General features: G+C 41.7%; 1 protein-coding gene across 1 annotated transcript; it reads left to right on the top strand.

The window, feature by feature from the left end:
• The first annotated feature begins 24088 nt into the window (after window positions 1–24088).
• Window positions 24089–60486, top strand: MYL3 (myosin light chain 3). Its single transcript, XM_065829962.2, has 7 exons — window positions 24089–24314; window positions 46719–46746; window positions 51226–51375; window positions 52539–52712; window positions 54703–54780; window positions 56275–56310; window positions 59658–60486. The coding sequence occupies exons 1-6, from the start codon at window positions 24192–24194 to the stop codon at window positions 56301–56303; spliced, it is 582 nt and encodes a 193-aa protein (XP_065686034.1). The 5' UTR covers window positions 24089–24191; the 3' UTR covers window positions 56304–56310; window positions 59658–60486.
• Window positions 60487–72089: the final 11603 nt, after the last annotated feature.

Below are 72089 nucleotides of genomic sequence, written 5' to 3'. Positions count from 1 at the left end.
TCACAGTGATCTCACCATAAATACTGTCTTACCAGACAACACCTGAAATGTTCATGTTTTACCCTTTGACTTCCACTTATATCAATGCAGCCCTGATTCTGCGAACTTTGTATTATCATATGGAAGAGTTACCAACAAACAAAACTTTCTCACTTCCTCTCTGTTCTTATGGGAAAACAAATTCTTATTCCAATATTATCTATGTTCTTTCATCCTGATAATATAAAAGAAGAACCTCACAACTTTTAATTAAAACAGCTGTTACTGCTTCTCCACAGATAAGAAAACTAAGTCCCCTGCCCATTAGTTTGTTATGTTTACAGGAAATGCAGTTAGAGGGAGTTCTTCACCCACCCATAATGAATTCTGGGTAGTCTTAATGAAATGTAAAAGTTTTCCCTCTCTCCCATTCCCTTATGAACGGTGTAGTCAACTCGTAAATTAACATGAACTCTCAGAGCTTGAGCAACATTTTTTTACCGACCTGTTTTCTATACACTTAGAGTTGTTTCCACCCTCAACCTTCTCCTCCCCACCGATTCCTTTTGGAGTTTGCTTTAAATGCATAAGTAGTATCATGAACAAGGTGGCATCCCTATGTGTGTGGATACCATCTGACCATACTAATCCAAAGGCATCTGAGTAGGTGGGTGACTGAGGGACCTCGAGGGTGAGAAGATGTGGTAGGTTCAAGGTGAAAGCAAGGGCTGGTTCCCCTATCTTTACAGGTTTGTTTCCCACACCAGGGACTTTACCTAAAGTGTGTTGTTCATCAGAAGCCAACCTTAGTGAACAACCATCTGCTTTCTCTCCTTGACCTGAGACTCCACTAAGCTTTGTTTCTTGAAACTTAAGACTTAATTAAGGAGTGGCTAATCCCCAAGGGTCAAACAGCTTTGTGAATAGCAACAGGAGCACCACCACATGATTGACATGGTGGTGTCAGCTATTCAGCAGCCTAAAATGAAGGACATGAAGCCAGCTGACCCTTGTAAACAGTTCATTACGTTCTTTGCATCTCTGTTTGTTGTTGTTGCTGTTTGTGTTGTTTTTTCCCACTGACTTCTCCCTCCTACACTCCCAGACTAGCTGATTACTTTTATCACAGACTAAGTATGCAGCCAAGACGTTGCAGTTGTCAATTTTAAGCCTTCACAGCTGACACGCTGTTTTAAGATTCAGGCTGGCTTATGCTTGGCCTTTGTAACTTAGCATAACCTGCGTCTGGGAGGCAGGAAGAAGCGGGAGAAGGGATGAAGTAACTCAGTGAAGATGAGTCCAGACCGATGGGAGACATGGGATGGGTCAAGTAGCAAGGGAAGGGAAGGTCCAGAGCTGCAGGGAATGAATCCAGCCTGGGATGAGTGGTGAAAAAAAGAAGAGAAGGAACAAGGGGTAATAGTTTTAAACTAAAAGAGGACAGATTCAGACTAGATATAAGGAAAAAATGTGTTATGATGAGGGTGGTGAGAGCCTGTCCCAGGTTGGCCAGAGAGGTGGTGGATGAACCATCCCTGGAGACATCCCAGGCCAGGCTGGATGGGGCTCTGAGCAACCTGAGCTGGTGAAGATGTCCCTGCTCATGGCAGGGACGACACTGAATGAGCTTTGAAAGTCCCTTCACACCCAAACCATGCTGTGATTCCATGATTCTATGATTCTATGAATAGGACATAACAACTGTCTGATGAAAATTAAGAGAGGCTCTGGCTCACCTTGAGGAAAAAATTTCATTTCTATGTAAGAAAGAAACCACATTTCTGCCCTTCTCTTCCACTTATGTATGTTCTTCTACCTCTGTTACTCGTCTGGCTCAGACTCATGTTATGACAGGACAGCATGAATGTCCTATCTCCAGACATAAACTCTGCTTTGATTCTTAAACAGAAGCATGATACACCCTCTCACACTTTCATATTCTTCCTGTTTCCCAAGAAAATGCTCATGAATTCACCTTTCCTCTTCTTTGCTCTCTCAAGCACTCCTGCTGAGGATACACTGCAACACAAACATTCTAGCCCTTCATCCAGAAACACTCAAATGCTGCTCATTCTCTATCTCTCCCTCCAAGGTGTCTGATCAAGTCTTTTCAGAATGAATATTAAATTTTCATCCAACTTCCATTCTAGAAAAGATCTCAACATAAGCATATCTGTGCATCCTAACCACAGACCAAATGCCTTCTAAACATCTTATGATGCTCTGTGACACATCACAACTTATAAGTGAGGTGGTGAGTTAAGGATGCAGTAAAGCTTAGCAATTGTTTGTCAATCTTTCCAACAATCTTCCCCAATTACTGTTAATACTATCTGTTTATTGATTCCTGCATTGCAATTTACCCGAAATAAAAATAAATCAAACCACTTCAGATGTTGTACAGCCCAAATCACAATGGGAAACACATCATGGATTGGAGATGTTAATCAGGACAAAAATCAATAGTGTCCAAGTACTTTTACAAGATAAAAGATGGTATCCCTAAACAGAAACATTGATGCCACTGACAACTTTGTGTGTGTGCATGAACTATCGACTGTTGCTGTTCTCCTCTGGGAGATGGGTAATCAGACAGATAGCAGTTTCCAGGCACTGTTACATCTGTCTGGTTTTACATCAAGGCTGTGAGTTTTGTGCTTTGTGACAATGCTGATCCTGCTAGGGCTTCCTGGGATTTTCCAGCATTCATTTTTATGGTGCAGAACATCCCTACTCTGCTAAAAAGGGGCTTATCATCTTCTCTGAGCACAACTGATGCTGCATGCAATGGAAATAATATACCTTATAAAAGCTAACTGCCTTTTAAATAAACACTGGTTAGATTACAATAGCTCCCATCAGAGGCTCATTCCCCAAAACTGCTAAAGAAAATATTGAAGAACAAGAGAGCAGTAAACACACTGGAAAAATCACCTTGAGATAAATACTTTCACAGTTTATTTTTCTACTGAATTAATAGTTGAGGATATTACACAGATGAAATCGTATTGGCTAACTGGGTTTGCATCTTACCTCACCATTTTTCATCTTCTAGGATTTATTTCCATTGGATTCTGAGGAATTTATACTATGGTAAGTGCTTACTTGATATGGAAAAGAGGAATCCTGGTGGAGGCATGTTTTGTAAACATGCCTTGGCTATCAGAACAAAGTTATGGTGAGCACGCAAGCTTGGTGATTTTCTTTTGGGTGTGCAATGTGCCTACAACATCTGAAATTCTTCTATGTGCTAACATGTGTTTCTCAGTCCTTCGGACTATTTGGGATGACAAGCATAAGCTGAAAGAAAGATTTTCTTTCAGTAGAATATACTATGTAATAATAGCCCAGGGACATTTCATATACAGCTTTTAACAGCAGAAAGCAGAACAAATTAGTGCAATACCCCAAACACTAAGTGTCTGCAGAGGGATCAGGCTTTCAATAGACCCTGGATTTTCTGGTCTGCAAAAGCTTTCTCTGTGAGCTGGAGCATGTAGAAAGCATTTGGAATTGGTAAACTCCCTTTTTAATCCACGAAGAAAAATAGGTACCTCTAAAAAGTGATTCGCCCCATCTTAACACCAAACTTAGGACAGTGACGGTAAGGCAAGACATCCATCTGATTTGAGGTGTTAATTAATCACTGCTCTAAGAGACCTGACTATCCAGATCAACAGATGAATTTAACAACGAATTTCTCTGCACATATTTCTATCTTACTCCTTAGAGGACGCTACCTCCTTCCAGCTGTCTGCTGACTCTGTGTGCCTATGGACCACGCCGCCTTCTCACGTTCTTCCTTTTCTTTTGTAGCCTTTGGTGCCAGGTTCTCAGTGTCAAGAACCTGAGATTTCTTTTCTGGGAATGTGGTATTTTGGAGTTAGTGATCTGAGTGACTCTTCCACAGTTTGTCTAGCATTCGAGGCACTGGGGATCTCTGGAAGCCCCTATGAGATGAGTAAATGAACGCAGCCAGATTCAAAACATAGCTATATCTGCTATTTTCCTCATTGCTGGTGGTAGGATTCATCTCACTTGAAAATTAAGCCTTTAGTCTGTGCAAGATGTCTAGGCTGCTTAGAGAGGCAGAGCACTCTCAGGGAATGAATCACCCAGATCAGATACTCAAGGCAACACATGTTTACTGGTGCTAAATGTTTACACGCATTCAAAATATGAACAAGTTAATGACAGATAAAAAACCTGAAGTTTACATCATAAAGAGGCTCACTCCAGTTCAGAAAGTCCCTGAAGCAGAAATTTCTGGAAGGTATATTGAGGATGTATATTTCTTTTGATCTTATATTCTTCCTAGGCACTTAGTGTTGGCCAGTTTCCAAGAAAGACTGTGTTAGATGTTCCGGAGGTCTGACCCACTGCAGTTCTTCTTGAATTTGTGTTTTCTTCAAGTGGAATGAATCACCGTCTGGAAGTGCCTGTTTTTTGCTACAAAGAGCCTGGATCAGCTGTTCCTACTCATGAGGGATGGGGTTCTTACCTAGGGTGAGGCAACTATCATGAAGACATCTACACACTCACAGCTCCCTCCAGTCATTGTGGAAAGAAGGTCAGTTTTAGAGAGCAATACAACTGATGCTGAAATCTGTCTCTTCTATAGACCAGAAATATTTTACTCACAAAGTTCGTATTTCTCTCCTACATGTTTTTCAGAGGACAACACACTTCATCCTGACTTCTGTCTCTTCTACAGATTAGGTACACCTTAAAGTTCCTGTTTCTCTTCTGTTTCTTTCCCAGACATCTTGGGTACACAACCAACAGTATGTGAGATGAATTCCTGCTCCATACGTTTACACAGCTGAAGATAATTGTTGTGGATGTCACCTTTCATGTCCTTGTTCCAGATATAACTAGCCTGTTTCGTGCTTATTTTTCTTACAGAAAGAACCATTCGTGTTTTCTAGAGTACGTGTGGTCTGCTTTTGGTAATTTGGTCCTCATACCCAGTGCAGTGGTCCCATATGATGCTCTTTGAATGTCTCCACCATATACGGAAGGACATAACATGGTTTCCTTGGCATTTATCTTTGATGTCTTTTTTACCTCTTGGAGCAAGATTAGGTACGCAGTAGAGAAAACACTATTTAATGGGGTGGTAATCACATTGAGTAAGAAGGTGAAATTTTATTAAGTAGGTCTTGCAGGTGACAATGATGACCTCTGAAAGGTCCTCCTGCTTCCTTCAAGACTTTGCTGGAGTCAAGGAGGCCAAAACACACTATTTTTCTGGATTTTCTGTTTAACCACTAAACCACAGATCCATGGGTTTATACTCATAGGAAATCAGTTCTGCTCATGATTTTTTTGCTTTTTTTTTTTTTTTTTTAAATCAGAAGGACCTATTGCTTTATATATAAAAAAAACAGGATCTCTCGCAGTCTCAGGACAAAAATGTCGCATCGAGAGGCAACACACATGAGACTCTCAGGCTCTCTGCAGTATGTAGATGTCACACTGGAACACAGCAATCCTTGTTCCTTCTGAGCAGTTTCTTTCACTCACCCAACAAAATCTGCTATATAAGTGGGATGGTGGAACATGCTGTTAAATGTTTATTACTGAAAATTTGAGGGAAACCACATGGACTTGCTAGACAAGACTTACAAAAACAAGTCGCAATAAAAACTTTATAGCATCTCCCCCCGCACCCTCGCATAGACTTCCTTTTTGTTTATGAAACATATGCACAAACTGATGGGCAGAATTTGCTTCTCTGGCTACATGGCAAACATCCATTTCTGACTCTGCTCATATGTACCAGATGAAGAGTCTCCCTGTCACTATGGCATTTGTAAAATTAACATTCGACACACAACTGAGGTTTGCAATGCATGGGGTGGAGTTGCAGGAGGAAGAGAGGAACATATTTTGCTAGCATAAATTCCTTTTAGTTCACTTCTTTCTCCCTCTACTTAGTGGTGACATTGACATTGATAGGTGTGATTCCACCTACCAATGGTCTGATTATCTCAGCTTAATGAGTTACCTGTGACAGAACTCATTGATTTATTTCAAATGTAAATCATAGTGCACCGAGCAAAGGAATTCTGCTTTACATAGCACATCTTGGAGCACACGCAAATACAGTAATTTCCTCACTTTCATTTTCAATTTCAAACTAGTGTTTAAAAAATCTGTAGGTGAAAACAATTGTTAGTATTTCGTAGTGTTACAGTACTACACAAATGCAACTGATTCTCCGCATGGCTCAGTACTATTTAATCTTGAAATAGTTGAAAGTTCCCAAGAAAAATGAAGACAATCTGCAGTGTAAAATAAACATAATGAAGAAGGGGCTGAAAATTTATTTTCAAGTTCTCAGCATCCAATCCAGATAGGCCAAATAGTCAGAGGGTTAAGTCGCAACAAGGATGAATCCATTTAGGCATCTACACCAAAACAAACAAACAAATCCACCAGAATTTGTGTAATGACCTGAGGAAGGAAACCTTCTATGTATTGCTTGGGAAGACAGAGAATTTCCCATCCCTGTAGATTTAGGCACATCCTTGTTGGGAATGACAGGTAGACACAGTCTTGTCTTGATAGAAGAGACATGAATGAGATGATTTTCTGAGATATCAACCAACTCTGCAATTGCAGAGAAAGGGTTAGTTTTGCAAATATTTGGTTAATTCTGCATTTGCTTTTCTTGGCATAGGCAAGAAAATAAAGCCTTGTTAGGACAAAGATTTATAAATAAGATTAGTATCAGGCCTAATGGAGCAAAAGGGGGCTCTAGTAGCTTTGCTATTTGACAGATCCCATCCAGTTTTCTCCCATATGTCAAGTAATGCTAACAAAGAGTTTCCTGTTGGAAGAACACTCTCAGGAAGTACTGCTTGAAATAAACCTAAACAGAATAAATTGATTTTGTCATTCCTTGGGGGAAGGATGAAGTCTTATAAACACATTTTATTTACACACGATCACTTTTCATTCTGTGCTCATATATGTGCAATGATCTGCCTTTTACCTGATGTAACACAAACCAAAATGATACTCAAAGGTGGAGGAAAGTGCCTTCTGCAAGTAAGTGCATAATTCCTGTAACAAACTGGGCAGTGCTGGAGGTGCTTCCATGGGAGCAAGGAGACAGGACAGATGGAATCAGAGACTGATTCATCTCTCTTTGATCATCCACCATAAAGATTGAAAAATTTCCTGCTCTTTACATGCTCCCACCTCCTATTCGCTGCTGCCTTTTTGCTCCAGATCCTTCTCTGAGGTTAACTGGCTTCACCGTTTGTTTATGAAGTGGTTCACATGGGTGTCACCTTTCATCACAAGGACACCCGTCTTTGTGTAGAAGCAGATTAAAGAGTGTCCCACCTCCTTCAATTCTGGTGGTTGCAAGGGCTGGAGAACAAAGAAGAACAGACATTGTGGGGAGGCTGAAACCACATCAGCTATATATAAACCCAAGCCTTCATCAGCAAACCTTAATGACTTCACCTGGAGTACATAATGAATATCATAGAATCATAGAATCAAGTCCAACTCATGTCCCTGCACAGGATGACCCCAAAATTCACACCATATGCCTGTCCTGTGCACTAGTAGGCTACAGAAATATCAAGTATGTGAATAGAAACAGACAACTGAATGCATTAAAATTTTGATTCAGAAGAACTAGGTCTGGAAGTGGTCCTCTCTCCACCGACAGCTGGACCTCTGCTCTGTCCCCAGGATGTGATGGCTATCTAGTGCTCTTTTTCTCTATGCCTGATGAATATTCTCTGGCTGTTTGTGTGATTAAATATAAGAACTGAGATGTGTGCATGAAACAATTGTTCAGTATAGGAAGGACCATGAGGAAATGTGATCTGATCTATGACTGCAGCCCTTTGTACATGGAGATATCTCAAATCCCTTTCAGAAAGGGAGAGCTATGTGACCTAAATATAACAGCTATCTACTTTCCGTGCCAGGCTTTTCAGAGAAAAGGTCCTTCAACTTCAGCAGGTCTTGGACTGGCCCATCTGAGAAATGACCAACAAACCCACATAAAATTATAGCTGGGAGAAATCTTGAGGATTAATCAAATCAACATGCATAACTCGAGGAGGAATGGGGCTGGATCTAAGGCAGTCTTCTGAGATGACGGAACAGTGGAGGGCATGGAAGACTATTTCAACATCTACCATCTTTCTTTGTTGGTGGAAGAAACTGAGACTGAATATTCCTAGGCCCAGTAACAAAATATATAAAGCCCTAATATCTGACTGGCTGGCCAGTAATGATTCAATCTCCTTTTCTTCCTCCGCTGTCTTCCCAAGGGATTAGTGAAAAAAAATCTATTCTAGACTCATCTGTCTCCTTCCAGTCCCCTTTGTCCCTACTGGGACAGAGAAGACATGCAGGTCTTTCTGGTTTGCAGACCTTGTCAGATTTTTATAGCCTGTGGTCAGGGGTCTTCAACAAGAAGAGTTGATCCCACCTGTATGAAAACTTCCTAGGTAACCTGGACCACTGTCAACCTACCTGACAGCATAATTAGTACCATTCATTGACACACCAGGCCCAGGGGTCTACAGGACTACTGAGGTCGTCAGAAAATGGAAGAGCCTCAAGACTTGTCCCGAGATTGGTTGACCTCCACACACATAATTCCCACCAACACATTGGGGGAGCCTCCATGGTGGTGGCTCCTTCCCATGAGGTCACCTTGCTTACGGAGTCCATCTAGATTTCAATGTGATGCTTTAAACACAAAGCAGACCCCTTAGATCAGATGACAGCAATTGCTCCCACTGCATCCAAAACACTGTCTCTCAGTAGAAAAATATGTCTGGAATGCACTGTCATTGTGTTACACAGGGGTGCAATTTCACTGCAGAGGTTACAGCAAACCCCCAAAAGATGTTGGCTGATCAACAGATCATGCCATAAGACTCTGCTCAGATTTCTTTTGGCATCGAAGCCTTGAGACAATTCAAATTAAAACCAACTGGTCTTAACTACATTTAGTGATATTTATTTGGGTTTTGATGCTTCTTTTTTTTCTTCTGTTTAATCCATATGGCTGTAAAAACTTTCTGAATAAGAAGGAACAAGCATGTTGTTGATCAACTATGAGAACAAGAGCTGGATAAAAGCGGATGTCGAACCCAACTGAAGGGCATGATATACCAATGAACTGGCCATAGGCAAGGGAGATGTTGACTTTTATTTGTTGTAGGGTCATAACTGGAAACTAAAACAGCTGATTGTCATCCCTGTGTGATCAAGAGGTTGGGATTAGTTCTGATTCCTAGTGGGAATCCCAACATCCTGACAGACCCTGGAAGACCATCTAGTTCCAAGGCAGGAACAATTACATCTATGCTCTTCCTGACAGCAGTTTGTTTAAACTCACCTGAAAGCTTTCCAGCAGGCAAAAGTTTTCCATCAGATGAATTCCAGCACACAGTGTTCCTCCTAATGCAGAGTTTCTCCTAACATTTGAGCAGAAAGATTAACTGTCCTGCAGTTAAGCTCCTGATTATTACAGACATCAGGAAGAGAGAAGTTTTGTATGATCTGAGACTTTTTTTCATGTTTTTGAAGGTTGTCAGTTTCTTGCCTTCTCTTCCTCTCTCTCCCATCTGATTTCTCTTTAGTCCAAACAACGCTCAGATCATCCAGGCTGTCTTCACAGTTCATATTATCTGCGTCTCTGTTATGCGGTAGGATCTGGGGGAAGTCCCCAAACAACAAACCTACTTCTGTGTCTCTGTCTACAGGATTTGATGGGTTGTCATTTGGGTGAGATGGGTGGGCTGCATAGCACATGGCCATCTCCACTTCACAAGAGTAGGCACTTACCCCTTACCAACCAGCACTCATCGGACAAGGATTTACATAACTGGAAGCCACTTCCCTTCCTCCCACCCTTTAAATCAACTTCTGAGCTAGTGTTGTAGCAAGTCAGATGGTCATATGGCTCCTATTTCCTTGAGATCCGAGCAACTCCCATAATTTCATCCAACACCTTGTGAGTGGTGGCCAGGGATCTGATACTCTGTGAAACCATGCATTTCACAGCTGACGAACCAGAGGGGGAAAATCTGGTAGACGCCATGTTTTATGAGAGTGGGGAGAACAATGCTGTCATCAGATTGCACTTAATCTTTCCCTCTTGGCTGTCCAGATGTAAACAAGGTTGACATGCTGTTTTGTCTCAGACCGTGCAGTGCTGTTGTGAATATGACTGTTCTCTCTACAGCTGTCACTCAATGTGACACAAAAAGGGACAAAATCCAACTCTACAAAACTTGGAAACCCACCTGGTGGGTCCTCTATCTGACCTGTTTATTCTTCTTAAAACTCTCTTTTTCTGTGGTTTTGCTATACTGAGTGGCTGTGTACAGGAAAGGATGCCCATCAGGCTGACATTGACTTAAAAATTTTCATAAAATTCGTATCTATAAGCAGCTGTGGGCAGTTCTCTTTCTTTACAGAAGTTTTGGACAGCTGAGGATGGGAAATGAGATGTAACAGTGTCCATTACCACGTGTATTCTGCAGCAGTTTCATTCAGTTTACTTTGCACAGTTAAAGAATTATAGAGCAGTTGGGATTGGAAGTGACCTCTGGAGATCACCCAGTCCAACCCACCTGCTAAAGCAGGTTCACCAGAGCAGGTCACACAGGATCACATCCAGATGGGTTTGAATGTCTTCAGACAAAGACTCAACCCCTGCTCTGGGCAGCCTGATCCAGGGTTCTGGCACCCTCAAAGTAGAGAAGTTTTTCCTCATATATTCCAGTGATGCCCTGTCATTGGGCACCACTGGAAAGCGTCTGGTCCATCCTCTTGACACCCACCCCAAGATATTTATCAACATTGATAAGATCCCTCTCAGCTTCTCTTCTCCAGGCTGAACAGCCTCAGCTCTCTCAGTCTTTCTTCATAAGAAAGATGCTCCAGACCCCTCAGCATCTTTGTGTCCTTTCACTGGACTCTCTGCAGTAATTCCTTGTTCTTCTTAAACTGGGGAGCCCAGAACTGGATGCAAGACTCCAGATGCGGCCTCACCAGGGCAGAGTAGAGGGGGAGAATCACCTCCTTCAATCAGGCAAATCCCAGAAAATAATCCTAGTTGCACATCTTCTGAAGATACAGTGAACAATTGATCATGACTGCACTTCCACCCCAGGAGATCTGAACCAATCACAGCATCTGTCTTTTCACTCATGCCTGTGGGACCGAGACTTGCTTATCAAGTATGTCTTTATATATTTGTGATATATTATATAATTGTGATATACACTAATTCATATATATGTATCTTCATAAATGCAAAATTTCCTTGACAGATTCATTGAAATGCATAGTATTTTTCACTTCCTGCTATGTATTTATGTCTGTACACAGTAACCTACACATATACATCAGCATGCATGTGGCAAGGCAAGCACAAAAATAAATCTGTACTTCTGCTCCAGATAAGCCAGTGTAACAAGCCAGCCAGCCAGCACATCTGGTTTGACATCAGAACCGCTGAACAGTTTTACAGAACCACTTTTGGGTTTTGGGAAATATTTTAAAATGGTCTAGCATATCTCTGGTTTGTTGATGTCAACAAGTACGAATTGGAATAATTCTTTACGGGAGCTATCCTCTTCTATTACATCCTTGTGGTGTGCTGCAAAACCAAGATGTGACTGGCTTGAGCTGCTGGGAATTACGTCTCTTATCCTATGAGCTGGAGTCCAAGGTCCACTTTTGAGCTTAGTCCCAGCATAGGTTAAGCTTAGATGTGCTCTCAGACATCACTTTGGGATCTTGAAAGGGATACCCAACACATCTTCAACTGCTATTGGGTGCCAACCACTGGTAATAAATTGTTATTTTGGGGGCAGAAAGGATCATCTTTCTGTGTGAAGGATATCCTGCAGACACCACTCAAGTCTTAGTTGTTTCTGTAGCAGGTTGATACCCTCTGTGTATAGAGGACACTTGGCAGACTGCTGGTTCAATGTCGTATTTCCCATGTCCTTATCCCAAAACACCTTTTGCCCTTCTTCTGTACAATATCATGTACGCAGAAACTCCTGTAACTGAAAGTGGGCAGGACCAGGCTATTATCTACTTTATGTATTTTTTTTTTAATTTCTATCAATGTTTGTACAGAGATATAGACGTTGTCTGTGAGGATGGGCTTGTTTGTTTTAATTTGGACATTTGTTCACTAGATATTCTTGGAGTAGGCTGTATCTTAGTAGGAGAGTTTGACAACTTAATGTATCTCACAAGAGAAAGCACAACCCATAAGGACACCCTTGGCATGTCTTTAAACAGAAAACTGAAGGAGCAAGAAATTCTAAGACCAGAACCTCAATCTTCTTTCCCTTGTGTCTTCTCATAACACAAACATAAGACTGTTGCAACATACAATCCACCTACACTTGTCTTCCCACTGCCAAGTAGCATAATTTTGATCTCTTTGGCAAAGTCAGATGGATAGACGTGGCAGATGTAGATCAACATACTAAAGCTGTTTTGGACAAGCGTATGAGGATTACAATGAATGGGGAAAAGAGTTTATAGAATCATAGAATGTCCTGAGTTGGAAGGCACCCATAAGGATCATCAAGTCCAACTCCTGTTCCTGCACAGGACAACCCCAAAATTCAGATCAATTGTCTGAGGGCATTTTCCAAATGCTTCTTGAACACTGTCAGGTTGGGGCCATGACACCTCCCTGGGGAGCCTGTTCCAGTGCTCTACCATCCTCAAAGTGAAGAACATTTTCCTAATGTCCAACCTGACCCTCCCCGGCACATCTTCCTGCCATACCCTTGCATCCTATCATTCATTACCAGAGAGAAAAGATCAGTTCTTCAGATGTATACTCCATGTGGAAGGGTATCCACCATCATTAGCCCTTTCTGTGATCAGCAGAGCACAATGTCAAAGGAAAAAACTTCCACCTAAAGTAACGAGAGGTCGATGATGCGTACTGGCCCGCCCAGTAAAAAATGCGTATTAAATAGAAGTGAATCACAACAAACAACTTTCCAGGTCCCCAAAAACTGTGCCTCTCTTATCTCAAAGGAGATTCAGTGAATGTCAACAGTGGATCAGCTGACCAATCATACCTCATGTAATCCTTAGTCATTAGATATCTGTCAAAATCTTATTCCAGCTTCTTGAGTCTGTACTCGGAAAATCTCTCTTGGTGCAACTAAAAAGCTAAGCAAAGGAAAGGGAAGAGTACAACAAAAAGGGGCAAAAGGGTAATTTTTGAAGAACAGTGGAAGTTCAATAAGATATTAACAGCAAAATATGTGTTTGGTAGACATCTTTTCAGAAAAGATCTCAGGCTCCTTCAGAAATGTGCCAGCTGATCAACAAAGAAATAGAATCATAGAATAGTTTGGGTTGGAAGGGGCCTTCAAAGCTCCCCCAGTGCCACCCCTGCCATGACAGGGACATCTTCACCAGCTCAGGTTGCTCAGAGCCCGTCCAGCCTGGCCTGGGATTTCTCCAGGGATGGTTCATCCACCACCTCTCTGGGTACCTGGGCCAGGCTCTCACCACCCTCAGCATCAAAAATTTCTTACTCATGTCCAGCCTGAATCTCCCCTAATTTAAAACCATCGCTCCTTGTCCTATCACAAGGAAGTCTGTCCCAATCTTGATTATCAGCCCCTTTTAAGTCTGTAAAAGCCACAATAAGGTCTCCTCAGAGCTTCTCTTCTCCAGCTGAACACCCCAACTCTCTCAGCCTGTCCTCCCAGCAGAGCATTTCCAGCCTCAGATCATTCCTGTGGCTCCTCTGGCCCCTCTCCAGCAGGTCCACGTGTGTCCTGTGCTGGGGACACCAGAGTTGGACCAGCACTGCAGGGGGGTCTCACCAGAGCAGAGCAGAGGGGCAAGATCCCCTCCCTTGACCTGCTGCCCACACTGCTGGTGATGCAGCCCAAGATACAATTGGCCTTCAAGGTTGCAAGCGCATATTGCCAGCTCATGTCCAGTCTTTCATTCACCAATATCCCCCAGTCCTCTCCTCAAGGCTGTTCTCAACTCCTTCATCTCCCAGCCTGGATTGATACTGGGAGTTGTCCTGGCCCCTGGTTGATAATATAATAAGAAGAGGATAAGATGACAGCTAAGATAATAATTACTAAATAAGACAATGAATAATTGATACATACATATTGGATAAATAAATGATAAATAAAAATATAATAAATAAATTATAATTAATAAATAAGATGATAACTAATGCAGAGCAAGAAATGTAACTAGAAATACACCCAAGGACAAGTCATGGAAGGCTTGCATGGGAACTGGGGCTGAATTGTGGGCTGAATTGTGTCTGTATATCCCAAACTGATCCACGGGCAGATCTGGATCTCCATGTACTCTGCATGTATCTGAATACTAACTCGTCTGTCAGAGCTCATCTCTCTTTTCACACCTCCGTGGTTGCTTCAGCCAAGCGGTGCCTGGTAGAAGGTCCCCAGGCTTTCAAGACCATGGAGTGGAGCTAACCCTTGAGTCCTTCACCCCAGGACATTGCTGTCATTCCTCTGCCAGGCCACTCTATGTGACTATTGTTCCCAAGTTGTTGATTCAGATTGGGTTACAGCCCTTGACAGTGAGGGTTGAATTTCACAACCAGGCCAGGAATTCCACTGCGTGAAAAAGGAAGATGAGTATTTTGGGAAGTGACATTAACCTTACACCTGTGACATCACAAGAAAAGACTCCATGTTCCCTTTTAACATCCCTTCTATGATTAAAACAAATGGAAAAAAAAAGAGCATCAACACCAAGTAAATTATTTACTGTTAAAACATTACTGTGTAAAGTTTAGTAAGTATGTTCCCATCACATACACTGTGTCTCTTCTGCAGGAATTGTATTCAGTACAGTGTGGGAACATAATGAGAAATTTATCTATTTCCTAATTCTCTCATAGACTCTCTATTTGACCTTGGTCAAATAATCTATCCTCCCACTAAAAAAAAACAAAGGTATAGGATAACACTCCCCACTCGCTTTTTCTCCTCCTGTCACTTATATGTATATTCCAGATTTTTTTTTCCTTTACCTCTGTAAGTAGCAAGCTGGAACTGGGGTTTTCTGCTGGTGTGTCAAGATAGGCCTGTGACTCAAATGATAATGATAAAATAGAACAACGTGTAAATTATTTTGAACATCACTGTAACATGGTCTTTATGGTTATGGTGCAGAATTTTAAATATTTCTGGTAGTAATAATAATAATAAAATAATAAAGAAATAAGTAGCAAGGCCATATCATGAGTCTTTATGGCTCATTTGAAGCTATTAGTGCTCATCTCCAAGCAGGATTTGACCTACAGGAATCAGAAATGAGAAAAGCTGGGTAAAACTATTTTTGTTGTTGAACAGAAAATTCCAACAGAGGCACGGCTTGTTGGAACCTGTTTATTCTGCCTTCATCTCCCATCCACCAGGAGGTAATACAAGCTCCAAGATTAATGCTATAATCATGTATGACCTGGGAATCTCCTCTGATGGACTCTGGGCTTGGGTTTGGGTAAGGAGTGAGGAGAGACAGCTCCCAGAAGATTCATTAGTGCCTGTTGCACATCACTCTGAGAGCATTGGAACAGAAAAATGGGAGTCTCAGACTCGGTCTGGGACCTTTGCTAACCCCAAAGTTGCAATTCTGCAGCAGTTAACACAACTTCACAGCTTGAAATGCAGTTTTATTCAGTTGGAACTCATTTCATATAACTAACTATCCTGATTAGTCTTCAGGCTTCTTGTCTGGTAAGCGGAGTGATACAGATGCCTTTGAAATGCAAGTGAGACAGATTGCCAAGAGAATGTGATGAATTGCTCTTTTTCCATGGACGTTTTTCTATTAGTTCCTAGAAGAGAACCTGCATGGACAATAACACAACATAATATTTGTATTTAGAGGGGTGGAGGAAAGAGGGAAAGAATGACTTGTAGATCCAGTGTAGAAGCAAAATTGGTTTTCACATGAATGTGCTGCCTTTTGGTGTCTTCAAATAAAGAAAAACCCAATTGCTGACCCTGACTAGAGATTTTTCTTTTTGAGGTTGAAAACAAGAGTCTTAATTACATGAGATATTGAACAGTGTCCAGTGCTAAGACTCTTGAGATGACTGGTAGACTTCAGTTTCTGGAGAAGTTCAGAAAAAATTTTGCTATTAGGAGGTCTGAACTGCCACTGTAATTAATCTAAGTCAGGACAAAAAAAAATCCGTGTTTGATGATGGGTCTGGGTGAAGAAGCTTCCCCAAATACCTACCACATTCCCTCCAGTGTGTGATACATTGGTTTAATTTAAGTGACACGAATTTATGCTACAGATTCGCTTGCATGTGAACATACAGAGTGGGGTGGGATATTCACCTTCTTACAGATAATTCCATTAAGGATGCTGTATGATTAATTGTCTCCTGTATCCAGCATCAGCTCAGAGAATTCTCCTGACATGTTCTCTTCTCAGATTTTGCTGTGAATCCAGATAAATTGCCTTTTATTTTTTTTTTAATTATTATTATTATATTTTATTTTTATTGCGACCACCACTGTCCTCCTTTGGGTCATTTTCTTAGTATAGAGCTAGAGGTTTGTGGCTCCAGGTTTCTAGAAGAAGGCAGCTGTTACATGCAGTCCCAGGGACTGTTTTTCAATTAATGCCGCTGAAAACAACACAGCTTGGAAGAAAGGAAGAAATCCACCTTTGTCCCACTCCACCCCATTGAACTGCAGCTGCCTCTGGCAGTGGTTTAGTAGCAACATGAAATGCTCAGCTTTGAAATTTTCAGCAGCCACATTGCAGTACAAGTGGGGAGAGTCACAGGCTACAAAAATAGATGCGGTGCCATATGAGTTGCTGGTCTCATCCAGTACCAAAAAACAGAGAAATACAGAAAGGTATGAGAGCAAAATCCCACAGCACCACTGAAATCAGCCATGTGTACCTCATTTTCTTATTAATGGTGTTTATAAAGTTGAAAACACCAGGTAATGATGAAATGGTGATGGTAGAGGGGACCTGTGGATGAATCAACACACATCTACCACTTTTGCCTTCAGCATCTACGCCAGGATCTGCAAGGTCACCCTGAAAATAAGTATTTAATTGCTTGCTAAATAACCAGTGATCAGGGTATGGGTAGTAACTTGTTGTCAAACTGTCAGTCGCTGAGGTTGATCATTTTACTTTGTCCCTGAGAAAATGATGAGTTGATTTGCTTGTATCCCATAAGTATAAAATGAAGAAGTGTTCTCAGACTGTTTAGTCCAGAGACAAAGGCATAAAAACCTGTGATGGATGGAGGCTGGGAGTAGATACGCTCCTTTTGGAAATAAAGGAATGTGATATTTTATTCCTTTCATGAAAAGAAAATTGAAATATCCTAGTGGGGATGAAATGGGCTGTACAGCTATGAAAATGTGGAATTTCCTCACTTTAAACATCTGAAAGTTAAGCCTTCAATGTGAAAGGCCAGTATATATATAGAGAGAGGAAGAAAAGTCTAGAAAAATATTCATCCTACTTGTTATAAAGACCAAAAGTTGGAGAGAATCACAATCTGGGAGTGTTCCTTCATTTTGACAAAGAAAAGGCATAGCTGATCACTTATCTAAAAACTATACATTTCATTGATGTTAAAGGCAAGTGATGTCACCATCCCCTAACATTTCTAATAGGAACGACATGATTTTCTGAAGTAAATATAAGCCTATACCTAAAAGAAGTAGCCTACCAAAGTCTGCAAAATAGCTGTTAATTAGTCCTTTTAATTGACATCTAACACTCTTTCCTCTCAATGAACCACTGAAGGATCCTGTATTTTCCAGGCTTTTACTGACTTTGCAGCAAGACTTTAGAAGTTTGCTCAGGTTGAAATGTAGAAAACAAATATTTAAGTCCTGTTCCTTGTCCCGTAGTACCTACATAGTCTCAGGATCCATTATATACTAATTTTCTACCAAGTCCCATATGTCTTCATGAGCAAGAGCACATTTCTATCGACTTTTGTGTCACCAGCGCTGCTTTGCTGCTTGGTATATTTAATTTTATGTTTGCTATATAAAAAATACAGCATTTTCTCCTCCTTCTTTTATCCACACCTCCCCCCACCCTGATGAACAGCAAACATGTGTTCTCCTGATCCCAATAGTCAGAAAGTAAATGATGGTTATTGCCAGACAATCTACTATTCTGGTCCATATCCACAGCTGGTATAAATCAGCATAGTTCCCTTGAAGTTAGTGGAACTCACTGATTTATAGCAGCTGAAGAGTTGGTCCAAAGGCAGGCGTTTGCTCTGCTTTTGAGCTGATGTTTCTATAGGGAACAGTCATAATATTGGTCAGATAATTCACCCTATGGAAACTGGGAGTGGCAACAGTAATCTCAGAGAAAAATCTAATTTTTACCTTTATTTCTGCCTTTCTCCACCTTTGTTCATGACAGCTTCCCACTCTCTCAGTGGGGCCATCATATCCCTCTCTCTCCATGTGGATACAACCCCTTCTATTCTTCCTTCCAGTATCGTCTTGTCTTGTTTTAACCACTCAGGTGTTAAGTCATGGATGGAAAACGTGATGAGCTCTACAGTTGACAAAATATAGGGACAGCAATAGAGATTTCTTGGACATTCCCCATCTGGTTTTCTGTTTTTTTTAAATTTTTTTCATAAATACATTTGAAATGCCATTGCCATTTGAAAATATCTGACTTTCTGTTTATAACTTGGGTCTATTAAAGTACAGAGGTTGAGTAGCATATGAGCAGATGCGGTTTGGAGCTTGCTTTCTTCGTCCAACAGCTGACAAGACATCTGCTGTGCTGGGGACTGAAAAAGCAGAAAAATAAATCGTCTTCTGCTTGTGAATCTTCTAAAACCACTTTTTCTCTGTTCTCTTGGGAAGACACTCAAGCTGTGGCCATCTTACAATTCTTAGGACAATGTTCCTTATTGGGAAAGGTTGCACAACTCCTTTTGGTTGGAGAGAGAACATCTTTGACGTGCTCTCAGCCTCTCATTTAAAGATGTCTGGAGAGTTTCCATCAATGGTTGATTTTGAAGAAAGAATTGCAGTTTAAACTCTAATGTTAATCTTATTGTTTATTTTTCACAGGAAAAAAAAAATTGAACAACCTGCTTGGCGAGGCAAGGGGGTGATGCTATTTTGTTGAGAAATCAGGTATCTGAAAACTGATACATTTTGACCCCAAATAGTTCAATTCAGATATCCCTCAGCAATATTTCATGAAAATTGTTAACTTTTCCCAGGTCTTCATTTTCCTCAGAAAGAGGCGATTCACATTCTCTATACAATCTCATCTGTTTGATCTGATGGGGAGTGGGGCAAATTTCAGTAAATGGAGTAAGATTGCTAGATAATCTCATCTAGGCTCCCTTTCCTATGGAAGGCTGGACCAGATGATCTTTTGAGGTCACTTCCAACCTAGGTTCTTCTACGATTCCAGTAAAATTGAACAGACTTATCACGGACTAGAGAATCATAAAGCACTGTGGCAATATTCCTAAATTTAAACTACTCCAATTTTAACCAGAATATTTTTTTTCACTAATATTGTATTTTCCTGGTTCTTAAATGCCTTTTTTTTTCCTCTGGGAAATGTCTTGATGACCTCTGTTCTCTTTGAAAATGATCCCTGTCTATCTCTCAGGAGAACCTTATCATACCCTGATGATAGCCCAGCCCAGGCTGCTAGCCCAGCCTCTCATGTAGGACTCTAGGGTGACACTGGAACAGCGTTTTGGCACTGAGATCTACTGCTAACATCTGTTGTGAGCACGACTGAAAAACTGAAGAGCTCTTTCCCCCACCCCTGCCCTTCAAAAACTATTAATAGAGAGAGGGATTTTTGGTCAGGGTTAGTTTGTTGGGGTTTTTTTCTGTTTTAGGCAGCTGCTGGGACTCCAGGGATCCTCATGGAAAAGGCGAATGGGGGATTTAGGGCAAGATTAGCTGCACTGATTTGGCTGTTTGCAGAAGGATTTACAGGGCATTGGAGTATCTTTAATCCATGGAATTGATCCAAGACATCCACCCTGCAGTAGTTAGCTAGCCCTGCATGTACTTACAACTCATTAAGTAGCTCCCTGTTTTGCCATGACATTGTATATTTAAATAATGATAAGCATACATATATGCAGTAATCACATAGAAGGGGTTACTCCCTGCCATCTACGCTACATGGTGATGAAAAAGCAAAGTGAAGAACTACCTGAAGCTGAGAGAGGGTTGTTCTGTTCAGGTATATTGGTCATCAACATCAAGCCAGGTGGGGATTGGGCTCTTCTCCCAGGCAGTCAACAATAGGACAAGGGGGCATGGGCTTCAACTCTGCCAGGGGAAATTGAGGCTGGAGATTAGAAAGAAATTATTCACAGAGAGAGCGGTCAGGCATTGGAATGGCTGCCCAGGGAGGTGCTGGACTCACCGGCCCGGGAGGTTTTTAAGCTGAGATTGGACATGGCACTTAGTGCCATGATCTGGTCAATAGACTGGAGTTGGACCAAGGCTTGGACTGGATGAGCTCTGAGGTCTTTTCCAACCCAGTCGATTCTGTGATTCTGTAACAGGTCTACACAAATAAACTAAACAAAAGCCAGGAAGGAACGTACCATGTGTCTAGAAAAGGAACAGGCAGGTAGGAAATTGAATAAAATCCTGAAGTATTTAACTGTGATTTTTTGGCATTGCCAGAAGCCTCCCCTCCAAGCAGAACTGACCATTTACAAAAAGCAATAGGACAATGCAACAATGCAACCATTTTGATTTTGACAGAAGTGCAAAAGATCTTTCTTGTGAACTGTGCCGAGCCAGGTGTATTGCGTATATATGTTGTCATTAATATACCAAAAAAACATTGAGCTAATCTTTGACAGTATGACTACCGAATTTTGGCTGAGAATCAGACTGAGTTGAGCTTTCAGCCACCTTTCTGGATCATCTTTACTGTTATTTCTCTAATGTCTTTTTATTAGAGAGCAGCAGAGGGTAAAAAAAAACCAACAACAATCTCCGCAATGCTGCTTGATTTGTGGAGTTTGGAAGGGGAAGTGCAATATGACTCTCCTCTTTATTATGGTCTCTTCTTATCTCACAGAGGTGGAGGTGACAAGATCCCAAGCTGTTCTTGAGCTGCTGCTGGCATCTTAATCGCCTGATATTTTCCAGTGCTGCGTTCAGTTCATGAGTAAGACCTGGTGGGTTTATTTTTCAAATATTGTGTAAAACATGCTTGTGTCCTAGGCTGGTATCTTCTCAGGTACTGTCCTTGTTATTACGGCTACTCTCAGAGCACACACTAATTTGCACTGCAGATCTGCTGCTTTGAATTAGCAGAACACAGAATTTGCTGGGTCTGTGCTGGCTCCTGCAATGTCAATTGAGAAGCCTGTAGTAAGGTAATGTGGTGAAATTACTCCCTGGCTTTTCTTCAGGTCAGTAGAATGCTCTTACAGTTCTCCATCCATGACTCATTTCAATGCAGAAATCTATGCAGCAAAACTTTTTACAGGGCATGAAAACAACACATGATTTCAGTTATGTCTTTGCAGAAATATCTACAACTTACAAAGTTTGCAGATTGCTTGTTTCGATCAGCAGAGTATGTCAGGTACTTTACACACTTTATCTTATTTGCTCTGGATAGAAAATGGGAAAATGGGAAATAAAAACCTGCAGAAAAACCTCTAGTCAGGGGCTTTGCAACATAAGGAAATCTCAACAGATGGAATTCAGCCCAGGTAAGGTTCGTCTCATTTAATTTAGGTGTCTACAATGCAAATAACTTTATGTAAACTTTGTGGCTCTGCTTCCACCACAGTCAACAGATATCTAGTCCATACACACAGTGCGATGCTGATCCATCTCTTTCAACCTTAGGTATCTGTGGTTTCACTCAGTTGCTCAAATGCAAGGATCTGGTGTCATCTAAGAAGCCTCTGGCTACGGTGGCCTCTCCAGATCCGTGTGTGTCCTGTAGTTTAATCAGGGGATGGAATTAATTTGCCTATATAAGAGTTTTTGGGGCCATTTCTGATACCCTGAGATGCATATGGGACTGACAGGTATGTAGTTATGGCACAGACACTGTAGGAGACTGAGGACCTTCTACAGAGCCATTTGAAAGTCAGGTGGGATCATTTCGTGCATCTCGGGTGCATCTCCAATGTAAACAAATACCACTCTGTAGCCCAGGGACCAAATGTAAGTTTTACCTTAGGGGAGCTGGACTGGTCCCTGGGCCACACTTGTTATAGTGAATGGGTCAATACATTGGTGAGCTGCTCTCAGAAAGTTCTTCCCCAGGTGACCACACATAGACTGGGACTGGTGGGCTCCATCACAGTGGATCTGTGGCTGTGGTGAACTGAAGAGGATGAGAGTCTGATCTGGTCACAGTGAGCAGATAGATCTCTGCACCACTTTTCATAGAGACACATCCCTTCTCTACTGCCAGGTCCATGGAAGGGACCAGAATTGAGTTTCCTGGAAGATGATGGGCTGCTGGGAAAAATGTAATTCTACAGGCAGTCCCTGAAACACTAAAACACCTTGATCAGGAGCAGCTCATGGCTCCTGTTATAGACAATGTTCCCAAAGCGTCCTCTTTGATTAGAGGAGTGAGATTTGCTTCTCATTACCCTAAAAGCACAAATCGCCGTTACTGTGATATTCATGCTATTGGAATGATGAATTTATCACTAATTCTGTGGCATTGCCTCGGATCAGATAGAATATGGACCTGTATGCTGAAAACTCAGCCCTTCCCCATTCCCCCTCCAGGATATCCAACTGATTTTGGTTGTTGAAGTCACGGTGGAGACAGTGGTTTAATGGGGGTGGACAGCTTTCTGCGATATAATCATGTTGCACTTCAAAGCTTGTTGTACTGCCAGTAATGGATGTGCCTCCATTTGGGAGCAGCTGGGCAGGATGAAGTACGAACGCTTTTCCAGCAAAGCCACCCAGAGAATGGAGGAGAGCAGAGAGGAAGACGCTGCGGGGGTCAGGCTGACAACGGCGTTGGGAAAAGCAGATCCCAAAGAGGTTTGAATGGCAGATTATCAGGATAACATAGTAATCAAAATGGATTAATGATTCAACTGATATTTATTTGAAATGCCAACACAGATCCCCTTTTCAAATATATTGTTATTTGGTGGGTAGTTGTCTTATTACTGTGGATGATTTTTTTTTTTAAATAATAATAAAAAGAAATCTAGGCAATGTGGAAGTGACTGTGTCTCAGAGAGTCACCTCTTAATTTAGAAAAATGAATTAAGCAAATGTAGATCTGAAAATTGTTAACTCTGGTTCTGCTTTGAAGGGGGGTTATTTAAATCAAAGTAAGGCTGGGATTAGAAAAGCTCCAAATGGATACCCTTATCTTAGTTATTTTAATAGGAATTTGGCATACAAGTCCCTAAAATGGTCTGGAAAATCTCAGCCGTGAGGATGTACTGACAGACAACCAGTGCTATCAGAAACCCTGTGTGTGTATGTGTGTCTGTGTGTGTTCACTTGCTCCTTAGATTCATTCTACTGTAAGTGATATTGGTTCTTTTCAGCTTCCCAAGAGAAAACCAGTGTGTGATTTGAGGCACTAATCCTCCCCGTGCCAGCTGACATTTTGATGGTCAGCCTCCTATATATCTCCATCCTTGCATCTAAATATAAATCCGTGCTTGTCTTTTAATGAACTGCTGCCCAACAAAGGCCAGGGGTGCCCCTGGAAGAGAGATGCTCTGCAGTAAGTGAGCTGGGAAGTGTCAGCATGGCCTTGGGGAGGATAAAACTCATCGATGGGACCTGAATCATAACCCAACCTCCCCCTTGTACATGTACACACATGCACACGCACACCGAAAATGTTTGACCCAGCCTCAGCCCTAAAATCCCCAAACTGTCTTTCCATTCAAGTGCCAACTTGTAACAATGCCATATCGGATGGCTCTAAAATAGCTGGGTAAACGTCTTGTCCTTTTATAGCAGTGGTCCTATTGTAAGCTCTGGCATGTGACAGGTCTGAGAGTGACACCATGTGTGACTTCAAGAGACCGGAGAGGGATAAAGACCTGTGTGTGCTGGTGATTTATCCTGCAGCAGCCACTTCTTTCCTGTCTGTCTGTCTGTCTCCTTCTCTCCCTTTCTAAAGCAGCCCACCAGCAAACCAACATGCCTCCAAAGAAGCCTGAGCCTAAGAAGGCTGAACCCAAGAAGGAAGAACCCAAACCAGCACCTAAACCAGCAGAGCCAGAACCCAAAAAAGAAGTTGAATTTAACCCAGCTTCTATCAAAGTACGTATCTTTTAACCTGGTGTAGGAAGAAGCGGGCTGGTAGGGCTTGGGTTGGTGGTGGTTCTGATGGTTGTGTATTTACAGATGTGAGATGACATTTGCCAAAATTAGCTCTTGGTTTTCAGCAGAAAGTGAGCAGCAAACGCAATTGCCGCAGGTAAAGTAAGAGTGGGAGCAAAGTCACCGTTGGCTCTGCTGAACAGAGAAGCTAAAAGCTGAATCTTGTTTTTTCTGAGGGTGCACAGACCTGTTTGTCTTATCCCTGAAGCAGCACATTTAATTGCATGCAAACTTCACTGACTTTGGTGGGAAACTTATTGCTCCTATGCAGGGAATACTGCAGGTAGATGTCAGGAAGGCTTGACTACACTCAGGGCTGACCTTGGACTAACCAATGGCCAAGGCCAGCTGGTAGGCTTGGAGTAAACTTGGAGCATGGGTTGAATTCATTTCTCTCTGCCCATGATGCATGACTTTGGTAGACATCACCAGCCTGGGACTTTCTTAAAGTGAGCCAGTGACATTTGTGATTTTCCAGAAAAGCCCAACTGAACTGCAAAGGAACTGTGTGTGTGTTTTGGAAGACAGAGATAAACTGGGAGAAAAATCCATATATCCTGAATGACCTGCTACTTTCAGGTTCGGCCTCAAGAATTCCTTCAAAGGGCATGAGACTTCTCCTACTCCTTCTCCTTTAAATAAGGCTCTGCTGGAAAGAGTCACTGCTGATCTCAGCAGGGTTTGCTGAAGTCTTGCTCCAAATGTGTAAGGACAAGATTAGGTTTCCAAGGCCATTTGAGAAATAGGTTTTGGGAAAATGTGGGGTCACTGCTGTAATTCTGCACTGCCTAACTGACATTATGTTGTCGTTTTAGTGAACCTCCCATTTTCAGGCAACTGCCAATGTTTATGGAACACCCAGGGTTTTAAAGCCGAGAAATAGGTAATTCCAGCTAAATGATACTGAAGATCTGTTTCCCTTTGAAACACAGTTTTCAATGGGAATTGACTCTTCAGCAGATATCGGAGTGACTTTTTATTTAAAGAAAAAAAATTCTCTCAGAGAATTATGAGGAGAAAGAAATAATATATTCATAAGGAAACTACCGTGAAATGGACTGTCAAAGAGTGACTTCTTGACTTATAAAAACGTAATAAGCATGCAAAGATCTAAAAATGACTAGTTCCCTTTTCCTCCTTCCGCACCACACACATTGGCAGGCGATGTCAGAGACTCCCGCATGCATCTTTAGGAACAGCTTTGACATATTGTTTGCATACATAACGGATAGATGTTGCAAGACATTGCAGGATTGATTTGCAAGGCATTGTCCTTTGGCAATTGTCCTTTGGGAAGAGGCATTGACCTTGGTGAAAAGGAGCTTTGCAGCATCTCACAGGTTTCTTTCTCATGGAGCTTTCTTTTTCCTTCCTGTTGTTTGTTTCTTTCTTTGTTTTTTTTTTCCCAAGAAACTGGGAAATCAACAGGAGTGTCCTGGTGGTCACCCGTGCTTCTGGTGAGCCAGAGGACATGAGACAAGACTAGATAATGTCTAAGAGGAAAACAGATAGAGTTTCACTGACATCCACGGGACCAGATCCTTGGAGCTTAGATGTGGGATTAATGTCTCTGACACCCTCTCTTTTTAGCCAAAAAAGTAAGGTTTCCCCCTCAGAAACTATGAGAAAAAGAGGATATGTTACGCTGTCTCTTCAGCGTGTCTCCTGAGCACACTGCAGCACGTTTCATGGGTGGCTCGTAAATCCCAGGCTGTTGAAACCATTTACTTCTTGGACATTGTTCTGGCTCTTGCAGCTGGAGATTTCTGACAGAGGAAGCACTGAAAGTGGGTTTGTCCTGCCTGCAATCGTAAAGAGCACGCAAACCTTTCGGTTTAAGTACTGATGGGGGAAAACAGAAAAAGAAAATGAGCAGTAATTTGTTGCTATATCAAGAAAAAATCAGATTACGAGAAATTTGATTTTGCATTAGTTTTTAGACTAATGAGAAAAGGGTTAGCACTGTGCTCTGAGAAGGACTTGCACCATGACCTTGGGCAAGTGGTGGTGGTGGGATCCAGCTCTCCGCTAATGTCTCTGTACTTAACATTCCTGCACTGTGAAAGGAAGAAGGGACAATTGCAATAACTTCTCTTAGAGGGCACAAATACCTTCAGACTGGGTGCCAGGACATTGTGGTAATGTTCAGCTGGGATCCTATGACATTGTGGTATGAAGGGCAGCTCAGTCCAGCAGAGAGATGAGTTGTAATTAAAAAAAAAAATTACATTTTTATCCAAATAGGATATGAAACCAACTAATTTATGCCTTTTTAAAAAAACAAAACAAAACAAAACAAAACAAAAAACAACAAAAAAAACCTTGGCACACTTGATAATGCAAATTCTTATTTTTTCTCTCCAGCACAATTTGCAATTATGGAATCTTTTGTTTTTTAAAATGCTAAAAAATATGTCTTGAGTTTCTAAGAAAAAAGTAAATCCAATACTCCCATGATAACATCTCTTAATCTTTGCAGAGAATATTCCATTATCTGCTATATACGAAATTGTATGAAGGAAAGCATTGGTAAATGCATGGTTTGGGTCTGGAGTATTTTTTTTTTTTGAAACTTTTAGCAAGGGGAGATTATATTCTCTAGAGATATTTTCCTAGGAATTTTTCAATTAAATGTTTTTGATCAAAAATGCTTTTGTCAAAACTGAAGCTACTTGTGCACAAGTGATGGGTCTGGCAAATATATTTTTCCCTGTTTCATAAACCTAGCTCTGATGGAGCTCAGGCCATCTGGTATAGATCAGAACACCTCCCTAGATCATTGTACAACATTTGAAAAAAATGCTTTAATGAGTTTTGAAATTCTCCAAACATCCCATTTCTGCATTCCAGGGTGAAACTGGTTCTTGTTTTCATGCGAAAGATAATCCATAGTGTATTAAAACAGAAAAAAAATGTACCAAACCAAAATGTTAAAAATTATCAAAATGCATCTTCTGATGGAAATGTCTCAAATTATCAATTCTTCTTCTCAGACTTTGTTGTGCAATTTTGTATTTGGAATTTTTAAACTTTTTGTTTAGACACTTAAAAGTCTCAAAAATGAAATAGTTCTGTAGAAAGGAAAAGTGCTGCTTCTTTCATTTTTCTTGACTGTTAGAGTCTACTGTCATGATAACGGTCTAAGGGCCTTATTTTGCACTCCGACATCATGTTAGATTTGCTCATTGTCTTTCTCTTGCCTCTTCACAGTCTCACTCTGTAATGGGTCTATATTGGGATGTCAGTTATAGTAGACTAATTGTGAGATACATCACCTTAAGTAAATGTAAACTAAAAAAATCTATGGTTTTAATGTTACTCACATAAACATTCCCATAGTATTTGATCCAGTACTTAGAAGTTTCCAAAGTAGATTGGGTGTGATTGAATGGTGTTTTCAACTCAAAGAAAAGAGTTTTTTGTGTCTTTGTTTTTCTGTAAGAGTTTGAGTCCACGAGGAAACCTTTTTTTCTCGGGAAACCTTGTTAATTTGAGGACAAGATTGTCTTGAAGAGATTTTGTAACAAGAAGATTTTCTACACCATATATCTAATTAATTTCTACATAAATGCTGTCCTTCACAAGGGGGGCACATTTCACCAGAAATATATTCTGCCCTCCTGAAAAGCAATAAGGCTGATGCAAAACAAGATTAATCTGTTATGGACACAGAAAGCGGGACCGACTCACGTAGCCTTAACCATAGGAAAACTGATCATTGATTTTAAACAGATCATCTATAATTAGCTGAGAGAAACTCTCCAGAGGTTTGTCCCTTGCAGTAGTGTTAACTGCCTATATTTGGATGGACTGCATCACCCTTTGGAGATGCTGTTGTTAGGGGGATATGAGACAGGTATTTGGGTGCCAATATTTCGGCAGCTAAAATTAGCTGAGATGATGTGTGCTTGAAGTCCGGTGAGTCCTGGGTACAAAAAGGCCACAGAGAGACAGCTGGTGTATGTGAGGACCTGGAAGGGACATGGCTTACCATATAGAGTTATCCTTAATAACCACATTTTCCCTTGTCATCACTTGATATGCTTATTGTAGCAGCATGCAGTAATACAGGTGCTGGGGGAAAAAGCAGTCATCGTTTATTTTTGTGCAGTGCTGTGATCTTGAGGCCATGTGGAACCTGTTCTCTCCGAAAGGCCCTGTGGGCTTCTGAACAGCTGCAGGGATGATAAGGAGAGAAAAGTTTCTTCCCTTTTTCTGCAAGAAAAAAATGTAAGAGCATCTGGGATGGGAACAGTCAGGAGGGAAATACAAGGTTCTCCTTCCCCTCTACTCTGCCCTGGGGAGACCACACCTGGAATATTGTGTCCAGTTGTGGCCCCTCAGTTCCAGAAGGACAGGGAACTGCTGGAGAGAGTCCAGCGCAGCCACCAAGATGCTGAAGGGAGTGGAGCATCTCCCGTGTGAGGAAAGGCTGAGGGAGCTGGGGCTCCGGAGCTGGAGAAGAGGAGACTGAGGGGGGACTCATTCCTGGGGATCAAGATGGAAAGGGGCAGTGTCAGGAGGATGGAGCCAGGCTCTTCTGGGTGACAACCAGTGACAGGACAAGGGGCAATGGGTGCAAACTGGAACACAAGAGGTTCCACTTAAATTTGAGAAGAAGAAACTTCTCAGTGAGGGTAACAGACCACTGGAACGGGCTGCCCAGGGAGGTTGTGGAGTCTCCTTCTCTGCAGACATTCAAACCCGCCTGGACACCTTCCTGTGGAACCTCAGCTGGGTGTTCCTGTTCTATGGGGGGATTGGACTGGATGATCTTTTGAAGTTCCTTCCAATCCCTGACATTCTGTGATTCTGTGATCATGCAGCACCAGTAAAGATGAGATCCCATCAGACTTGTGTGATCAGCTCCAAGACATCATGCTTGCCGTGGTGCAATGGCAGGGATGTAGCCAAGCAGATGTGCAGGTCTGAGCATCCACTGCAGCATGAAACAGGGCTGAGGAGAGCTCAGGGCGGCCACAGTCTGAGGAAAGGGAAGCAAACAGAATCATTCTGGTTTGAAGAGACCCTTAAGATGGATCGTATCAGGGATAGTGTGGCCTGGTCTAGGGGGATGGTCACTGCCCTGGGCATGCTGGCCACACTAATGCCAGTACAAGCCAAGGAGAGAATTTCCATAACAAATGCCCTGGTAAATGGGCTTCTCAGAGCAGTTTTGGTACTTAGTGAAGAATTTATTCTGTGCTGAGATGACTGAAATGGTTATTTCAGAGTGAACTTGAATGTGGTAGAAATGTATATGAGTGGACATTGGACATACTTGTGAGAAGGGCTTAGACTGGGAGTGAAAAAGCAGGAGTTCGTAGACAAAACCAATTTTGTTTGTTCGATAACTGTGTTGCATTAGTGTGAATGAGACAAAAAATGTGTTAAACGTGTCTATATTAAAGAAATTCAGTCTACAGCAGTAACAAATGTGTGTGCAAGACAGGGTAAAGCAGCATGGGACACCTTTGTGTGTACAGAGGCACGTGTGTGAGACAGAGGTTTTGTAGACCCATTTTTTGAGGAGTTTGTGTGGGCAATCAGTAGCCATAGGGCATCTGCCCCCATTTCTTGAAGTTCTGTAGCTGCGTGAGAGGTTTTGAACATAGCTGTTATTCAGAGAGAGGAATTTAGCTACATCCCTGACTTCTGTATGAAGGGGAGGGGGTGTGTATGGGAGAAGGGGCTTTTGGGCAAAAAGGCTTCTTTGTGAATGAGAAAGCTGAAGTGTTGGCCCACTTGAGAGAGATTTTGAGTGTGAAAAAGAGGTATTTTCGCTGGATGTGTGAGGGAAATTGGATGAGTTCATGGGGCACATCTCTTCTGGTAGCAGCAGGTAACTTTCTAGCTGGCTGGTGACAGGATTGTAATGTCCTTTATGATACAGACCCATGGAAAACAGGATACAACAGAAGTTGCTTTGGAAAGATGGGGAGCTTTTCTTGACAGAAAAAAACATTTACTAGGACAAAATGGGAACCATATAGTTGGGTCGCTGAGTAGATGATGACCTGGGACATACTGAAGGCATCCAGACTAGTAAGGGCTTGTCTGATTCAGAAGAAAGACTGTCTGGATATCCTATGCAGTGTACACATATCAGATCCAGCTTGGAAGATGGAATCACGTTATTTTTTAGTAAGATGTGAGGGTGATGCCAATCTTTGCCCACTTTGAAACCTGCCAGGTTGTTATATCACATTGAGAGTCTGGCCAAGTCTTCCTTGAGAATGATGTGGGAACTCTTTACATGCGCGCACCTGAACCTCCAAGATCAGTCACCGAGACAGCTGAAAGCGGTCACCGTATGCCTTCATCCTCCCAACACCCTCTCATCTTTCCCTCTCCAACCTATTTTTACCCTTGGTTTCATTCATTCCAGGTGCTACATATTCCCATTGTCATCACCATTATTATTATTGGCCTGCAGTGCAGCTTGGCAGAAATACTTTTAGAGAGCAATTTCCCTTCAGTGCTCACATATTTGAAGGTTTCTGAAGTGGGCAGACACCTGCCAGCCTAAACTGAGCCCATGCTGGGCCTCTTGATCTCAGTGGTTTCTTTCTGAGCCTTTCAAGCATAGAGAAATTTGAGTAGCGAGTCTTGAGGAGGCCCCATGCAAAAACGACTAAAAGTTTAGGCAAGACAAGAGACCCCGCTGCAAGCTCCTGGGAGTCAGTAGGAAATTTTTCCTTTTGCATTTTATGGGATTTGCCTCTGACTCACTGTTCTTGCTATGGTGAGGTGTGAGAACTTTGGTAAGCTTACTGTGATTTATTCTCAATTTTGCAAGCGACGAATGGCTCTTAGATATGTGTTCAAAAATTGCACTGATCTGGAAAAAACCTTCAGGTGCACAGAGACATCTGCTTTTTCAGCCTAATAATGATATGAACTCCTGTAACTCCAGAGAAAGATTTCAGATGCCATCTATACCAAATAACAGATGACTTCCTTAGAATGGGATGAAACTTTATTTGAAAAAGCCCAGCCTGGTTTCTAGGTAGGGAATATTTAACTTAGGTGAGATGTCTATCTCAGCTGATCATAGCAAAGAAAAAGCAGCTCCACCCTGAAACCTTTGGCTGCCCCAGTTCAAGTTGCTATCTCAATTTCTGCCCAAGGCCCAACTCTTAAAGAAATGATGGACCTGTTCCAAAATCCTGGCTCTGGACTGACCATGGAGAAGAGAAGATCTGCAGGATCCTGAACCTGAATAATCTCTACCATGTCTGAAAGAAAATCCTCCCAGTTCATCACCACCTCAAAGCTGGGGGGAATCTAACATCAGTAACCTGTGATCCTGCCTAGGAAGAATCTACCCTGAGGATTTCAGGTTGTAGTGGGCAGCAATCGTTTTGGGTGGGAACAGGAGGAGGATCATCCTCCTGGAAGGATTCCCTTCCCAGTTCAGGACAGCTAAAATCACAGAACCACAGAACAGTTTGGGTTGAAAGGAACCTTCAAAGCCCATCTAGTCCAACCCCTGCCATGAGCAGGAACATCTTCACCAGCTCAGGTTGCTCAGAGCCCCGTCCAGCCTGGCCTGGGATGTCTCCAGGGGTGGTTCATCCACCACCTCTCTGGGCAACTTGCTCCAGTATTTTACCACCCTCATTGTAAAAAAATTCTTCCTCATGTCTGGCTTGAATCTCCCCTCCTTTAGTTTTAAACCATCAGCCCTTGTCTTGTTGCAACAGGACCTACTAAAAAGTCAAGGACGCTGTCAGGGCTGTCATCACATTTTCTGTTCCCTCCCTAAATCCTCCCTGTCTGTTGAGAGATTGTTGTATGCAGCTGCCACAGGTATTTTTCCATAGTTGGTGGTTGAGACACACTGCCTTACACATTAAAATCATGTGATGGTTGTGCTTATAATACCCTGTCAGCAATTTTCTTCAGTGCTTCTGGATGGACCTCAGAGATGAACACAACTGAAATGCCATGCTGCCATAGCAGGCTTCTAAAGGCAGCTCTACTCTTTTATTCTCTCCTTTATCTATCACACTCTATGCTGCTCTGGATGCACAGGAACTTCCCAGACCAGCTGGCCATTGTGGGGCAACTTTTAATAGTGGAGAGAGCACCTTTCTCCCTCCTGTCCTACCCTTTGGAGTAGCTGGCCCCAGGTTGACATGAATTTAGTAGCTTGCTTGACAGAAATGAATCATTGCCTGAAAGTATAATGGGTATTTCAGCATTAGGAAACAACCTGTAGCCTTGACCCAGTGAAATGGTTCATCAGAAGAAGGGATGTGGGAGAACTCAAGACCCCAAGGTTGGAGGTGGCCCCAAGGGCAGATGATGCCCAAGAGATGCAGGTTATGATGCAGAATGGCGAAGAAATAGTAGGATTTCGAACAGGCATGCATTGAAACACAGCAAAAGGGGTTTTTTTCTGTGGTATATTCCACATTCTTAGGGCCAAAACCAAACAGCACTGGAAATCAAAGGAGCTTTCCAGATTAATTTTAGGGGCTAACGAAAACCTGGCTGTCTTTGTATATGCCTCTTGTTCACAGAGCTGGGTGACGTTTCTCGTGAAAATAGTTTTTGGGGAGACTTGGAAAGTGCAGTTTGGTGGTAGCAGAATGTTCTGTGAGTACACTGCTATTTTGCAAAGACTCTTCAAAAAAATCTGAAAAGGATAAAGAAAATTGCCTGTTTCAACTTTTTAAAGTTAATTCCTTGTTTAGTTATTTTTGATCTAAAGCAGCTATTAATTTTGCAAGGTTCTTTCCTTTTTATATAAAAAAATACCCAGAAATTTTAAATGGTTGAAATTACTTCAATTTGGACAGAAGAGAACATTTTGACCAATTTGGAACAATTTTTCTCTCTCATTTCCAACTAAAACTGTCATCAAGTAGAACACAAAACCCAAATCTGTTTTCATTCTTAATCAAAATGACTTTTTTTTTTGTTTTTTAAATTGGAAATTACTCAGTGGCAACCTAAAATACATAGTAGTATGACTTTTTTTTTAATATTTTTTCGGGGCAGTTTTCTCTTCCAAGTCTTTGTTATGGAGCTGCCAAGAAATAACTTTTCTGCAATGTCTGATGTCTGTGGCACTGGGATGTACAAAACCAAGCCTGTAAACAGCTCAGCTTGGTCTGAAGGACGTAGAGATGAAAATATGTCAAGTTTCACATGTTCTTTTTTTATTTGAAGTAACTTGGAATTGCAGCATTACTGAATCCTCAGGCCTTGGAGCGCTTAAAGCAAAATATGCAACTTTCTGTGTCTGTGTCTGGATTGCTGAGAGGCAACAGGGATTTTCTGTACGTGACTTTTCTTAGTCTCTCGTGAAAAGGAGATAATTTCTGTAGAGGGTCTTAAACACCAGTAACTTTCTTTGCCTAATAAAGAAGAAAAGTCCATGGCACTGGGTAAACCCTACCCAAGTGCAGCCCAGCTTTACTGAGTCATTTGAAACAACTGAAAGTAAGATTTTTCTGCAAATGTGTCTAGGGTTTTTTCTTTTCATCTCCCTCTACGTTTCCCCTCATACCCTTGCATACTTCTGTGTAAAGCACAGAAATTGTACAAATTGTGCAAAACAAAGAATTACGCAAAAGCAAAAGGTTGGTTTGAGAGGGTTTGCACCGGTCTCAGCAGGGTGATTTAAATGCAACTATTATTTTCCAGGTTCATTTTCTCTTTCCAGCCATTATCTCAGCCAAGCTAGGACACAAGGGGTTGTTTGTTTCTGCTTTGCCACCGAATTAACTTCGCAGCTTTTTGAAAACGGAGGCCATGAGAGAATAGCAAATAAGCTCGATTTTAACAGTTTCTGGGGTTTTTAAGTGGCTCTGCAAAAAGTCCTGACTTAGAAAACCCTTAGAGTGCATCCTGCCACGGACATTTATCTTCTGAGATCTGACCCAACACGTTTGGCTGCTTCTCTAGCACGTGGTGTGGATGTGGCCTCTGTAGGCTTGTTTGCACGCTTGCAGTTGTGTGTAAGGTGGGTTTTCACACAGTATCACAGTATCACAGTATGTTTGGGATTGGAAGGGACCTCAAAAGATCATCCAGTCCAATCCCCCTGCTGGAGCAGGATCGCCTAGGTGAGGTCGCACAGGAAGGTGTCCAGGTGGGCTTTGAATGTCTCCAGGGAAGGAGACTCCACAACCCCCCTGGGCAGCCTGTTCCAGTGCTCTGTTACCCTCACTGAGAAAAAGTTCTTTCTCAAATTTAAGTGGAACCTCTTGTGTTCCAGCTTGATCCCATTACTCCTTGTCCTATCATTGTTTGCCACTAAGAAGACCCTGGCTCCACTCTCATGGCACTCACCCTTTATATATTTATAAACATTAATAAGGTCACCCCTCAGTCTCCTCTTCTCCAAACTAAAGAGACCCAGCTCCCTCAGCCTTTCTTCATAAGGGAGGTGCTCCACTCCCTTAATCATCTTTGTTGCCCTATGCTGGACCCTCTCCAGCAGTTCCCTGTCCTTCTGGAACTGAGGGGCCCAGAACTGGACACAATATTCCAGATGGGGCTTCACCAAGGTGGAGTAGAGGGGAAGGAGGACCTCTCTTGATCTACTGACCACCCCCCTTGTAATACACGCGAGGATGCCATTGGCCTTCCTGGCCACAAGGGCCCAGTGCTGGCTCATGGTCATCCTGTTGTCCACCAGGACCCCCAGGTCCCTTTCCCCTACACTGCTCTCTAATATGTAATTTCCCAACCTATACTGGAACCTGGGGTTGTTCCTGCCCAGATGCAGGATTCTACACTTGCCCTTGTTAAATTTCTTTGATTTGTAGATGAGGAAGTAAGCAACATATCAATGTGGAGATCTCGTGCTATGCGTGTGTGTATCTGAGGTGGAAAGCGAGCGAGAGCTGCACAAACCACAGCCTTACCACCGTCCCTCCAGCCGGTGCCTCACAGCCTTGCCGTTTCCTTTTCCTCTCTCCAATCTGCCCCTTGATGAGCAGCGAGTTATTAAAAGCACACTCTGGATACGGAGCAGCTCTGTAATAAGATCTGCATTTCTCACATAGCTGCTAAACCTCAATCAATATGGTTTTAATCGCCATTTGTGTAACGTGCAATAACTATTACATTTAAATTAAATGCACAGCTCGGAGCATGCAGAAGGCCCTGACCAAAGTGCTAACTTTTCCCAAGTTGCTGGAAAGCTGGACTGTGAAGACAGAAATTTTACTTCTCTCATAAACCAGTTAAATCTTAACTTGGAGAAGGGGAAAAAATGTTGAGTAGCTAAAGGAGGGTTGGGGGTGGAGAGGAACAGTGGCTCTTAATAGAAACAGAAACTTTGGGTTTCCCCTAATTTTTGCAAAGACATTAGCGTTTAGGCAGAGGTGTCTGGGTGCACCTTTCCCCATTGCCTGGGGGAAGCATAGTTTGGGTTGAAGGGTCCTTCAACAGTCCAACCCCTGCCATGAGCAGGGACATCTTCACCAGCTCAGGTTGCTCAGAGCCCCATCCAGCCTGGCCTGGGATGTCTCCAGGGATGGTTCATCCACCACCTCTCTGGGTACCTGGGGCAATATTTTACCACCTTCCTGCTGCCTCTCTACCTACACCGCTCACCTGGTTTCACAGGCTCTGGGACATCGGGTCTGAAATCATCTCAGTCTCTCCTAAAGCTGTAGTGGCTCATTATAGTGTCAAAATATAGAGCTTTCTCACATTAGACTGGTAACAAGCTCCTCTACTTCCATCTTCTTTTCTCCCCCAGCCCAGGGACTGTTCTGTTTGTTTAGACTTTGCTGTAAAGTTTTCTAGTGGCAAAAGGATTGATTAAAGCCCAGGTATTATTTAAAAAAACAACAACAAAGCAACGTCAAAGCATATTTCCTAACAATATTATGTGTATATATATGTGAGTGTGCGTGTGTGTAAAATTATATATGCTGGTCAGTGTAAAGAAGCGGAAACCAAGATGTGAAAGGAAATTGATGTAATATTAGCAGAGGGGCAATGTCAATATCATCTCCAGAATGTTGGGGTTTATGTTCATATCTCATTTTATGCACGTGTCTTACATGGCATTGTTCCCTCCCCTGTCGTAGCTGCAACCTGAATCCTAAAGAAGCAGACAGGCAGAGAGGGAGTCACTTAAATTTAGACTGAAATCATTGTGCTATGCTCAGGGTATGCTCTCAGCTTGCAGCCCAGCTCTCTTTGATGAGAAAGCTGCTTCCCAGAATCCCAGGCACAACCAGAGAACTGGGTGTTACTGCCACTGATAACAGGGATCAGGAGAGATTTAACAGCTTTTGCTCATGAATGTTGTCCACATCAATCAGCGCAGCCCCCTCCAGCCACACATACACCCATGCTGGTTTATCCCAGGTGAATGCCTACATCTTACTTTTCCAAACATCTGTGCTCTAGATCCAAAAGATCTCAGCATCTAGATTTAAAAGGATCAGTGTAGAATCTCTCATTTCTGTTTTTTTCTGGCTAGCTTGGGTTTTAAAGTGTGTGTATGGTTGCGAATGTGAGTTGTGCGTACAACATATGTATTAGGAATAAATTCTTCCCAATCAGAGTGGTGAGGCACTGGGACAGGCTGCTCGAGGAGCTGTGGTTGCCCCATCCCTGGAGACATTCAAGGCCAGGCTGGATGGGGCTTTGAGCATCCTGACCTGGGGGGGCGTGATACTGCCTATGGTGGGGAGGTGGGATGAGATGATCTTTAGGGTCCCTTCCGACCCAAATCATTCTATGTATCTGTAGTAAGTATAGATATATAAATATATATGGTATGTGCATGTGCTCGTAGATGTGTGTAGGAAAGAAAAGTGAGTGTGCATTTATGTATATTCATATGTAAATACAAATCAATACACACATATATATGGATAAGCAAATATTTGTATCCATGCATACACCCTTGTGTAGCTTGTTTTTTTTACCCAAACACCCATGGGTGGCTGATTTGGGGACCAGTGTCACCTTCTCAGCCCTCCAACAGGTGTAGGAGAGCCAAACCCCACAGCTCATCCTCCTGGGATCAATCTGAGAAGGAAGGTGACACTCAGTCCACGACCCAGCTGGAGCCAACCCAGCCTCCAACCTTCAAAAACCGCTCTGCTCCAGCAAACTTACACATCCAAAACCCATAATGGAAACGGTGACAATCCATTGACTGTGTTTTCTGCGAAGCAGTGGAACATTGCAGCCACTGGGCAGGGGCGGTTGAAAAGTCTCCTGCGAGAAGCCTGCTTCTGTGAATGATCTTAGAAAAACAAACTGGTTTATAACCCACGAACCCACGCAGCCTTAGAAAAACAGCACCGGGGAGGAAGGAAATAAACAAAAGGCATCATTGTGAACCCGGTTATGGTTAAGTGCAGGCTGACAATAATTGCTGAGGACTTGGGTAAAATTTAAAATAAAATAAAATAAAATAAAATAAAATAAAATAAAATAAAATAAAATAAATAAAATAAAACAAAACAAAACAAAACAAAACAAAATAAAATAAAATAAAATAAAGTAAAATAAAATAAAATAAAATAAAATAAAATAAAATAAAATAAAATAAAATAAAATGATAAAGTAAAATAAAATAAAATAAAATAAATAAAATAAATAAAATAAAATAAAATAAAATAAAATAATAAAATAAAATAAAATAAAATAAAATAAAATAAAATAAAATAAAATAAAATAAAATAAAATAAAATAAATTAAAATAATTTAAAAATGTTTTAAGGAAAATAACTCAAACTTTTCACTGCTTGTGGTTAGTGCTGACTAGTAGGTAAAAGTCACAGCCTGACAGGGGGTTAAAATGTTCTCTCTTTAATTTAACGGTTGCAAAAAGATAACATCCACATCCCAACTGCACCCCTCTCTGTCCAGAAATGAAATGTCATTGCAATGCCGTGCTGCTTGCCGACAGCGCTTCGTAAATACGGCAACTGCATCTGCCTCCAGCAACCTTGTGCACGGGGAACAAAAGGCTGTAAGGAGCAGGAAAAGGCGTTGGGGACTGAGTCAGCGGGACACGCACAGACCCCATGGTTTTTGGGAGAAACTTCTTGTTTTTTTTCTGTGTCAAAGCCTGGAGAAAACCGTGATGGGTCAGAGCACTTGTTAATGTGATCGGGTTTTGGACTTTGACATTGTTGTATGAGGAATGAAAACAAAACGAAAACTCGGAAATGTCAGCTCCAGTTGCGGTTGTAGAAGATTTGGCTTCTTTCTACGTAAATAAATAAGCCTCTAAATAAAGCAAAGGACCCCGGCAGGCTGAACTGAAAGGGAAAACTCGTGGTGGTGGCAGGAAAAGGCAAGGAGTTTCTCCTTCCTTCTTTTTTTCCATTGGAATCTGAAATTTCTGTGAAAGGGCAGGATTTAAAATTTCTGCCATCTCGACCAACCTCCCAGCTTGGGCTCGACTTTTCATACTGGAGCTCCCTGGTGATGGTGGGGACGGGCAGGAACATCCAGTACGGCTGCGGTTACACAGTGAGATCAGAGCACGCTGTTTTCCAGCTCACAATGAGCAACGTCCTGCTTCGGAAAGTAATAATAATAATTAAAAATAAAAAAAAGACAAATAAAACCAACCCCCACAGTATGAAGTACGGCAGATATTAGTTTGTGCTCGTGGGTTTTCTATAGAGAAGTTTTGGCCCATTTGAAACTGGGGCTGGGTTACAGAGTGATTATTTTGGGAGAGGCATGTGCGCTGAGGCTGCCAGCATCGTGAAACAAAAGCAGAGATCTCCCTGTTGCGAGTTTGTTATCGTGGTGATTTTTTGGCAGTTTAATCGCACTTTTGTTTTAAGACAGTTGTAGAGCAAGGGATGTGACATTTTAAAGGGGTCTGGCTACTGTTTGATTTTGCAGCAGTTGCAAGTGCACGAGGAGGGACTGGATTTGCTGGGGACTGGTTGGCAAGGGAAGGCTTGGGGTGGTGACGGCTACAATGCCAATGGTAGAGAAAAATCGGGGTGGTGATGGCTGCAGTGGCAATGGTGGAGGAAAATAACAGTTTTGGGACAGAATTACGAGACAGATTTTGCTGTGCTGCGAAAGATCATCACAGTAGACCTCAGGGGAAGAAAGACATGGTAGATGGTTGCGATGGTTGATGCTACTGGTGGAAGTACTTTGCTAAGGTCTTTTGTTCCTTGGGGTATCTCGCTGTGTATGAGCAGAAGCTTCAGCTGCCACACCCAAAAATGACTTCCTTTGCTTAGATTTTTAATTTACAGACACTTTTCTGCTATATCTTGCCTGAGACCCATCAAACTAATTTCACTTAGACCAATTCAATGCCTCACATGCTCTCATTCACTACTAGCACGACTGGCATGTCAATCAGCAACCCAGAAGAGTTACACAACTGTGTCATCTGAGAACAAAATTAGTTCAGCAAAGGGTGGTTGTTTTCAGGCTTGGTGGAGGAATTAAAATATTAGAAGAAACCAGCTTGAGTTTTCAGGAGGAGGCTTCAGCGGCACACAAAAATACCCACAAAAATTCTACTTTGGCAGCTTGAAATGGATTTTTTTCAGCCCAAAAAGGGTTGTTTTGGTAGGGTTTAGAGTGATCTAATGTGGGGGAGTGGTATTCTTTAAGTCGGTTTTTCGTGAAATATGCCGTTTCAATGGGAAAATATTAGAATTTAAGATTAAGAGAAAGAAAAAGGAAAGGAAAAAGGAAAGGAAAGGAAAAAGGAAAGGAAAGGAAAAAGGAAAGGAAAGGAAAAAGGAAAGGAAAAAGGAAAGGAAAAAGGAAAGGAAAGGAAAGGAAAGGAAAGGAAAGGAAAGGAAAGGAAAGGAAAGGAAAGGAAAGGAAAGGAAAGGAAAGGAAAGGAAAGGAAAGGAAAGGAAAGGAAAGGAAAGGAAAGGAAAGGAAAGGAAAGGAAAGGAAAGGAAAGGAAAAAGAAAAAGAAAAAGCTGCCAGTCTTTACAACACAAATACTAATTTGGAAATTAATGATTAAGAGAAGGGCATTTATGTCAAAATAATGAGTGTAATCACAATAATGCTGCCTTTTTTTTTTTTTTTTACTTTAAGCTGTTTACCAAATTAAATGAAGAAATGTTTCACTTTTCCTGCACACTTTCCAACATATCCTATTCAACAATTTTATTATCTAGTGACTAACTTTTCATGTCCTGTTTGAGAACTTACACCTTAAGATGATCTTATTGCAAGGGCACGAGTCCAATGCTGTTCTGTAAACGCACATGGAATGGTGAAGCCTACCTGTTCCTGTGCATGTGGACTGGGAGATGAGCTTTTTTTCCTTCTTAGCACCCACTTACCAAGATGTTTGAGGGCCTGAAGCCCCCAGAAAGTGTTGAAATGTGGTCCACGAGCTGTGTCCTTGGGATTCTTCTCAATAGAGCCTCAACCCATGTGCTATTGTCTGATTCAAGCAGACAGCATAAGCAATGTCTGACCTCTCCTACAGCCTAGGTTCCCCACCAGGATTTAACAGAGGGTATTTTTTAAGTTTTATAATTTCTTCCATGGTTGTGAACATCTGAACAAACATCTGCTGGTGAGGCTGGTGAAGCGGGGAGAGTTGCAGAGAAGACGGGAAGCCAGTCGTCAAGAAACGGTTGGAGAATCCAAAACCATGTGGCTACAGGGAGAACAGTCAGTCTACAAAGTGTTTTATATTTCTGGTGCTGACCATTGCCAGAAGTTGTCTCAGTTCTCCAAAGCAGCTCTGTCATTCTCCTGTTGAGACTCTGAAATTTCCCTTTCCACTCCGGAACGCTGTGGCAACACCTTCCCCATCCAAGAAAGGGAACTATCACCTTCTAGACTACTTACCAGAGCTGGAAAAGCGCAATGATGGAAAAGCACAGGGATTGAAAATCACACTGCTCCTTCAGCCTCAGAAGGTATTTGGACAAGCTTCCTACCAAGTACAAAGCCAAACCTGTGCCCTGTGGATAAGGGCTTCAGTTCCTCACCCAGTAGTAATTCAGAGCACAAGAGTATGGCTGAGCAGATTTAGTCTGAGATATTGAGATTCAGGATTGTGTTGTATTTCTTTCCTTGAGGTAGGAACCTCATGGGTGGCCCAAATCCATTTCTCAGTCTCTCCACAGTCCTTCATTCCCCATCACCTTGATCTACTTCAGCTCTCCACCTATCCACCTCTGTCTCCACCTGGGAACATCCCATGGAGTGACTCCGAGACCCAAACTAGTGCTTCCTAATCCCAAACCACACACTGCTTGTTCACACAATCCTCTTGCAACCATTCCTTGAGGGACCTGGTGAATCAAAAGCCACAATGTAACAGACCCCATCCGGGTTTATTGCAAAATAAAGCAGGGACCTGAAGGCTACAAAGTCTGCTAGAAGTTATAGTAGGAGCAGTAGTGATATACTACTGTGATTTTTCTGCTCTCAGGAAACCCAGAAAAAAAGAAAGATTCAAGGTCACCATTTTCTGGTAGAAAATAGTGCAGACTGGACAAAAAGTGCCTGTTTCCTTATGTAGCAGCAAGCTCTCCAAGACCTTGACAAAGACTTTGCCTTATCTTTCTGATCTGGAAATGCATATCTTTTTAATGAAGTGCTTTAACAATTCAGAAGACAATAATGGTTGATTTCTATTTTGACTTCATATTCATTATCAGTAAAAGGTCAACAATTCAGTTCTCTGTTTGACTCCCAAACAACATATTTTCTGCAATCCCAAAATGACTTGTCATTTTGATTCAACTTGAATAGGTTTTTCTTCTGAAAACACTGGGGACCAAACATGAAACTGAAAACTCAGAATATCAGTAGAGTTTTACGGTTTGGTTTCCATTCTGCAAAATGTTCAGCATATTTTGACTGTTCCCCATGTGTCACAGTCCACATATTAGTCAAGTGTCTGTATGCTGTACCGTACCTTCCTTCCCATCAGACCATGAGTAGAGCAGAAATAATGAGGAAAATCCTTAGGATCATCCCAGGATCTAAATGTAGATGCACCAAAAGACTTCAGAAGGCAGATGAGAGATCAGGAGTGGCTGGAGGATCAGAGGAGATGACAGATCAAACAACAGTAAGGAAAGAAACTGTATAAGACCTCACTGTGTGTCAAGTTTTCTCCATGGGCAGTGGAGGAATTTATGGACATCATAACTGCTCTGCACAGAAAGTGGTGAGAAAGGGGATGATGTGTATTAATAGATTTTAAAAGATCTTAGTGGAAAAAAACACATGCTTGTGAAATATAGATGGAACCTCAACACAATGACACTGGTCTCAATAGCCTTCTGGGCCTCTTTCTGTCTGCTGCATTCCTACCTCCTAAATCGGTCTCCCAAAAGCACAATATTAACAATAATAATAATAAAGAAAGCTCTCCTTCCCCAAAACTAGCCCTGCCATGGCTAAGTGCAAACCTTACTGTTTCTATTAGGATTCCTCAGAATACTATGAAATAAGAAGAGTAGTTTCTTTTCTGGAGGAGCTCCTTGCTTGCATCGTCTAACTATATCCACCCGGATAACCTTTTGACTGCTGGATAGCAACAGTTTTATTTATATAGCTTATATTTCAGACTTAGTTATGTCTGGCTTATCATGCACAGAGTTAAGTGTACTATGGGTTTGTAACAAAAATTCCCTGACATATGAAGCTGTGAATGACGTTAACAGCACCAAGGGGTGCATGCAACTCTCCTGGAGTCTCTGGGACAAAACCAACTTAACTCCCTTGTTTAGGCAGAGAGGACAGTAGCTGATGCCACCAGTGACCAGGGGATGAACCCCTGAAGCCAAGATTGCTAAAACAGCAGGAAAGCTGGCATAACATTTTCCATTTGCAATGGAAAGGATTTAATTCAGACATTTGGTGTCTTTAAAGAACATGCAGCACAGCACATCAGGGCAGGAGATGAGTGGAAAGAGATGAGCAGTCAGCAACTCTGTCTTTCATACGGATCTGTACCAAATATCACCACTGTGAGCCTCGGTGTTGTGGATGCCTGACACTTATAGGAATGCCCTTGTTTTAAAACCTCTTTTGCCAATAGAAAAAATACTGGAGGAAAATAAAATCTTCTGAAGTGCCAGTGTATTTAAAACAAAACAAAACAACACAAAACAAAACAAAACAAAACAAAACAAAACAACCCAAACTCCAAACAAATAATCAAAACCCCAAGGGAAATCATCCTAGTCTATTTGCAAGGAACTGGAGAATGTAAAGCTGTGCTTGAGAAAGCAAAACTGCATTAAACCTGTGAGTAGGTTTTGCAACCTCCAGCTTTGGATCCACTTTTTGCCTTAGCTTGACCCCATTTTTACAGCTTGTCCTCTGGATTCTTCCTGCACGGTGTCTCCAAGGTAGCTCCACCCTTGCACTTGCTCCATGGAAATGGTTTTCGTTTTGTGTCCTCCACACCATCTTGTGGGAGAGGGGCGGGAGAACAAAACCTCAGCCATCCTCAGTCTAAATATAGGTTCAAGTTCATTCCATCCATCTTCAATGATACCTTGTGGCTGGGTAAGTGATGACTTACCTTCCCCTACAACTCCATGGTGGTATGTGCTGAGAAGGGAGAAAATTGCAGCAGCCACCACCCACGCATCTGTGTAGCTTTCCTAAGAGGAAGCCATGCCTGGGTGGTTGGTCTGGTCAAACCATCTATCTCTGCCTTGCAAGCTGTCACATGTGGTCCTCCACCTCTGGGTGGTGTTTTTATGGGGGCCATGATTGGAGTTGGGGCACGCTCAGCCCTTCAGCTCAAACCTTCCCTTTGATCCAGCCGTGGAAATCTGCAGACATCCTCTTTTGTTTTGCCACAGTTTTTTACAGTTTATTCTGACCTGCAGTCTGCAAAAGGACCAGCACAGGCTTTCTGGGTGGGACTCACCAGAAAAGGACGTCTACATCTGTCCTAGTTGCCCACACTCTTTTTATCATCCTTGTAGAAATGATTGATCCACTCCGTGAAAAGTAGAGCATAATTCATCTTCTCCTCAAGTATAGACTTAAAACAAATCAAATCACAGCCTGGAAGTGCCCATTCCCTTCTGCTGGTATAAAGCAAATGTGGGGTTGCTGACACATGTGGATATCTACATCAAAGTGTAGCCAAGATTAATTATTTCTCAAGAGCCACCCATCACAGTGATTCAAATACAATTCGCTGGCAGCTCTGCTCTTATTTCACCCACACTGGCTATTGATGCCTGAATAAACTCAATATGCAATTAGCTTCAGTCAAATTCTCAAAGCTTGAGATAATTAGAGATACTGGGCATAAGGTTGCTGCTGACAATGCACCTACATAAATGTGTTCCCTGTGTGTATTTATTTCTATTTAAACAAAGATATGTGGATTTGGAATAAGACGCAATGTAGATGATTTATTCTTCATAAGAAAGATGTACTTGGATCCCTCCATGTGTTAGGAAAGGGAAGATCATTGCTATTCTTTTGGTGACTCCTTTCTTGCATTCTTTAGATGCTTCCTTCCACACAGCCTCCTGGCTGCCACTTAGGTAGCTATTTTATTAATTGATCTTCATTCAAAGTAAATCATGACTGAGAATTGCAAACAAAGTGACAATCCCCTAAATGAGCAAGTTCAGATAAGGACTGAACAGGACAGACACAAAAATAGTGCCCTGATTTTCAGCAATTGCAGGATTAGTGATGAGTCTTGCCTTCCAAGTACACCAAATATTTTCTGGTTCTTCCTTCTAAGCCAGAAGATGCTCAGAAACACTACAAGAGGGAAAGACAGGCACGGCAGTGGTAAGAAATATGAGGTTCGGGCTGTCTGTATCTGTCCTGTAGGCCCTCATCGTGTCCTGTGAATGGTGGAGCTTCTTCTGCTACTCAGGGTACCTGGAGATATAAAAACATCTGGGAACTGCCCACTGAGCCCTAGGTGGAATAGAAGTTGGTGGTGTCATGCTCTGCTATGTCACAGTCACAACATCTCCATCCTCTAATATTATGAAAACCTCAAGTAGATGATCAAGGGACGTTTCATGTTGCATTTCACCTTGAAACAAGGAAATTAGGAGTTTTCATTTGAGGTTCTCCCCATGCCTCTCTTCCACTTGACTGTTTTGCTACTGAGGAACGAGATAAGATGCTAAGCAATGAGAGGTAGTCAGCTTCATGAGGAAAATCGGACCCAAAATGTGTGGGGTTGCATATATGTTGGGGAACAATGAAGGGTCATGTATGTCCACAAAGGAATGTGTCCAAGGGTGTATATTCATGCACAGTTAGGTCTGTCCTAAGTGCATGCTTTGCATATATACGTTTGCACGTAAGGGCAATCTGCCAGTCTTCTTGCACTGTAGGAAAGCTCCTGTCAGCAGAGACACCCGCCCTGTTGGTTTTTGCTGAAGGCAGATGTAAATTCTGGTGTAAATTCACATTGCTGACCTGTGCCTGTTCATTCAAAGGCTTGGACCTCATGTTCTGACATGGTGTTTCCTTCTTTTCCATTTGAGCTCAGCAGCAGCCTGTTGGCATCTTGGAGCATTTTTGAAGTGTAGAGCTGTAAGAGAGCAGTGTTGTGCAAAAACAGGGAGTGGAACAACCTTGAAACTTAGGAAACAGAGGGAAATATGAAATGATGAGTAAACAAGAGACAGATGGCAGAATCAGAGCAAGATCCAGAGAGTAGTCCAATATAGTGCAGAAGCGGTGGTTAGAGGATGCTTTGGGAAAAGGTACAAGAAGAGAAAAAAAACTTCAAAACACTCTCCTAAACATTAAGCAGAGACTTCCTAAGGTAACATTTTTATACATTTGATAATGTACAGAAATAGAATTCTTTTCCAAGAAGTGGTTCTGTGAGCTTTTACACACATGTAGGCTGTGAACATCCACAGTATCCCATGAGCAGCTTTCCCCAGTTCAGATTTAAGAGCAAAGAACCAGTTTCTTCACTTTCCTTTGAGCCCGATTCATGACAGCTTCACTTGATACCCCCTAGTTCTTCTGCTGGAAAAGACTATGGATAGCAGATCCCCATATGTCAACCAATAAAACTTTTTCAGTGAAGTAGCTTAGGATTTACCATGTTGTTACGATAATCACCTCAGTGGTGGGGAGACACTTGGGGTAGGTGAAAGAGAACTACAGCAGGAATACAGGAGCAACAGAAGGGAATCTGCAGCCTTGTGTTGAGGACAGAGGTCCTAAAGATGAGGCTGTTGTGTGGGGAACGTGGAGGAGGAAAAAAGAGTAATATACCAGATCTATAAAATTATTTTCGTGGATTTATGAGATGGTATTTGTCATGGACCTCACAAGCACACATAACATGGAGGAACCTAGAGCTCTTCTTATTTGCTTCAGTTCTCTGTTTTTTATCTGACTTCTGTTCTTTGTCTCTTCCAGGTTGAATTTACCCCTGATCAGATTGAAGGTGAGCAAGATGTGTTTCTCTTCTGTGCACAGTGAATATCGTCACTGGGAAGTACTGGTGAGGGCTGGGGTGAACACAGGTGTGGTAATGGAGCTCCCTTGGGAAGGGAGTTGGTTCCCATGCATTAATTCACAGCTTTGCTCCTGCTCTGTCCCTCCTCCAAATCCTCTGTTGAGTTGGTCAAGAGAAAAGGGGGAAAGTCATGTGCCATGCAGATTAGACACTTGCTTCATTAAAGAAAACATCAGTTCCACTACCAGTGAGGCAAAAAACAAAGAAGAAGAAAACACAACCCCCTGAAAACCTCAGTCCAAATATACGATCTTTCTTTCAGAAAACCCACTAACAAAATATCCGTCCTTTCAAGGGAAAGTCTCACAGCTCTGCTTTTGATAATTTTTCCCTGTATTCAATCAGAATTCAATGTGTTACAGTTTTGTCACAGATTTACAGAAATCAGCAAATAGTGACAGCAATGGATTTTTTTGTTGTTGTTTCAAAGCAAAACATCATGATTAGTTTCTCAACCCCTTATCCCAGCCCAAGAAACTGATACTGAAACCTCATGCCTGAAGTCCTGGGAACACTACCTCTGCAGCTGTCCTCTTTTTCCTCAACTACCAGCCTGCTTTTTACTTAAAGGGATAATTGATAGATTAAGTCAAACATCTGGCAGAATTCTGCTTTGGTCTTTTAAACACTTTGGAAAACTTGGTAGAGCCTATGAAATAGGGTATCAGAAAATGGGTTAATTAGAACAGATGGAAAACAAAATCACAGGCTATCCAGTCAGGCTGATTCAGAGAGGAGAGATACAGAAAGAAGAATTTTCTGAACTGGAATCAAGTCCCATAATATCTTAGAGACTAAGGCTTTGCCACAGACGGGAAAGCAATGTGGCAGGAAGAAGATATCATCTCTGTGAGAAAGGCTATGAGAACTCCACGTCAGCTACAACAGCACGACAGTTATACTGTGTGATAGCTCTGAGAGAAATGCTAAATCCACTCAAGGTTAACCCCATATTTGGTTCACAGGTTGCTGGAAGGAGTCCCTAATGGCCTGAGCATCACCTGGGGACTAAGTAGAAAAGCACTGCTCATCAGCCAGCTCCTCAGTTCCGTTCTTCCTCTCCTCTCCTCTCCTCTCCTCTCCTCTCCTCTCCTCTCCTCTCCTCTCCTCTCCTCTCCTCTCCTCTCCTCTCCTCTCCTCTCCTCTCCTCTCCTCTCCTCTCCTCTCCTCTCCTCTCCTCTCCTCTCCTCTCCTCTCCTCTCCTCTCCTCTCCTTCTTCCCTTCCCTTCCCTTCCCTTCCCTTCCCTTCCCTTCCCTTCCCTTCCCTTCCCTTCCCTTCCCTTCCCTTCCCTTCCCTTCCCTTCCCTTCCCTTCCCTTCCCTTCCCTTCCCTTCCCTTCCCTTCCCTTCCCTTCCCTTCCCTGTTTAAGAAAGTGGATGATCATTATTCCAGTGCCTGAGACTGTTTTATTTTGTGTTAAAAGCACAGGTTAGAAAGCAAACACCACTTGTTATACTGACTGTTGGCAAGACTTGTGAGTTGGGACTCACAGGAGCTCTAGATTAATATGTTAATTTTGTTTTGTTTTCCCTTTCCCATTCTCTCCTCACTCTCTCAGGCTTCCAAGATTGCCAGCTCTCCCTTTCTTCTGGATTTCAGTTGCACTTGTTTTGTTCTGGGATCATTTTCAGCTCTGTGCTGTGCTTTTAATTTTGTAGAATTTCCTCTTTTGGGAAGTCATCAGGTGGTCAAGGTTACCTGTCATACCTTTGTATGTGGGTTTTTTTTTAACTATAGCTTTAATGTATAATAATAATCTCTCTTTCTACTGACCAGATGAGGATGTAGGTGTCTCAGTGGCAGTAGATGTTTCCCCATATGTCAACAGAAACTAGATCAATAACAAGTCCATCCTATGTGTTTGGTATTATAGACTGTTAGTCTATCACCATTGACCCAACTGATATTTTTTGGCAGCTGATTCTGAATTGAGGTGGTGGAGGAGAAAGAGGCAGTGCAGCAGCTCAAGGGCTTTTCCAGCCCTATCTTCTAGGATACTCTAAACCTCTTCCTTTTGCTAATGCAATGACTTTGTTGCACCAGACTTACTTCCCAGCAAGGATTCAGTATTATGTTAATCCCCAAAATGTTCCTCTCAGAAAAAGAATGGCTTGTGGGTGAAGCTGTGTGTAACACTCCATCTTCACATGTCCTCCTGCCTCAACTGTGAGAGAAATTCATTGGTTGTGGCAATGTGTATTTATAAAACTGGATTCCTGGTATCTTCAGCCTCCTAAATTGCTGAAAAGGGAAGAATATGAGGTATTCAAGACGAGAAGATAGGCAGCAATTAGGCATATGAAAATATGGAGTGCTCCTGCCAGTGGTTTAATGGCTAGCTGGAGGACAAAGGAGACCATAGCCGTGCTGATTTCATTGCTTTGATGGAAACTTACATTAAACCAGAATATGCAAATTCAAATGAAAATAAAAAAAAAAAGACTGCTTCTGTATATTGACAAAATGGGGTTTCCAAACCCACAGGGCAATGCTCTGGTGAAAGGCGGTTACATCTGACTTTAATTTTATATATTTTTTTTTTTTAAAAAAAGACAAATGTGCACTGACAGTAACCATGATAAATTGTGAAGCTTTAGGATCTGAAGCAAAGGATGCTCAGGCAATTGGCTTCAGGGAGTAGGCAAGCTGCAGGCAGATGAGCTCAGGGAGGTGTGTGTATAATACTTCTCACCTACTTCAGCTGCTGAGACCCCCAGGAAAGGACAGAGCTGGGAGTAGAGCTCTGAGCCCCTTCCACTCTCAGCAAGGAGCCTGTGAAAATCCACTATTGCCCTCTGCTGGAGTGAGGGCAACCAATGGGACCTGGGCTCTGGCTGGTGACAAAGATACAAGGGAAAGATGGAGGGAGAGAAAGAAAGAGGAAACGAAGAGGAGAACACAAAGAAGAAAACAAGGGGAGAGTTAATTAGTCCAAAATGAGAAACTACGTCACTGTTTGAAAGTGCTGGATGAGGAAGGAAATGAGTAAGATACAAGTGGAATGATAAAAATTAGAAGGGAGGGAGTAAGAAGGACAGGGAAACACAACAACATGAGAAGAAGGAAGGAGAGAGGAAAATAAGCAAAGGAGAATAAAGAAAAAAGATGGAGGGGGAATACTGAAGAGGATAAGGAACTGAGAAGGGAAAGATGGAGAAAATCTGACATGCAGAATGCATGACTGGATGGTTGAATGAATCAGATATATAACCAAATGAATCAAATATAGCCTTTCTGTGTTTGTAGAGTGGGAGAGAAACATGTACAGAAGAGTAACAGCAGGACAAGGGGCAGATTCACAGATTCACAGCTTTAAAGCCAAAAGGATATTTGTGATCACTTATAGACATTGCTCTTTGTACTGTGTTCAATGAAGGATAACAACCTATTATGGTTACTTGTGTCCAGAGATGCTCCTCTGTCTCTGCAACTCAAGGATAGAGATGTAACCTGAGTAGCTACCATATGGGGAAGTCTCTCCTGGGATCCTGCACTGACTCCATTAATTAGTGGTAGAACAGGGACCTTCTTCCACGGGAATGTCAAAATATGGCTTGCAGTGATAAGTGACTCCCTGTTTGGCCAGAAGTAAAGAGAAGACGTGAGGATATGTTCAAGAGGATGTAGTGGAGGAGAGCTGGTTGTCTTGCAAGGGAGGTGTCTCTGCGTGGGTGCACAGGGGAGAGCAGGCAGATGTGAGATCACTGGAGGGAATTCCTGCATCTCCATACATTGGAACTGGCCTGGCATGGGTAGATGATGGCATACCAAACTTTACTTCTTACAGTGCAATTGGACTGGGTGGTAGAAAAAAGAAAAATCAGAGGATTCTTCTAGTTCTGCTCCTTGACACTGTTAAATACAACAATTGATCAATTATAGGGTTTTCCATTTACCTTCACCCTCCCCCACCAATAGACTGTTGTGTGATAATTCCAGTCGGTTATCATGTTACATCTTGTTACCTGCTAATAGAAGTGCTGCTTTAGCTCAGTGGGCTGCATCAGTGCTCTCTAAGTGTATAACGCTGAATACGATATCCAGTTAGCTAATGAGCAGGATTGTTATTGAATTCTGTGGCATCCTGAGTGCTCCTGATGAGCTGGAAAGCTCTCAAGGCCAACCATTTCTATAAGGTTTTCTGCACTTCCCCATGTCAGCTGAAACGGAAATACCATGAGAAGAGCATTTTGACCTCTCTGATTCCGTTCCCTGATTGAAATGGAAAATGCAGGGGAGGAGGAACACAAACATTGCAGATAACAGCAAAATGAAGCTCATCAGACTTGTTCCCAAACTGCAAAATAAAAGGGTCAGGCAGAGTTGGTTAGGGGGAAGGTTTAGTCTTCCTTTGACTTTATCTGAAGGAGTATGACATGCATTTCTTTTTATCATTTTGTCTTCCAGAATTTAAAGAAGCGTTCTCACTCTTTGATCGGACTCCTAAATCTGAGATGAAAATCACATATGCACAATGCGGAGATGTCTTGAGAGCTTTGGGGCAAAATCCAACCCAGGCTGAGGTCATGAAAGTTCTTGGCAGACCCAAACCAGAAGGTTGGTGTCCTCCTCTGTGTTTGTTTTGAAAAAAGATCACTTCAAGAATTAGGTGTGAAGCAGCTGAGGTCTCCGTTTTCTGATGGAAAGATTAATTTTGAAATAACAAAAGATATGGAACAACCTCTGCAAATCACTAACAGAAAAGTAAATGGGGAAAAAATTATCTTGCAGTCAATATAATTGTCACAAATTTAGGAGAATGTATTAATTTAATGGCCTTGTGAGTCAGTGTGTTTTACAATGACAAGTCTTGTCTTTTAAAATTGCTTTGATGACAGGCATTCACTTGTGTTTACTAAAAACACAGATATTTTGAAGACATCCAAAGAAGCAAAGGGATAGACTGATTGTGAGGACACAACTTGTTCCACAAAAGTATGTGTTAGAAGGTCCGTAATGATTCCAGTAATATTTCCCTTCAAGATCCACCATGTCTGAATAACTCTTCAGAACAAAGTAAATCTCCCTCAGACCACAACCACATTCAGGCATTTTCTAGATGACTTCCATGTCCTTTTGTTCTGCTGAGGTGGAACGGACAATTAGGTCCTCACCCAACAACTATGGTATGTTACGGTATAGCAGTGACACAGTGGCACATCAGACAAGGAGTCATATGGGAACAAAATGTCCTCTGATTCTCTTGAAAGGCAGAGAATCAGGAAAAATGAGATACACAGTCCTGGTCCTGCCTATTTGCTTTGATTCTTCTCTACCAGTACGATTTTAAACAGCTGCAAAGCAAAGCTGATTTTGGATTGGGAATGAGCTTCTCTTACTGTCTTCTGCTTAGTTTCATACTTTTATGCTGTGTGAAACAATCTTAGGAGACTTTTCTTGGGAGGATTTTCTTTCCTTGATGTTTGTATAGGTCAGATACTGGGACATATCTGTCTGTCTGTCTGTTTATCTATCTATCTATCTATCTATCTATCTATCTATCTAAAACTCATCTTCCTCTTTTTGCCAGACCTCCTTCCTACTCTATCCGTTTCTCCAACTGTACTTATGATATTTCTACACTCTTTTCTCCCATTTAGCTGGCATTTATTGCCACGGTTTTTCTACCCTTACAACCTACCCATGGTGGATGCCCCATGATTAGTCCTCAGCTCTCCCAGAATCCACCAAACCTTTCATTTCTATCTGTGTTATTGTAGACATGAACTCCAAGATGATTGACTTTGAGACCTTCCTACCCATGCTCCAGCATATTGCCAAGACAAAAGACACAGGCACCTACGAGGACTTTGTGGAGGGTCTGCGTGTGTTCGACAAGGAGGGAAATGGAACAGTGATGGGGGCTGAACTCCGTCATGTTTTGGCTACACTGGGTAAGGTGAACCTTTTTTCATGCAGTTTCATCACTGAGATTTTTCCTATAAAACTTGTACAATATTGTATAACCTTTATGGAGAAAATGACTGAGCAAGACTTCAGCCATCACATTGTCCTCAGTTATAATGACCAAAAATAGTTCTTTAATAATGAAGTTGAAAATCATGGACCTATATCTCAAATATTTGTCCTTCCTTCCTTCCTTCCTTCCTTCCTTCCTTCCTTCCTTCCTTCCTTCCTTCCTTCCTTCCTTCCTTCCTTCCTTCCTTCCTTCCTTCCTTCCTTCCTTCCTTCCTCTAGTATTTCATTTTTCAAAAAAATATTACATTTCTGTCATAATAAAATAATCTGAATATTGGAAACCCCATCTATTTCTTCAATATTTTCCTCATTTTTTTCTGCACTTTCAAGAAGAGTTTTAAGATAAAGCACTTTTTAATCAGGTGTCATGTTTAACAGAAGTGTCTCTGAAATGGAAAGCTCCTGTTTTTAAAATAAGGATCAATATTTCTCTGTCCTGTCAGATTTTGACTTCAGAAGTTCTGTTTTTCACAGAAAGTGATGACAACAGAATGAGTGAAGGACAGAAAATTTGGCTGTAACTTAATGACAGGTTTCCCATTTCGATTAGAAGGCACTGACATGTTGTCAGCTGAATCCACTATGCATTTCTCAAGATCACCCTCTTCTACTAGTGTTTTTGTATTATTTTCAGAAAGGATGAGCCTTTACAAAAGAGCTTTGATTTGGGAGAAATGATTCCAATAATGGGGTTTGACCTGGGTTGTCAATTCAAAAAGTCAACCCTTTTATGCCCAGGAGTTTTCATTCCATGACATATCCATCTCTGGTAATGACACAGGGAATAAGAAAACAAAGCAATGCTGCTTTCCTTTTTTATCACTGATGATATGGGATTAGTTTGGGATCAAATTCAGTGATGACAAAAAAACCCACAGTCAGGACTGATGTCCTATCTAAACTGACCTGGGACAAAGAAACCACTCTGGGCAGTTTTGAGAGTTTTTCAGTTCTACAAGAAATACTTTCGTACTTACCCTTCTATTTCCAGTGACTCACAACAACATGGACATTTCTAATTTTCAAGCACCGATAGGAAGCATTTTAATCTTCAGAATTAACCATCCTGTTTAGATTGGCTTTGCTAAATATTGGTCACATCCAAATATTCTTTAAATTAGCATACTTTTCTGTTCCATTTTCAATAAATCGGTTGAATTTTCACACATTCACATCAGCTGAGGTCTTGTTCTCATGTACCGGGACTCGAGGATGGAAAACCAGAACAATATGAGTAGCAGGGCACACCCAATGCACTTTATTTTTAATTATGTTATTTTATTTTATTTCATTTCATTTCATTTTATTTTATATTTTCTATAATTTCAGCTGAAGTCAACCTCAAATTTGTCATTTACTTTTCAGGAACTCATTTGATCTTATCCTAAAATCAGTACCTAATATTAGAATAAGGGAAGGAATCAGGTTGATCTCTGCTGAACCAGAATGAAGCCTTACAGGCAAATAGGCACGTAATATTTAGAAAATGAAATTGAGTGAATCACTGATCCAAATCAGAGATCCTATGTTTGACCTTGGAATCTTCCTGAACCTCAAACTCAGAGGCAAATTAGATGGTGACTCTACAGAGAGTTTGCTTAGTGAGGGCTTGGTTAAAAAGTGATTGAAACCTTCAGAATTTGGCACTTAGAGAAAGTTTATTCTTAGAAGAATGAGTATGTGAACATGATGTCATGTGGGTTTCCTTATTTATTCTGTCTTTTTTGGTTTCCAGATCAAATTTGCTCAGCTTGTAAGTACAGAATTAGCTTTCCTAGCAGTCAGCACCACAAATTAAAGTGAAGAGAAAACCTCCACCCCTTCTCTCTCACTTTCTTCTTTATTCTTCTGTAAATTCTTTAAAAAGGCCCCAGGTACTGAACAGGCATTTTGCTTTCCACCCAGGTGAGAGGTTGACTGAAGAGGAAGTTGACAAGCTAATGGCTGGTCAAGAAGATGCCAATGGCTGTATCAACTATGAAGGTAGGTATGACCACTCTGGTCTGAACCATGGCCGTGTGCTTGAAGACTTTGTTGCAATTATCCTGAGAAATTTTGAACCTGTGGAAGATCTGACTTCCAAAGATCAGAATGTGTGCTTTTCCAAATTTTAGAGCAATTCAGATTCTATGATTCACCTGATTCACCTTCTATTGAAGCTTACTTATATTTTCCATAGCTGAATGGTTGTGGCCCTTTCAGGATGAGGGGCTATGCATTATTATTTTGTTTACCTTTAAAAAAAAATGCATTTTTTTTCTACCTGCTCCCACACTTCCTTGTCCTTTTAAAAAGCGATACACATTCATTTTGACACTTCTTTTAAAAAATTGCTAAGTTTTCCTTCAAAACCCCAGTAAAAAATGTTATCCTTAGCATCCTGTTTGGTGTCTTAAGAATCTTACAAGAACTTCCAAAGACCTCCCATTTAATTTCATTGCTCATGAACATGTGGATCATGGTTTTCTTCTGCATCTTGCAAGCTTACATGCTTCAAACTGTTCAATAAAACACCAATATTTTAGTAAGGACCATGAACACATTTTTTTGTATACATCTGAGTCCTTCAGGTTGACTGGTGACTGACCATTGATCATCTTGGTGATTTAGTTCATCTGTCATATTATCTGAGCCTTTTATGAGTATTTGGGTTGGTGATCTACTTCTATTTAAAAATACCAGTGGTCTGAGCTCAGGGAAACATTTCTTATGAGTATTTTGTTGCTAGAAATCTGTAGATTTAGCCTGTTTAGATGACTCGTAAACTTATGTTGAATTCAGAGAAATTCAGAGCATGGGGAGATAACTGGGAAGGAAAAAATACTTCTGAACTTCAAAACATATTTTTCCTTTTCCTTTATACAATTTCAAAATTTTATAAAATGAATGTGTGGGGTGTTTTATTTGGTTTTGGTTTTGTTTTTCTAATGGAGAAAAACGGAACTCAAAACTTTTTGAAACAAAAGTTTAATTTGACTTTGAAATACCTTTTTTTTTTACTAAACTGGAGAGATAAGGTCACCATACTGGACCTGGTGACCTGCTGTGGAATCTGGAGGTTAACTCAAGGCATCTTCAGTGTCCCCTGCCTTAGTACAAATGTGATGAATTCTTGAAAGTCTTGTGAGATGAGGACCCATAGTTTCTCATGACCATATACTTAGGAAAGTCAGTTCCATATGGCTGCCAGGGGTAAGGGATTAAGCAAACTATAGATTGACTGATGTAAGCTTTCACTTCAACTGGCTATCTAGACTTCTGGCTACACTGCACTGTATATATATGTTATCATAAGGACTTACAAAGTGTTTAACACCTAGTATCTTGAGTGTTATTTACAAAGTAGTGTAGTCTTCATTGCATCAGAGGAAGGAAAAAGAGTGAATTTAAATAAAAAACAGGGTGAGATACCCAGGATGTTATTGAGTTCAATAAAAGGATGTTGATAAATGACCCTTCTCTTCCTCTTGTTTCCAGCTTTTGTGAAACATATCATGGCTAACTGAACACCAGGTGAGTCTCTTCTGTCCTCCTTGCATATCCTATTATTGTGGTTTTGGCATCTGAGATAGGCAATCTATAAGTGACTAATCAAAGAGACTGAATATTTTCAGGATGCTGTACAAGCAAGTAGAACAAGAAGAAGTAAAATGTTTTCTTCGCCCTTTCAAGTGCACAGAAAATCAGTGACCTTTCTGCAATTGTCTGGTAAATCTGGACATATTTATTTTAGAAGTCCAATGTAATATATCCTAAAAGGATTTGATTTCCAAAGAGGAAGAGGTCATTCCTTTATGATTGACTGGAAACTTCAAAGGATGCACATTTTTCATGTTCACTTACAAGTCTCTGCTCCTAGACTTCTAAAAAGGCAAGGAGATATTACTGAGATGACTAGAGAAAAACTGGGCAAAAAGTACATGGAAAAGTAGATAAGGAGTAATGAACACCTGTGTCACTGAACCTACACTTGGATGGTAATTGTTTGTCTTCCATAAATCCGGTTCCTAAAATCTCCTGCAAATGGGTTGGTTTTCCAGAAAAACACAAGAACTTTGTTCAGCACAACTTCTGGCTTTATTCAGTAGTGTTGTCCAAACCACAGCACCATTAAGGGTATCTCTGTCCCACCATTGCAAATGAGCTGAACTCCATTTCCAGTATTTCCTGGTCATCATTTATGTTTGTATTCCTGGAAAAGGCAGCCACTGTTTTCAACTGGCATTCACCATCATTTATCTCCGCTCAAGTCCTGAGGAAGATCTGACCTTAGAGTTAACCAACTCCATCTATTCTGCAAAGTGTCTGATAGACTGGGAAACAGAGTGGCTTCCTTCAGATCGGTTCTGATTTTTTTGCTTTTAATTTGTTTGGGTTTTCTTTCTTCTGCTTTTGTTTATTTTTCTACTCTGTCCTGACCAGGCCTGGCTTTGGTTTGGTTTTGGAGTTGACATTGTCCCAGCCCACCGAGACCTGTCTGCTGTGTGGTGACTTTTGATTGTGTTCACTGACACCCCAAGGAGAGAATTAAGCAGGAGTCACATCCAGGTCTTTGGGACTTCTGTCCCAAGACATAACTGACCAAAATGTAAACCAGCTAAAAAAAGATGACTGCTTTTTTCTTATTGTGGTCCAGATTTCTTTCTTAAAGGCATTTATCTTCTCCGAATATGCACCCAGTTTTTCAGCACTGGCTCTCAGTTTTCAGTTCCAAAGATCTGGACTGGCCCACAGCCATAGCAGGTAATCCAGCAGCTAGGGTGATCCTTACATGTTGTTTAGAGATGTTTTCAATCCTTAATCCCACCTTAAACCCACTGCTATGAGAAATTCCTATTCTAATGCCAAAGATCTTTCTAGTTACCTAACGAAATGCCAGCCACCAAGGAAGACAAACAAGCATTGGTAAAGCTGGCACAGGGCTGGGAGATGAAGCATAGGGGCCAGCAAGGCTATCTGTGATTATGATGGGCTTGGAAAGGGAGCTGATTGCTCCTGACTCACAGAGAACCAATGTGCCACTGATTTACCAATGAGCCATGATGGTCGTCATTCGGGGGTGGCACCTTCCACTCCCTGCTGTGTTGCTGTTGGCACCTTTAGGGAAAGACAATTGTGGTCGTTACCCTTTGAAGGGTGATGGCCCTTTTCCGTAGAGGATATAACAAAAGAATCCAAAGCATTGGATTTGAACTCAGTGGGAATCTGGATCTGAATTAAAAAATAAAGTGATGGCTCATGTTTCTTGGCCACTCCTGTATGCTGGAGGAAAGCTAGAGCTGTATCCCAACATAAAAACTGAACTGTGTCTTTCCCTTTCACTTTCCCTTCCTTTATTTTCTGAGTATAGTTGTTATGACTACTCTGTATTGATTTTTCTTATATATATAGCCTCTCCACTGGCTTGTCCCCAGGTGTTGCGTACTATTTATAAAACAAAGTAATCACATCTTCAATTAGTGACTCTTCCAGGTTTTTTTTTTTGCCTCCGCTGCCCCCCAGGTCAAGTGCTCTGCAAAATTACAATCAACTGTTCTTCCTTCACAGTAGACATTGCTGTAGAAAACACTCCCAGTTTGGCTACACATCTACTCCTTGCACTGTTCACTGGCAAACACATGGGCATCAGGAGACATTAAGCTTTCTCACACAGCTAGAAAGAACTGTACCTTACTTGTGGTCAACTTTATCTCATGGCCTATCTCTTGGGTGCATATCCATTCATGGGAGCTGATCAAACAGCCCAAAATGCCAGGATGGAACACTTTTGGGATCAAGCTGAATGTTGTCTGAATTGTTCAGATACCAATTTCTTTACTATAAATCTCGTGTTACAAAACTACCCTGTCTAATAATGTAAGCTCAAGTAGTAGAGCAGTACAGCTGGAGGGGTTGTCCATAGTGTGTACATGAGGCTTGATTCAGTGTTCCACATGTAGATTCTTGGTGTTGTTTGAGATGCTCCTCATGTCTTAGGTATTCATGGACTCACAGATGGGTTGCAGAGCCCATGGTAGACTTGTGGCAGCTGGTAGCCAAGCAGGCTTTAGGTGCTGAGGTGTGGGGAAGTGAATTCAGCCCTTTAACTTGAAATTAAGTGAAATCCTAGAATATGCCATCAGTGTTCGATCATATGACATAGTCATCCTTGACTCACATTATATCAACATGCCTACAGGTAGGTGTCTACATGAAAGTGGGGTGTCTCTGTTTCCAAACCTAAAGGAGGTCCAGTTAGAAGGAGCATGAAGAGTGATTTGCTTCATCTGAAGAAGGGACACAGATGCAGGGAGTCCAGCTGCCAATGTTGAGAAGGACAAATCTCCCGTGTACACTATGTCATATTTGCCATCTGTATGGGAATGTTCTGAATGCCTGGGGGATCTCAAATTGCATCAGGTGTTTATGGGTTGGGAACTGAATCCTGTTTGAAATCTAGACATCAGCTAGAGAGAACCCCCTGTGCTCACATGTTGCTGACAGGAGACTGACTGCAGAAAATAACAGAAGTAGGAGAAACTGCCTACTGGCAAGGAACTAGTCTGTTTTTCTGGAAGGCTGAGTCTTTACCCTGGCTTTTCATCTGTCATGGCTATGATGCCTCTCCATATCATTGCTTCCCATGTTTTGTCCACCATTTACACTTTGAGTGTAAGATTGTGGGATTGGGACTGACTAAGGATATTTTGTCGTGTTGTGCGATTGCTCTTTGATGTCAGTTGGCATCTACATAGTAGAGAGACACTCGCTGCCAATAAGCTGAGTACAGATGCATATGAGGACAACTGAGGCTGATTCCTGGTGGCATTGTTTGTTTTTTCTTTCTTCCTCTGATGATTAAAAATAACATTATTTTTCAGGACAAGATAGGCGCTGAGAACCGCAGATGCTGGCCTTGGATTTCACTGTAATGGAATGTCTTCTCATTTTTCAGCCCAGATTCCCATTACAGAGCTACAAAATGTGCTGTCCCTGAAGTTATTTGGAGAAATGTTTTTTTGTTTGTTTTGTCTTGTTCTTTCATGAGAAGAGGGTGGCCTCTGTGGAGATTCAATACACACAGGAAACTGAAGAAACTGGAATCTGAACTATGAATACCTGGACATTGCCTTTTTTTTCTTTTTAGGACATAATGTAAACAAGCAATATGAAATTATCAAGAGAGAGGGGAGAAAAAGGAAGTAATTTTTTTCATGACTAATTCAATCAAAAATGTATTTGTCATTTAGCTGTATCCTTCTCTCCCTTCTTCCTTCCAAAACAACTGGACCTTTCTCTTTGTGTTTATTACATTTGTAAAAAAATAGCTTTAAGAGAGTAAGGGAGAAAAGAAACTAAATGAGTTGTATAAATGCCATGTATGCAAGGAATACTCTTCGTCTTTAGAGGAAGACAGTAAAAGTAGAATGCCCGGCAATCAGCAACAAACACAACCTTGTTCACATGTTTCTCAGCTTTGGAAGATACAACCCCTAACATTTAAGATGAAAAAGAAAAAAAACAAGGCAAAAGAGAAGTGTACACAATGTTTGCCAAAATGCCTCTCTTCTCCACATTGATTACTTCCCACTCCAACAGTTTGAACTATGAAACAAGTAAAAAGTCTCTCCCGATGCAAATTGGAAATTGTTCTGATATATGTATCTTGGTCCTGTAGCTTTTTGCAGTAAAACATGGGATTCTTTGTCACCTGGTTTTATCATTGTTTCTGTGTCTGTGTGTGGGAAAGGGAAATGAGAAATAAATGATGGGAAAAACCTCAGTAGAGGCAAAGGGAAGTTGAGAAGCATGAAAAAACGCATGGGGTAAGTTGGCTTATTTTCTGGGGAATAATAATTTTAAAAGGAAATAAAAGAGAGAAAGAAGGTATCTTTCGGAGGTGGAAAAGGGAGAAGTTAGAGGCTGGTACACTTTATTAGGCAATACTGAAAATCTGAATATGTAACATTCCATTTAAGCAAGAAGAATTATTAAAACAAACAACTTGGAAACTCAGTAGAGGAAAGATAATCAGTGGAACATTGGAATACTGGGTTACAAACTGCACAGCAATGACTGAATAGGTCTTCCCCACAGAGAAGATTTGCTGTGAACAAGAGAACACAAACTATCAAATTACATTAATATATGAGCCATAACAGAATGAACCGTTCAATAGCCATAATAGAAAATCAGCAGCTAGAGAGCTAATGAAGTATCAAGCTGATGGCAATAACAATAAAATGCTAAAGGAAATTCAAAAAGCTAGTGCAAAAGGAGGAGTAGAAACATGCTAATAATGACAAGAATGCTTTATATCCAGCCTGGGTTAACTTTACGCAAAGATGCAAGTAAGAAACAAACAAAAAAATCATCATCATAAATTACTGGTTTTGAAGAAACCACCATCTGAAGCATCGGTCCTGAGCAGAACCGCGTGTTGAAGAGGCCATTGATAAGGCCATAAGATTAACAAGCAGGTCTGCTCTAGTGCTTCGGAGATGGACACGAGAGATAGTGACCAGCAGTGGTCCATCTCCTCCTCACAGCTCTCTTTGTAGTCATCCACGTCTATTCTCAGCGTTGGCTCCTGTGGTTTCCTAGGGCCTACTTTGTCTTGGCCAAGCAACATTTCATAGGTATCTTACCTTCACTGTCTTGTAAATCCATATTTAGATCCTAATGATAACTTAATGTTGTTTTGAATCAAAGGTGTACAGTAGTTGGAAAATACAGCTTTTTCTCCCTTTCCTCTTACAAGGGTATCTTTAGTTTAAAGTCTCCTTGAGCTCTAGGACTCGTACAGCTGAGGGACACTGTGAAGGCTCAGTACAGAAACATTCTGCTAGCAGCAACCATCTGACTACCTTCTCTTTGTCCTCCATCCCCTGTTATTCTTTCACTAAAACTAATCTCAAATTTCAGCTATTATCATCACACAATGCGTCCTATATGGCCTAGTCTAGGGTCAGATCTATCAAAAACTCAATGAAAATCAAAGCATGGTTATTTGTTCTGACTTCTTACAATGAGGGTAGTAAAACACTGGCTCAGATTTCCCAGAGAGGTGGTGGATGCCCCATGGCTGGAGACATCCCAGGCCAGGGTGGATGGGGCTCTGAGAAACCTGATCTGGATGAAGATGTCCCTGCTCATGGCAGGGAGTTGGACTAGATGAGCTTTGATAGTCCCTTCCAACCTAAATTATTCTATGATTCTTTTCAAAGAGATTTAGTTATGCCATAACGTGCATCTCAGGTGGTGGAGAAATCTTAATCTCTCTAATGGGCCACCACCTACTTTCTTCCTCAACTCCTGAACATATGCCACCACCCTGCTGCCACTCAGACTCCTAAATCTTGCAGAATATTTCACCATATGTTCCCTGAACAACATCTGTCCTCATCCACAGGTGCAGGTGACCCTGTGGACATATGAGTGGTATTCACCCATCTAGGTACATATATCTGGAGAGCTGGAGTCTCCACCTCTCCTAGGCTTCAATGCTTATCTTATTGGTACAGTTGGCATCTGTACCACAGAATTGCACATTGTTAGGGTTATTTTTACTGTTTCTGTTGTTACTAAAATCACAGTTGAAACACCATTATCCTGTGAGTCCAGCATCTGGGACTTACACGAGACTCACAGCTATTTCAGGAGCATTTCAAGGGCTTGTAGTGCTGCAAGTGAGCAAGGAAGTCCTTTGATGGAGTAGCATAAGATCAAAGACCAACAGGCCAAGCACAGCCACTACAGTTGATGTGGACCAGACAGGAGTGCAAGTACAGCATGTGGGGCAAACTGGACTTACTGGTCACCCAGTGAAGCAGAACAGAGTAAAATAACAGCTGGTGTTTAACCCCAAGAGCATTGGCATGGCTTTTTGAGGAAGGATCCCCAGGTCAGTCCAAGGTGCATAAGCCAAGGTGTGTGTGGGAGAAGGCTGGAAATGTGCCTATTGCCTTCCGTGTCTCAGGACGTGCTGTCGCTGAATTTAATTTTCATGAGCACAGGATTCACATGCAAGCAAACTGGAATAAATAAGCAATATCTCCCCCTTTCTTTCCCCTCCTTCTCTCCCTTACCCCTTCCTCCAATTATTTTTAAAAAATAACCTCCTATCTAGAGAATGTTTCTTTAAAAAAAAATGTGGGCAGGAGCCATGCCAAGTTTCTAGAAGATCTTTTTATAGCAGTAGCATCTGGCTCTTTGGGAGACTCCGTAGGGAGTTTTGTTGGTGACTTGACATCTGCTGTGGTTAAGCTGCTAATGGACTGGCTGTCTGGGCTGCTGCCTGCTCCGCTGATTTCTTAGTACCATGCTTTGGTTATTTAAGGAGTTCGAGCCTATTGACTTCTTGCCAGAATTACATAGTACATTCCAGCAGTAACTTGCATTGCGACACCCAGTCATGCAGAAGGGGTTTCAGACAGAGCAAGGATATTGGCTGGCGTTTCATTACCCTCTCCTTAAACCCACCCAAGCCTGGATTAAAGCAGGGGGTAAATGTGGGACTTATTGGTCCAGGAGCCAGAGGGAAGGTGAATACTGTAATAATTTTTCAGTAATGTCTACGGGGAAATAAATACCGCAATAATTTAATCTGGGGGGTCAATTAAAAATGCTTTCTCCCCTAGTGATATGTTCAGCTCATTTTTTAAATTATTAATTACTCTAAAAGCTATTTTTTAACCTGGCATAATTAATTACTATTTGGAGCGAAAAATAAAAATGTATCCATCAGCATAATTTTGAAATGAAACTTTTTTAAGTTTTCAACATTTTCCTGTATGACCAGAATTCTTTTTTTCAACCAGACCTGTTCTCAAAATTGCACCTGGTTTTTAAGCATGAATTTCCTCCACAATGTTATTGACCAGAGGATCTGTATTTTTTTCCCAGAACTGGTTTTAAGATGAATTTTTCTCAACCAATCCTTCTGATTTTTCATAACTTTTGCTCTTATGATGAGATTAATTTGCCCTTAGAAACACTATTGTTCTCCCTTCGCTGAGAATATAATGACCTTGAACAAATGTTTCAGAAATAGGCTTTTTGAACTCAGTTTGGTGGCAAGTCTGCTGCAAGTCCTGTTTTGAGTTTTTATGGATGAGACTCATCCTATGCAACTCATAAGCTTGACCAAACTGCTCACAGAGATTGTTGCTTCATATACCTTGCTACATACTATTTTACCCTCTCCTTTCCCCACCAAGACAGTTCCCTCTTCAAGGTAAAAGAGGTTGTTCTTATCTGATTGTAACAGCAGTGTTTTGGAGGAATAATGATGTGAAAATACCTATGAATCTACATTTACTGGTATAATTAATGTCTGATTGCAGATACTGATCTTAAATATACATATGAGTGTTTATGCAGAGATATAACCCCACTGCATAGTACAGACAACATGAGCTATGAATTCAGCAAATGCCTTGTGATACAGCGGGGTTATTTTTTTCCAGTTTTATTTAATATAGAATACTCTTTGAATTCCCTAAATTTTTCTATGTAGCCTATGTCCATCTATTCTTCTTCTCTCGTTTATCTGGTGAAATTGCCTAAATATGTCAGAAGCCCAACAGAACAGCAAAATGAATGTTTTCATTTATAAATCCAGAAGTGCCTGTGTTTCTGACTTATCTGTTCTGTGAATTCCTTCACTTTTCTGTAATGAAAGTGCCATGGGAGAGTTATGATGCATGCCAAAGATAAGAGACAGGAGAAATGAAGAAAGAAGCATATATATGTGTAGGTAGACCTATACGAAATTGAAGCAACTGTGTGTCATTTGGGACAGCACTAACATTTGAAGCTGAAGTACTTCTCCAGTTTAAACTTGGTGTGTGGTTTCAAACCAGCTCAAAACTTCTGAAGAACTTCACTTGATTTGGGTAGACTTATGTAGCATCACCTTCATCTGCTACTTTAACTTCATCCTGGCTTGACAGAAATAAAACCTCAGTAGTATCTTCCTGTAGCTTCTGCAAAGAAGAAGTAGAAATTCAGCACACTTTCTGTGTTGTTTGCACCAGACAGTATCATGGTCACACATTCAGGGCTGGTCTGCGTGAAAATCTGAACAAATTTCTGCAGAAACTCAGCCCCTTCCAGATGTACTCACAGACAAACTTAAATGCACAGACATATGAAAATAAAGACATTACGCGAAAATCCTTTGGCAACTGCCATTCCAGAAGGCACCTTTTATGTGAGTTATCACTTCCCTTTTGTTCCATATTTCAAACTTGCTAGCTGCATGAATGTGCGCTTGTCCACAGAATGGACCAAATTCTGTTTTAATGGTGGCAGATCAGCTATCGCTGGAGCACCAGGCAGGAGCAAAGAAGATTCCCGTTGTAGAAAAAGTGAAAAATATGTGCTGTAAGTCCGGAAGAAGAGGACATAAACCCATCATGCAGTGCTTTTCTGAGTGGAGTGAAGCAAACAAAACATCCTTGGGGATTTCTGTCCTGATCTAGGCAGACGCATCCCCAATTCATCCCTGCTCCCACCAGAGCATGAAAAATCACAGCTGTGGTACAGAAAAGGTTTTACCTCTGCTGATCTGAGCAACCTGAAAGCTTGGAGAGTGATGCTTCTGCTGATTGTCTTAGTTTTGAGGAGTTCGTTGTCTGGTGATACTTAGTCACGTCTTGGTCCTGCCAGCCTGCCTGTATTTTAGCACATCACCCACTAAATAAATCTTTTAAAAAACAAAGGAGGAAAAAAAAAAAAAAGACCTTTAACCCAGTCACTGGAACTGCAGAAAAAAGTCCTTCCAGAAGGTGCTGAACCCATGACTAATACCTCTCTATTGCAATTTTTAAATCCTTGAAGTTGGCAAACAATGGAAACAAAGTTGTTTGGAATGTGCCAGGATGTTTCAAGAAACCGTAAACAGTCACAGAATAAATCCACGCAAAGCCTGTCTTCGAGAAGCAAGTATTTATTGAAGGGAAATGTTTTTGAAGTGCTTATGGTGTGCAGAAAACAGTATATTTGCAATTGTCTCAGTCCATCTCATGTCTCTGTGCTGTTAGTAGCATTTATTTCTTCTCATAGGGTATCCAAGCCTGAAATGTCACTGATGATTTTAATAGTAGTGGAGTCAGTTCTCGCTCTTCTCCTGGGGAAATATGTAAAATTATGTTTCTAAAGCACTAAATAGGTTTGGATGCTAAATCCCCCTCAAGACAGTTACAGCATCAGTTTGCAAATCAGACAGAAATAATCTCACATAATTTAAACATCTACAGTACAGATATGCAGATTGGTGCACCCACCATAGTCAGCAAGGACAAATATTCAGTTCTGTGTCATGATTCAGCTCTTCCATTTTAAACATCTTATGTTCAGAACTCCATTGAATACATTATCTGTATTTAAGCTACCAATGAGGAAAGCTTGGGTGGGCAACTCTTCTCTAGATGCCTGTGTTTGATGGGGTTTTCACTCTGCTACCTTGATCTGAAAGGACAGGTCCTTGAAAACACGGTATGTGTTCACCATACTGTTTTTGTTTTGTTTTGCTGAGCTGGATACCTGAAGCTTCACATCATATCTGAAGCTGCCTGGGATAACTGTTTGCTCTGACTTACATTTCTCCAGCACTGTAGTATGATAAGTGAAATTGGACTGAGAGGAATTCCAAGTAACTATATTTGGAAGCCAAATGCAGGTTTATTCCGTACAACTAATTTATTGTCTTGATAGCGGAGCAATCCAAAGCAAACTTCTGCACAGAGGTAGACCTGGCATAAATTTTATGAAGAACCTCTCCAAGGTTACAGATACATAACATCTTTACTAAAAAACAAACAAACACTCAAAAAACACCAAGCAAAACAAAAAAGCCTCAACCTTCTGGAGCTTTTTAAGAGGTTCTGCGGATTTTTTTTTTGCATTGTGAACAAAGTACACGCTTGTTTGCTATGCAATGGTCTGTTTTCTGCAGAGTGGAGACTGGACCTTGTGGAGGTTCCACATATCCCAGATTTTAAGAGACAAATTTTACAATAGTGATGTAATTATTTACGTAAAAGTCTATCTTTGGATAAACTGAGTAGGCCTGGGACAACTCCATAGGATTGAATCGTACTCGTTGCTTGTGAGTATTTCTGAAGCGTCCATAGTAATAACACCATATTAATAAATCCTCTGATCATCTGCAGGTTGATGCGTCTGCAAGTCCCTATCTCACTGAGGCCATTGTAATCCTGGACTATGGATGTCCTCAAAATTTCCTTCAGTTTGTGTCATTTGGGACACTCATGCCAAAACATATACCAAAGGCTGCAGATTAGAATGGAAAGACACGAGGTAGCAGAAACACGACTGTCAGTGGACTGCAGAGATCTCTGCCTCAGCCACGTCCTCTTAGAATCACAGAATCCCAGAATGTCAGGGGTTGAAGGGACCTTGAAAGCTCATCCAGTGCAATCCCCCCAGAGCAGGAACACCCAGCTGAGGTTCCACAGGAAGGGGTCCAGGCGGGTTTGAATGTCTGCAGAGAAGGAGACTCCACAACCTCCCTGGGCAGCCTGGGCCAGGCTCTGCCACCCTCACCATGAAGAAGTTTCTTCTCAAATTTAAGTGGAACCTTTTGTGTTCCAGTTTGTACCCATTACCCATTGTCCTATCATTGGTTGTCACCGGAAAGAGCCTGGCTCCATCCTCTTGACACTCAGCCTTTATATATCTGTAAACATCAATGAGGTCACCCCTCAGTCTCTTCTTATCCAAGCTAAAGAGACCCAACTCCCTCAGCCTTTCCTCATAAGTGAGATGCTCCACTCCCTTAGTCATCTTAAAAGATTAATTTCTTTTCTCTGGGTCAGTAATGAAAGATTTCCCCAGGAGGTTCCAGGATGGACCCTCTTTTACTGTCCAAGAAACGAACTCTCACACATTTTGAAAAAAAAAAGAAAGCAGAGAGAGAAGGCTGATGCATGGATGTGGGAGACAGCTGGCCAGTGTGAAATATTTCATTAGTACATTCCATTATCACAAGCACGATGAGCCCTGAATGAACAGAGGAATTATTAGAAACCACTACTCATCATTAATTGCTATTATTTTCTAAATCCCCACTAACCATTTATCTTGCCAAGAATTACAGCCATTGACTGGGACTGTGCTGTGCTTGATGCTAGAGCAAAGCAGAACAAAAAGACAATTACTTCGCTGTGCCATCTACAGTCTAGTTTCTTTTAAAACCATTGTTTTCGTCAAAATGCATATTTATGATGATTGAATAGTGATTCATCAAACAGGAAAGAAGCAACTGAAAAAAAATACAATTTTAAGCAACATTAAAATGTGCAGGCACTGAATGAAAAATGACAGAAGAAAATTCTTCAAAGCAAAGCCAAAATTTTCATGACTTTCTGGGATGAAATTATAAATGAAAAGTAGCAGAGTAATTTCACATTTCTCTTTGGAAAAATGGGGATTAATTCTAGTCTGAGAAAAGTTATTAACACCCCCACAAGCTGGAGTTTTTCTCTCTGGCACTTTTCTTTGCACCTCTCCTGCATTCACACAACAACTGACTCACATTGTTACGTCCAGCTCATCAGCAAAGTGAGGACATGTTGGCTGTGTGAGTATTTCATCACCTGAAGATCACAGAATCACAGTATGATTTAGGTAGGAAAAAACCTTTAGGATCATGAAGTCCAACCTCACATTGCCAAGTCCACCTCTAAACCATTCCCCTAAGAACCTCATGTACAAATCTTTTAAACATCTTCAGGGATGGTGACTCCAGCACTGCCCTGGGCAGCCTGTTCCAATGCCTGACAGCCCTATGGGGAAGAAATTGTTCCCCAGATCCAACCTCAACCTCCCCTGGTGCAACTTGAGGCCGTTTCTTTGTGTCCCTGTCTCCCCTCAGCTCCTGTTCTCCAGCTGAACCCCCCAGGTCCCTCAGCCGCTCCCATCACACTTGTGCTCCAGCTCCTTCCCCAGCTCCAGCTCTGTTCCCTTCTCTCAACTTGTGCCAGCACCTCAAGGGCTTTCTTGTCTTTAACTGGCCCAAAACTGACCCCAGGATTCGAGGTTTGGCCTCCCCAGTGCCCAGTGCAGGGGACGGTCACTGCCCTGGTCCTGCTGGCCACAGCAGTACTGGTACAAACCAGGATGCTGGTGATCTTTTTGGTCACCTGGGCGCACACTGGCCCACATTCAGCCACTGTCACCAACACCCCCAGATCCTCTCTGCCAGACAGCTTTCCAGCCACTCCTCCCCGAGCTTGTAGTGTTGCATGGGGTTGTTGTGATCCAAGTGCAGGACCTTGTTGAACCTCATACAGTTGGCCTCAGCCCATGGATCCAGCCTCTCCAGATCTGTCTCTAGAGCTTTCCACCCTCCAGCAGGTCAACACTGCCAGCCAACTCAGTGTCATCTGCAAACATGATCCACTTGTCCAGATCACTGATAGATATTAAAGAGAACCGGCCCAAATACTTAGCTATGTAGAACACCACTCATGATTGGCCTCCAACTAGGTTTGACTCCATTCACCACAACTCTTTGGTTCTTGCCATCCAATCAGTTTTTCACCCAGCAGAGTACGCCTATCTAAGCCATGAGCAACCAGTTTCTCCTGGACAAACCTTGCCATAGAAGGTGATCAGGTTGGTCAAACAGGACCTGCCTTTCATGAACCCATGCTGACCGGGCCTGATCATTTTGCTGTCCTGTATATGCCTTGTGATGGCACTCAAGATGATCCATTCCATGACCTTCCCTGGAATCCAGGTCAGACTATCAGACCTGTAGATGTCCATCTACAAGAAGCTCTGGAAAGAGGATATGGGGAATATGCCAGCTTCCAGTTAACTAGGACCTCCCCAGTTAGCCTGGACTGCTGATAAATGACTGACAGTTGCTTGGTGAGCACTTCTGCCACCTCGCTCAATAGTCTTTAGTAGATTCCATCCAGTCCTATAGACCTGTGTGTGCCTAACTAACGTTGCCACAAAAGGCTGGAAACTGCATCATCTCCAACTACATGCTCAAAGTCCCTGTTTATAGGCATTCCCAGAGGACAACTGCCCTGCTCTAAAGCTCTCTGATCCCATCCCTTAGGAGATGCTGTCCCTTAGGGACCAGAAACTGTTGATTTTGAGTACCCTGCAGACAGTGATGGGATTGATTTCTGCACTTGCTGCAGGTGATATAATGATAATTTTACCCTCCAGAATAAGTGTGACCACTGGTCTAAAGGGAACTGGTTCAAAACACAAGTTGATGCTGTGAGTTGTGTTTATGCTTGTTTTTCCCTTTATATGTGTTTTTTGATAGCATGAAAAGGTGTGAGCACTGTCTGATGCAGCTCTGCCTCAGAAGGCATGAGGATAATTACACCAGCAAAATTGCTTATTCTTAATTGGTGTAGTCTGTGCACAGTGGTGAAGCTGCCTGATCGAAGCTCTCCTACTATAAGCCTGCTTTGAGAGATGTAGCATTAATAAAACCTAGGTTAAAGATCAAGCTGGTGAATTTATGAAATATCAAGGTCTTCGACCAAGTGCACAGAGGGGATGATGCATCTGACATCATGCCTAGATGCTTTTAGATGCAAATAAGAGGATTTTATTCACCACAGTGTCAGTGAAAACAACAGTAGAACAGGTAGAACAGCGATGTGTTTGTAATGACACCTCCGCAGTGATTCAGTCTTCAGTGCATGCAATATCAGGCAGGACAAGTATTAATAAATGCTGATACTAGTGCGTCATCCATGTTATGAACTCAAAGCACAGCCCTTTTTCGTCAGCTGAGGGGCTTTTTCTGGGAGGAGAATAATTGGCCTCACAGCAGCAGAGTTTAGAAAGGTGCTGTGGCTGCTCATAGGGCCATAGGATGCCTGAGAGCGCGTTGAAATTCTCATCACCCTAAAGAAACAGACTGTTTCTGTTAAAAAAGGCGCTTTGTCCATAGCTAACAATATAAGGCTTATGATAAATGGGTTTGGGAGCCTAGCAGCATCTGCTGTAGGGCACTGACACACACATCAGAGCCAACTTCCCATTGCTGTTATTTAGAACAAGGGTGATGGATTAAAGTGATTCTTTCCAAGGTCAAAGCTGGAGTCTGTTTCAGATCCAGGGTAAATACTTAAGAATTACTGACTACTGCCCAGACTCTGTTTTTATGTACACAACCACCGCAAAAAAAAATGCAATGTGATAAACATTAATAAATAATGCAGAAATAGCATCAAGATGCCAAATTCTGCTCCAATGCCCAGTTTACCATAAAAACAAGGATTTGAAATGTAAAACCTCAGAAGATGGCTGAAAATATATACCACAGGGGACTGGTTTATATTTCTAGCAGAAGTTGAAAATACCGTTTTAAGAAGTTTCAAGGTTAGGCTTGGTTCATGGCATACAGATTTGTGGGTGGCACAGTGTGTGCCCTGGGCTGTGTTGGCAATTTCATGCTGCTACTGGACAGAGCTTAAAATACGACAACCATCTAGAGAGCTAAATCAAGTCCTCTCAGGATGAAAATGCAGCCACACTTTATGGGAACACACCAAGATAATTTGAGCCATGTTATTTTATATAGAGCAGCTTTGACTAAGATCACCTCAGAGAACTGATGAGCTGCTCCTGCTCATGAGACCTGCAGGGAAAAGGTGCAGGACAAAGAAGGGAAATGAAATCACAGGGTGCTTTTCTCACAGAAATAATGTCACAAGGAAATGGAGACGACATTGCTGCTGTCATCCTGTGGGGAAGGAGAGATTGTACCAGCTACCTGTGACCCAAGGGAAGACCCTTTCCGCATTAATTTATTGAGGACATCACAAGCTTGCTGCATTTGTTGCCTGTCATCCTGTGGTGGCTGAAAAGGCAATGGGATTCCTTGATGGGCACTGTTGTGTCCATCACTCCGAGCATCCCTGCCATTCCTTGTTCTTCTTCCAGCTTTATATACTGAGCATGATGTCATTTGGTGTGGAATATCCCCTTGGTCAGTTTGAATCAGCTGTCCTGGCTGTGTCTTCCCCCAACGTTTTGTCCATTCCCCACCTTCTCACTGGCAGGTCAGTCTGAAAAGCTGAAAAGTCCTTGACTGCTCAGCAACAACCAAACCATTAGTGTATTATGAACATTATTCTCATACAAAATCAAAACCACAACACTAGACCAGCTACTAAGAAGAAATCAACTTTATCTCAGCTGAAACCAGGACAAAGAGTTTTGGGGATCAGTTTCTAATCACAGCTCAGTATCAAAAATCTCTCTTCAATCAACATACTCTTCTCTTTTCTAAAGACCCCCTTTCCAGA

This window comes from Patagioenas fasciata, chromosome 2, assembly GCF_037038585.1.
Source record: "Patagioenas fasciata isolate bPatFas1 chromosome 2, bPatFas1.hap1, whole genome shotgun sequence".
NCBI lineage: Eukaryota > Metazoa > Chordata > Aves > Columbiformes > Columbidae > Patagioenas > Patagioenas fasciata.
Note: the sequence above shows the minus strand (reverse complement) of the source record. Positions and strands in the feature narration are given on the sequence as shown.

What these genes read in the sequence shown, in the direction of transcription:
- MYL3 (XM_065829962.2), top strand. Translation starts at nt 24,192, where the DNA reads ATGCCTCCAAAGAAGCCTGAGCCTAAGAAGGCTGAACCCAAGAAGGAA. An exon ending in TGGCAGACCCAAACCAGAAG is followed by an intron (nt 51,376 to 52,538) that starts GTTGGTGTCCTC and finishes GTGTTATTGTAG; the next exon opens with ACATGAACTCCAAGATGATT. An exon ending in TGGCTGTATCAACTATGAAG is followed by an intron (nt 54,781 to 56,274) that starts GTAGGTATGACC and finishes TCTTGTTTCCAG; the next exon opens with CTTTTGTGAAACATATCATG.